This window comes from Protomyctophum parallelum, assembly GCF_964188405.1.
Source record: "Protomyctophum parallelum genome assembly, chromosome: 8".
Lineage (NCBI taxonomy): Eukaryota > Metazoa > Chordata > Actinopteri > Myctophiformes > Myctophidae > Protomyctophum > Protomyctophum parallelum.
Genome location: NC_139703.1, coordinates 25,018,909 through 25,087,106, shown reverse-complemented (window position 1 = coordinate 25,087,106; position 68,198 = coordinate 25,018,909). Strand labels below are relative to the sequence as shown.

General features: G+C 42.6%; 3 protein-coding genes across 5 annotated transcripts in view; 2 read left to right on the top strand and 1 right to left on the bottom strand.

The window, feature by feature from the left end:
• Positions 1-4,943, top strand: part of LOC310862971 (nck-associated protein 1-like) — a 48,744-nt gene extending 43,801 nt beyond the window's left edge. Inside the window, 4 exon segments of the mRNA XM_083771094.1 lie at positions 51-167; positions 2,247-2,356; positions 3,388-3,477; positions 4,459-4,943. Coding sequence (XP_083627220.1) covers positions 51-167; positions 2,247-2,356; positions 3,388-3,477; positions 4,459-4,575 — 434 coding nt within the window. The 3' untranslated portion in view covers positions 4,576-4,943.
• Positions 4,944-13,318: 8,375 nt separating this feature from the next.
• Positions 13,319-41,841, top strand: LOC310863097 (dual specificity calcium/calmodulin-dependent 3',5'-cyclic nucleotide phosphodiesterase 1B-like). 2 transcript variants are annotated; one of them, XM_083771221.1, is made up of 14 exons: positions 13,319-13,943; positions 18,537-18,650; positions 20,385-20,570; positions 21,661-21,727; positions 22,332-22,448; positions 22,911-23,051; positions 23,642-23,742; positions 34,135-34,260; positions 35,998-36,099; positions 36,865-36,985; positions 38,372-38,453; positions 38,674-38,746; positions 40,032-40,168; positions 41,297-41,841. In XM_083771221.1, the coding sequence occupies exons 1-14, from the start codon at positions 13,891-13,893 to the stop codon at positions 41,362-41,364; spliced, it is 1,488 nt and encodes a 495-aa protein (XP_083627347.1). In that variant the 5' UTR covers positions 13,319-13,890; the 3' UTR covers positions 41,365-41,841. The 2 variants fall into 2 exon arrangements, with proteins under 2 accessions (XP_083627347.1, XP_083627346.1); XM_083771220.1 differs by having other exon boundaries at positions 38,629-38,746.
• A 7,641-nt stretch (positions 41,842-49,482) lies between these two features.
• LOC310863605 (uncharacterized protein) overlaps positions 49,483-68,198 on the bottom strand; it is a 44,424-nt gene continuing 25,708 nt past the window's right edge. For both annotated transcript variants that reach the window (XM_083772064.1, XM_083772065.1), the window contains 5 exons: positions 61,169-61,206; positions 60,263-60,326; positions 57,939-58,148; positions 52,323-52,445; positions 49,483-51,219 (listed from right to left, as the gene is read on the bottom strand). In XM_083772064.1, coding sequence (XP_083628190.1) covers positions 51,086-51,219; positions 52,323-52,445; positions 57,939-58,148; positions 60,263-60,326; positions 61,169-61,206 — 569 coding nt within the window. In that variant the 3' untranslated portion in view covers positions 49,483-51,085. The remainder of the gene's footprint in view (positions 51,220-52,322; positions 52,446-57,938; positions 58,149-60,262; positions 60,327-61,168; positions 61,207-68,198) is intronic.

The window sequence follows — 68,198 nt, the reverse complement described above, 5'->3', positions numbered from 1 at the left end:
ATGCATCGGTATATATACTGTAAATCAAGCTTTCCTTTGAAAACCTGCAGACAACACATCACTGGAAGAGGAGTACAAGCTGTCTTGTTTGCTGCTCGTCTACATTGCCGTGTCGCTGCCAGTCCTGGCCTTGGACGACAACTCTGTCTACAGTCACGTCCATGGAGGTGGGCCATCATTACGTTCATTCATCCATATATTTATGCTTTTGTCAGGCTATTTACGAGGACATCCACACTACACTATTAACAGTCATACAATGCATTCATACTATATTCATTCATTCTTTTATACATACGTGGCCAGAGGCACACAAGCTGGCAACAATTATTAGTTTCCACTTTGGTAGAGGTTTGGGTTGTGTAGTTACCTTGCCATGATGTACTGTAACTCCAAATTTGGACAAGAAATAAATTGCCCCAGTCATTAGAAAATGATAATTGAAAATATTATGCTCCTCATTGACTGTCTTACATTGATTGTACGCTGAAACATCTCTCAAAGTCACTCTTTTAGAACATAAACAAACTCAAACTAACTTGATTGAGACAATACAGAACATCACCAAACCTCGTACGGTTCTTTTTTTAAATATATATATATTTAAAAAATTACTTTCCGATGTTGATTTTACTATTTGAAGATCTGGAACCGGATCCACGGATCCAGTCCGGGTTTTCTTCCTAATAAAAACAAAAAATAAATAATTAAACGTTTTGGTGGTCATGTTCAACATTGTCTGAAGCAACTTTTGTTTGCGTTTGTTTACGTACTAAAAGTGAGCCGTTTCAGCGTACAATGTAAGTCAACGAGGAGAGAATTATGAATCATCAATGTCTAATTACTTTTGATGTCTTGTCCACATTTGGAGTTACATCATAGCAAGGTATAACTACACAACCCAAACCTCTACCAAAGTGGTCTTGTGAGAACTCCCCCCCCACCCCCCCAACGACTACTGTATACATCCAAGCTTAGTATCATACTTGTCCTGTATGACTGACGTGGTCCTGAGCAGAGTATGTCTTTGCCTTAATGAGAACCATGTTTCCGCCGAGGGGATTTACAGTGTTTACAGATAACTCTGCCTGACGTGCATCAATGCAGTTACTTTTGGCACGTGGCCCTGCTGACCCTCAGTGCTTTGGCTCAAAGCCTGGACCGAAACCTTAAGAGAATTAAACAGCAAGAGATCTTTATCGAGGCTGGGTGGCGCGGCGTTTGTCTCTCTGCTTATTTTCTCTCTCCCTCTATTTTTCCATTGACATGTTTTAAAAAGGAGATAGACCATATAAGCTTGAGGAAATGGTGAGTTTCCGCTGTTGAGGGCTGTATACGCTTCATTACGGGCCTATTATTTGCACTCCGTTGCACGATGGTTTCGCTTGCCAACAAAATAATAAATAAAGATAATCCAATATTAAAATTGGCTAATGGGTGTGTCGATGGGTGGGCACTAGTCAACAGACTGACAGCATGCACTGTATATCAGACACAAACAGAAACGGTTGCCTAACGACGCAGATTTGTGCATGGCCGCAGGGCCCTGCGTGAGTTCCCACTGCGGCTACACCTTAAGTTATAGCCATACTGTATACATACCGTAATATTTATTACATCATTATATAAGTCCGGCCATTATGGTTACTACTGTATGATTGCCTAATGGATACACCATCAAATGGACATGTATGGAGATCCACATGATAATATGTCAATGCATGAATTGACACAACTCCGTGTGGGGGTCCCCGGAAGTTCCAGACCCACAGGAACGCGGCCAGAGTGCCGGCCCAGTTCCGGCGAACCCCGGAACTGGTTGAGAAATGACAGTTACCATGTGGGGGTCCTCGGGGGGGGGGGGGGGGGGGGGGTCCACATAGCTGTCTATAGGAGTGGTTGCACCACTCAAAAATATAGCAGATAAGAACCAATCTTCAAACTAACATCATGTTGCATAGCTTGAAGATCTGTTCTTTTCGCGAAGTACTTACAACCTGATTTCCCTCTTTTGGAAAATTTTCATCATATTGTTCATTAAAAAATATATAACAACAAAATTGTGAAAATAGTACAAGCTCATAAACGCCTCACGATGCAAGCCATTTTTCACTATTGCTCGTGCAACATTGCCAAGTCTAGGGCTTGAGCGTTCCATTTCATTCCAGTCTGTGCTAGTCTTCATTCTGTTTTCTGGTCCATACGGTTGCATTTCCTGAGGTGTGTCTGTCTCCGTACTCCGTCAGGCCACAACAACAACATCCACTGCTTGGCCACGGCCGTGAACCAGCTGGCGGCTGCCATGTTTACCATCCAGAACAAGAACATAGAGCAGCATCTCAAGGAGTTCCTCCTGGTGAGTCCTCATACTGTACACACAGCACTGCTTCCCAAACACTGGGTCGGGACCCAGTGTTTGTCTTATGGGTCCCCTTCCGCGATCCGACTCACAGACAAAGAGCAAAGCAGGCTAAGATCGTCCATACCAGAGTAATATAGTAAGAGAGTGGCGACACTATAGCGTTGACTCCCATTGTAACAATGGAATGCGGAAGTGCTCATTCTATCTCAATGGGATAGTTCCAGCCATAGGAGCAATGTTTGGAACTATAGGCCCCAAAGGCACCCGCTTTGCGGCGAGATCAAAGTGTGTCGCTACTCTCCTACTCTACACTATGGTCCATACGCCCTTGTTCACTTTGCATTGGACTCAGTTTCCCAGAAGTCCTTGCAAGCCGGCGGTTGTTTGATTTCCGGTTACGTCATCATAAAGCGGCGGCCTCGTCACCAAGTCCATGACCGCCATTTCTTTTAAGTTATTAAAAAAATGGCGAATTAAACACATAAAACAAATAGCGGGTTTAGTGTATTACACAGGGAAAGACAATGGAATAGCGGGTTACGCAGGGAAGCTGTTTTAAGAAGTAGTGAAAATAGCCCATCTACACACTTGTAGATCTGCTGTTTTCACTAGTTTGGGTCCTGGGCTAAAATCTAATTTCTCTTTTGGGTCACGGGCTAAAAAGTTTGCGAACCACTGCAGTACAGTACAGCACATGATATTCCTCCTCGGAACTCTAAGAAGCAGCGACACATTTTATGATTTTTGTCCCCTCAGAAATAATCTACAAGTAGTATTTCAAAAACGCATAGCACGTGGAGTCAAAACAAGGAGGACAGGACACACACACACACACACACACAAACACACGAGGGGGGGGCCCCTCCTAAACTTTCGTGTTTGCTTATGTCAGCATTCTTGTCCTATGGCTTTGTCAAGAAACATGCCACCCCGACTGTGTATACCACCACATTAAAATGGGTTCACGACTGTACGTAAATCTTTCCATTTGGTTATTAACTCGGCCGATGCTGTTCCATGTATAGCTGGCCTCCTCCACTCTGCTTCAGCTGGGACAGAATGAGGACAGGCTGGAGATCAAGAACCGAGACTCCGTCTATCTGCTCCTGCACATGGTAACCCTATAGTCAAAAAGAATCCTATAGGATTCTGATAGAAAAAACCTATTAAAATCATATTAGACTTTGAAACCAATCCTATTGGATTTGTTCTTATATGATTATTGTCCTATAAGAAAATCCAATAGGATTTGTTCCAAATTCTAATAGGATTTTCTTTATAGGATTATGTCTTAAACTCTGGTTCCACAATAACACCATAATACCACTGGTGGAAAGTGACTAAGTGCATTTACGTGCATTACTGTACTGTGTACATTGCTGAGGTATTTGTAGTTTACTTGAGTATTTCCAATTTCCAATACTTCTACTCCGCTACATCGCAGATCCAAATATTGCAATTTTACTACACTATATATATTCGACAGCTTTAGTTACTAGTTACTTTGTAGATTACATAACCACTTCAATATATACATTCCGGTCATTTGAAAATAGCCGATCTACAAGCTCACAATGCGTCATTGATTTTTAGACATTTGAAAACTTGAATTGAGACATTCTGTACAGAGTATTTTTTACTTTTGGTACTTTTAAGTACATTTTGATGCCAATACTTTTGTACTTTTACGCAAGTAAATTTACTTCTACAGTGCAATATTGATATTTTTTAATATTTTTTATATTTGAGTACTTTTTCATGCCAACCTTATACTGCTAGAAAGAGTCAAGACACTTATTCACCTTACTGGTGCCTGTTACACTGTTAATTGAACTCATGTACAAACGGAACCAAATTGGACCCGTAAGGGTTCATTATAGGTTCCATTTGGTTTTACTGTGTGTCGGGCTTACCACACAGTAAAATTCCTGTGTGCTGCGGGTACCCTTTTATGTTCGGAAAGTTAAATTAACAGCCATGAAAATGTGCTGTTCAAGGTCCATTAACGATCATGTTACAATTATATATAATTTGTTGCTATTGTCGTCAAGTTACACTTATCTAACGTAACCCTTTTACCCTTCATTGCGTTGCAGATTGTGGAGGAGTCTCCGTTCTTGAGCCAAGACATGCTGGAGAGCTGCTTCCCATATGTTCTGCTGCGGAATGCATACAGGCAGGTCTTCAAGACCTTTATCATAACTCTTGGCTAACAGTAGGGGCTTTCTTCTTCTTCTTTTTTGAGCGGCGCACACCGCTCCAATAACTGGCCGCGTGTGTTCGTATGTCCCTATGTCTGTCTAGCCGTCTGCCTGTTGTGTGTATGAACAGCCGCAAAATTGCTGGGTGACCTAAAGTGGCACTGTTGAACAGCCTACAAGGCCATTTACACTGAGCACTATAACTGCTGTAACAATGCAATTATAACTAACAATAAAACTGTACAGTACAATAGTAACTATCACAATAAAAGTGTAGTTGCACTGCTCAGTTCGCACAGGTGTGATTTTTTGTTCTAGGAAGGGCTTTCTGATGGCAATGCGGGTTTTGATTTTGTTGTGTTACCTGGGGTTCATGCAGTCGCACAGAAATAATACAAATAGTAGTATAGTATACATGGCACACAACACAGGACATCACATTCATAACAACAACACAATGAAGCTATAAGCTTTAAATTAATTAATTAACAGTTTGACTGTTTTTTACGATTAACCCGCATTTTAATCAACCCCCCTTCACTGCCGAGATTGTTGTATTACCTTTAGAGCATACGCTGAATTATTTGGGCTTTTAATCCGCGAAAATCCATCAAAAAAAGCTCCCGTGGTTTGTTATGATCTGTGTGTAGCATCCACCATCTTGGTGCACCCGGAAGACGCACACAAGATTGGTTTCAATGAGGCGTTGCAACCAATGCATTTCCATTGGCCTCAATTTCCCAGAAGCCCTAGCAGCCCACAGCATGTGACGATTTCCGGTTTCGTCATCACAGCGAAGCCATCCAGTCTCATACTCCGCGACGAAGACGGATTTTCTTTTGATTCATTACATTACGGCGGATTAAACACATAAAACAAAAGGCGGGTATGTCCGATACGGCAGCGACATTAACCTGGAGTAATCCATTCGCGGCACGGAAACTGTTAAATTAATTACAGCCATAAATCATTCATTTATGACTTACTGTTGGCCACTGAGCCGCCGCAGCAGAGCAAATTGGGGTCGCCCTTTAAATGTCAAGGGGGAGGGGACGACATTCATCATGTACCCTCCCTCGCCCCCCAAAACGTGTGGTGAAACGAGTCTCCGCTTTAAGTGATCGTTTGTTGCCGATCATATTGCTGCTGCAATCCAAAACTTTTTTTTAATGAGTAGAACATTACTATCTGTATGTTAGTGCTGTCCAACGATAAAATATTTAATCGCGATTAATAATCGCATGATTGATCCAATTAACATATATGTAAATAGTCAACAAGTGCAAGGATGGGGGCAGAAGGAGTCTGAAGAGATGCGTTTTCAGAGTGTGGCAGAGGTTGTCACACAGTTTGTGGTTAATTAACCATTGCCTTGTATTTTTAATAGATGTATTATTTTCTAAACATTCTTTAAAAAAAAACAAATATCTGAATAAAGCGCTTGAAGTAGTGGTCTGATGTTCTGGACGGGAACCCCTTTTGGTGTTTTAATACTTTAGCAGATCTACAAGCTCATAGCGTGCCACAGAGTGGCGCGCTACGAGCTTGTAGGTCTGCTATTTTGGAAAAAAATCGTAAAAATGGGTTAAATGGGTTAACTACTTAAAGCCTATACAGTGTTATGTTGATGTTGATATGGGGCGGCGGTGGCTCAGGGGTAGAGTGCCTGGATGGTAACCGTAAGGTTGCCAGTTCAAACCCGGGCTCCCCCAGAGTTACTGTCGAAGTGTCCTTGAGCAAGACACTGAACCCCTAATTGCTCCCGATGTGCTAGTTGGTGCCTTGCATGGTTTCCGCTGCCATCGGTGTATGAATGGGTGAATGTAATGCACAATCTCTGTAAAGCGCCTTGGATAAAGGCGCTATATAAATGCACCATTTACCATTTACCATTTTGATCGCCCCCCCCCCCCCCATGGGGTCCATAATTGGCCCCCTCCTTTTTCCCCCTCTACGCTAAATCTCACAAAACCTTGTGACCTTGTACTGTAAGATCGGCTAATTTCAGCAAACGTCTGCCTATTCTCATCGAATGGTTGCCTATTATGACATACCCAGAATAGGCACGGCCCGGGGTTCATGTTGTTACTATCCAGCCATGGTCTACACTAGTGTTTACAGTCTTCCCAATCTGGCCAGTTCCACCCAAATCCATCAACCCACAACCCCCCATATCCTTTAACACTTCTATACATAAAGCTCCTCTTTGCTAATTTCAGTCAGTCCCTCAGAACGCTTTTATTCTGCAGCCAAGCCTGTTCCCACATACAGCCTTCTTGCAGACTTGTAAGTGTTTCTACATAGCAGCAGTATTGATACTTTTACTTAAGTAAAACATTAGAGTAATTTATCCACCACTGATTAGAAGTGAGTAGGCATAGCTATAAATATAATGTTTTACATCAAAATTATTTTATATTAGAAATCCTTTCCCTCACTGTATATTGTATCTTTTCCCTTTTTTGCTTCCCATATGATGAATTTAGCTACATAGAAATGTCTATTTGTATGTCTCTAAATGTTTGTATGTCTTTAAATGTTTTGATGAATTGAACAATGTGGATCCTGTTGTAAACAAGTGTAATGCTTAATTGGGTCGTCCACTCACAGTTGACAGTCTTTGTATTGAGTTTGTGCTTAAAATGTACTGTAAATTCTACAAACTGTTAATAAATATTTCAATCAATCAATCAATCCTTCCTCCCCTCTGCTTCCAGCATATTCCCCATGTATAATCCTTTGTGGCTGGTTGCCACACTGGAGATAATTATGGCTGTTGAGATCACACGGCGTACTGTATGCGTGTGGGGGTGGAGGTGCAGTATTCTGGGGTCTGAGAGAGTGTCCCTGGACCAAGGCTCACTGTCTTTTTGTTTGAGCAATAATAAAAATGTACAATGACAAAAATACAGTACAATCATGTTCAATTTAAATTTTATATATCCATCTCTCTACCTACTGCACAGTCCTTAGCGACCTACACAGTATGTACTGTATGCAGAGCTGAGTGAGTGGCAAATCGAGTTTAATGTTGTTTAATGCAATCGGATAGGACTTTTCTGTTTGGATGTATGGGCTGTCGTTTTTTGCCACTCAATAGGCAATAGGCATCCCCGCATAACTTACCACTAACCCAGGGCTCGAAATAGCGACCATTTTGGTAGCAAATGCGCCTGAATTTTAATCTTTGCGACCTAAAAATATATTTGGGAGCACCAGTGCCACTACAAATAATTACTGTGGTGCGCCTGGCTACAATGATCGATTGTAGAAAAACGGGCGCTCTGAGCAGCTCTCTGACATCCACTGCACTGCTCCTGTCTGCTAGCTGCACTAGCACTTGATGCTAGCAAACCAACGTGTGGAGTGTGTAGTTAACTACTCTTTGACACAACGGTACGGGACAACGTTGAGCGCTGCATCGCTCACATTCCAGAGCGCCTCGGCTCGCAACTTCACCATGTGTCAGAAAGTACATTATTTAAAGCGTTCAGATTCAGAAAAGACCGGAGCCTCTAGCTCCGGAGGCGGACCGGCTCAGCTGTGTGTGTTTGTGCATGCGTGTGTGCGCGCACAGCCGCACACGCATGCAAGAGAGAGAGGGAATGAGAGAGAGAGGAAGGGAGAGAGAATAGCAGACTTGTAAGTGTTTCTACATAGCAGCAGTATTGATACTTTTACTTAAGTAAAACATTAGAGTAATTTATCCACCACTGATTAGAAGTGAGTAGGCATAGCTATAAATATAATGTTTTACATCAAAATTATTTTATATTAGAAATCCTAATATATGATCTAAATAGGCTATGAAGGTGAAAAACACAAAACAAAGAATAAGAAAACAGGTGATGTGACTGGCCGGAATCAGTGTAGACTAGAGGGTCCTCATCTGGAGATGTTTGATGCCTGTCTCTTTGAAGAGATGGATGGATGAGGGACAGACTACATTTTAAATTCTGGCATGCATTTTTATACTTTGGTCATTTTATGTTATTTGTAAACCACACGTTATATTATTGTTTTTATGAATGTAAAAAATCGATTACATATTGGTGCTCCTTAGATTTTGGTGGGTGCTCCTAATTTTTTTCTGGTGCTCCTTCATTTTGTAAAAAAGTTAATTTCGAGCCCTGCACTAACCACTGTGTGTGTGTGTGTGTGTGTGTGTGGAGGCCTTACATTCCATTTATACATGTGCATCCATTGTGTTGTGCTGTGCAGTGTGCACCACAAATAAATGTACAAGCGGACGTTGTGAGCTTGTAGATCTGCTATTTTTGGTGCACAACACCGGCAGCCCGCAACCATACACAGCCTTTATCCTGTTACTGGATGTGTGGTTAGAAACCGCAGGTGCCACAGCATTGGGACTGTCATGGCAGCTAAAAGGACTTTTAGGTGCTACAGTATGTTTTGGTGGAGGAGGCGGATGGCTGCCCACCCAGAGCCTGACTCTTCCCATTGACCCCATAACTTTGGCTGACCAGAGTCCCAAAGGGTTTGTACAGTAACTAAGTAAGTACTGTATGTATGTTTTATTTCGGTCCATAAAGAGCACATTATGTGTACATAATATACAAACATAGATACATTTAAATCCACTATTACTAGTGGCACCGAAAAGGTGAAGGCTGAAGCCGAGGCTTATATTGCCTAGCCTTTTTTAAACATAACTCGGGTTTAGAACAATGAGAATTTTAGCGATGACTTGATTGGCTGATCAAAGTACATATTGACTTGAGGATAAAAAGTGTGAGGGCAGAAAATTGAAGACACCAATTAATGTGATTGGCCGGAATGACAATGAAAATTATTCGATTGGCTGAGCACGGAATGTGATGTACTGTATGATGATAAGAGCACCCCTCACTTCACACGAGTGTGATTTTTTTCACATCGACACTCAAATCTCGCTGCTGAAAATAACGGATGTACAGTACAAGCTCGGCTGTGTCGCGATGTGAGCATAGATATATAAGGAACGCTAGGGTTCGAGTGGTTAAAAGGGAGTTTGTTTCTCGTGACGGTCTCTTGCCAAAATGCCAAAAGTTGGCAAGCAATATAATGCAATTTAATTGAAGATTAGATTAGATAAGATTAAAATTAAAATGTATTGTCCCAGAAGGATATGTGTTTTCACATTGACTTGGACTGATTTTATATGGAAACGTTTTGTCTTGAGGTGTAATACTATAGCCTGGGATTAGACAGACTGATAACGGTGGATTCACTCACACGTCGCTCCACATTATCCGTTTTATGACTTCGGCCTATAGGCAGAGAGCGGGTGCAGTATTTAATGCCAATAGCTAATGCCAGCCTAGTAATTTACATACATCTCCAAAGCATGTGATCTTCAATGATCTCCCGAAGTCATTTTAGCCACATAAATGAAAATAGGCGAACATTCTGTAAACAATAGCAGTTCCGCAAGCTCGCAATGGCACAGTTGGGACACGAGTGTGTGGATCAGCTATTTTTGGTGTAGATCAGTGGTTGTCAACCCTTTTCATAACCAGGCCCACTCTCAGACACAAAACTAAACAATCTTTTGTTGTTGTTGGATACGATTTTGATGTGGTACAGTGGTACCATAGTAGAGATAACGGATTGATCAAAATATATATATACAAAAACCTACATTATATAATAGTGTAGACATCTTGTCAATCAAGTAATGTGGATGTTGAACAATTATCTAACTCTTGAGAGCGTACAATGAAACGAAACCAAATCCATTTGGTTTCATTTTACACTCTCAAGAGTTAAAGATCGTTAAGGGTCAATTTGACACCAACTCATCACAATCATTTAGCATGGGGACCACCTGGAAGTACCCCTCAAGGACCACTGGTGGTCCCTGCCTGGACCACTGGTTGAAAACCACTGGTGTAGAGGGGAAAAAGGGACGGGACCAAGTATAGGCCCCTTGGGGGGACCCCAATAAACAAAGTGCATAGGGGTTATGTAAGATGTTAACTTCATATTCCCACATGGGTCCTTGTGACCCTTTGATAAGATTTATAGTGTCATAAGTCAGACATGTCTTTCTGAAGTCCATATCTTTGGGGGGAGAGTTGTAGCTGACCAGAAAGCTCAGAGGGCATGAGTTAATCAACCGAGACGGAGGACATGTGTGTGTTGAAGCGACGGATCTGTAGTTTATGCCGCTGGTTCTCAAAGTGGGGTCTGGGGACCCCTCAGAATAACCACACACACACACACACACACACACACACACACACACACACACACACACACACACACACACACCAGTTGTAATAGACATCAGTTAGTAGCAGTACTTGCACGCTCTGCTTGCGCATACGTAGGCCATGTATTCCCTACTTGTGCCAACTTGCGCCTTGAAACCTCAACAGAGTGCATTTGTATAATGTAATGCTGGAGCGCTACACGCCCTCTGCCAACCTGGGGAGAGCAACAGACTGACATGAGGAGTCCAAGCCGCTTATTTTCACCTGACAGGGGGGAGTTTGGGACGTAGCGTGTCGATTCGTGGAAGGAATGAGTTATTTCAAACCAGATCCTTTCCTCTCCATCAGACATCCCGGCTGGCCAGGGGAAGGCAGCATAGAGACCAGGAAAATTTTAATTATCTTTCTGTTTAAAAAAAACAATCTCTCTTACAGACGGCTAGACTCCTCCACACTGTAAAAGTCGTAAGCTACTGTACCTGCACACCTGCCCAGCTTTTTATTTTGCAGTGCAGTGTGGCACTGATTCTCTGTAGATTTCTGTACAAATGTCCATTGATCGCTGCGGTGGGTGGAAGAATGGCTTTCACGCGACCGGGAAGATTTGTATGCTGCAATGTCAACTAATCCAAGCTTTCACAGTACATGGTGCCATGTCAAAGAGCATGGGAGCATGGGAGTCGGCCTGACCCAGTGGCCAAAGCCAGACAAGCAATAGCAGGGGGACAACTAGGGAGTGGGCAGGGGCTTTCCCAAGACATGTTGCAGCACCGCTCTCACAGCACTCTATAAAAAGACTAATGAATTTAGGACCTGCAAACTGTAAAGTGGTTATACGGGACAATCGTTGTTGCCTCCTCTGATCTAGTGTGCATACTTCCCTTCAACCACACGGAACAGGTCCCTGTTCTGGGCATGTTATAGAATAAGGCGAAAAAAGGTAGAACGTTTGTCGGAAACGTGTGAGCCCGTCGATTTTCCGGCTATTTTCGACAAAGAGATTTGGTTGTACAGGGGAAAAAAGGAGGAGGCCAAGCATAGTCCCGAGGGGGGGCTTTTATCGTTTCCTTGTTTCATGTTCATTAAATTAATTTGAAGTAAAAGTATTGTTTTGTGTATGATCTCACTCATCATCTCAACCTACAGTATCACCACACACACACACACACACACACACACACACACACACACACACACACACACACACACACACACACACACTTCAACTACCATGCATGAAGGTACTACACCTACAGCATTTATATCCTGTAATTATTAGTAATATTTTTTTGCACAAACACATTTACAGCCAGCCTTTTAAACAGGTTGCAAAAAAAAGCCAACCCTTCCTCTCCCTCCAAAATAATTTGAGATGTGCAAGTGTTTTCTGCTCAAGCGAGCCCCCACCCTCACATTTTCTGCGCACAGGCAGAACTGCCCAGCGCAACCAAAACCGTTGTCAGACTGCAGAGCTGTTTTGCGGGGTGGCTTTCGAGGACAAGTGTTGTTTATATATTTTTGGTTCGGGTGTCTCTGGCAATTCGGAGTGAAAAGCTTTCTCTGTCACGGTACCACTCCCCTCCCCCCCCCCCCCCCCCCGCCTCACGGCGGCAGTGGAAAGTTCTCATTCGGGGTTTAGAGTACACAGAGGCTGTGTACAGTCATCATCACTTCATCAGTGAGGTCAGCTCACTAACACTTCAGAGACGTGCTTTACGCATATACACAAACACTCACAGACAAAGACCCACAGAGGCGCTTGCGAGCACACACACACACACACACACACACACACACACACACACACACACACACACACACACACACACACACACACACACACACACACACACACACACACACACACACACACACACACACACACACACACACACACACACACACACACACACACACACACACACACACACGTGGTGTAAAGTAACTAAGTGCATTTACTGTTGTACTGTTCTTAAGTACAACTTTGAGGAATTTGTACTTTACTTGAGTATAGTTACTAGCTACTCTGTAGATTTTGATTATTATTACAAAACATAATGTTTTGATCAGCCCTATTCGGCCATTTGAAAATAGCCAATCTAGCTCATTAGATCTAGATCTAACAATGCTCACAATGCGCCCGATGCTACTGTACGCATTGTGGGCTTGTATATCTGCCATTTTCAAAAGATTTTTCATACATTTGAGAACTTGAAACGGGACATTCTGCGTAATGAGTAGGCCTACTTGTACTTTTCGTATTTTAAGTACATTTAATGTCAATAGGCTACTTTTGTACTTTTACTCAAGTACATTTTGAATTCCCGAGTTTTACTTCTATATTGCAGTGTTGGAAGTAAAAGAAAAAAAGTACATTATCCACCAGTACACACACACACACACACACACACACACACACACACACACACACACAGGCCTGCCTGCCTAACCAATCAGAGTGAAGTGGGTCCCTCTAAGAAGTGGGTGGGAGAGCTGTTGAAACAGAAGTCTGTCTCAGGATACAGTGTGAGTGGCTGTGAGAACTTTTCTGTTCACCGCTCCTCTACAGAAGTTTTTCCTTTTCAAGTCTCTCCTTCCGTTAGTTTGTCCTGCTGTTGAACTGGGTCCGTGCGAGGGGCATCACTCCAGCTTGGATTCTGTTGAACTGGGTCTGTGCGAGGGGCATCCCTCCAGCTTGGATTCTGTTGAACTGGGTTCGTGCGAGGGGCATCCCTCCAGCTTGGATTCTCTTGAACTGGGTCCGTGCGAGGGGCATCCCTCCAGCTTGGATTCTGTTGAACTGGGTCCGTGCGAGGGGTATCCCTCCAGCTTGGATTCTGTTGAACTGGGTCTGTGCGAGGGGCATCCCTCCAGCTTGGATTCTGTTGAACTGGGTCTGTGCGAGGGGCATCCCTCCAGCTTGGATTCTGTTGAACTGGATTCATCACCCCAGCTTGGATTCTGTTGAACTGGATTCATCACCCCAGCTTGGATTCTGTTGAACTGGATTCATCACCCCAGCTTGGATTCTGTTGAACTGGATTCATCACCCCAGCTTGGATTCTGTGGAACTGGGTCTGTGTGAGGGGCATCACTCCAGCTTGGATTCTGGATGGCTGAGCTGGTGCGAGTCCGTAAGAAACGGCTACAGGTTCCCATCTCTAGGTAAGACAAGTGTGTGTGTGAGTGTGTGTGTGTGTGTGTGTGTGTATGTGTATGTGTATGTGTATGTGTATGTGTATGTGTATGTGTATGTGTGTGTGTGCGCGCGCGCTGGAAGTTTGGATAAACTACTATAGGGTGGATTAACCAGTTAAACCCTATACTGTACTTTGTCAAACAAATAACATGAATAGGCAATCTACAAGCTTGTAGATAGATTAAAATATATATATTATATGACATGCCTAAAACAGGGACGTGGTCGAGTACACTGACCATGTTGATATGACCACCTGAAAGCAGTAAAAAATAATAATAATAATAATAATAATAAAAAATAACGCCAAGCCTGCTAAGGTTAAAACAAGGGTCATAATTTTGGACTATTTGGACTTAATTATTATAATATTCTATCCACTATTATCCTCTAATAGTCTACCTCAAAACCCCGCAACTCAGTAAGAACAGATGGAGGCACTACTGGAAACTGGCGGTAATAGTTCCTACTCTGTTGACAAAGTATAAATCAGACTTGACTTAACCGTTGCTTCACCTCTGGCTCTGCAGTGTGGCGAACAGGCACTTGTTAACTCAGAATTCTTGTGTGAGCACTTGTCATTACTCACCCTCTCGCGCTATCTATGTATGCCGTGGGAGGGAGAGAGAGAGAGAGGGGTGCTGCTGCTGCAGAGAGAACATGTGGTTTTGTTTTGGTTAACGGGCTTATCAGTCAGGTTACAGAATGACACTCATGCATGCTCTTGTGCTTAGTTTGGCACGATCCCTCACAAATTAACCACTTGAACCCCCAGACACTTCACTGACTGGGGGTCCCGCAGGGGTCTATATATAGCCCCTCCTTTTTTTGCCTCTGCACCAGTTTGGGGCCCAATTTCTGCCAGTGCCTTACCCCTTGTCCCTAAACTTTTTTTCTTTTACTATTTTGAAAAACTTTTTTGAATAGTTCAAATAGCCGATCTAGAAGCTTACAATGTGTCGATGAAGATCGGCTAGAGTTGAACAAAATAGCAAAATAGTTCAGGGATAAATGGTAGGGCACTGGCGAAAATATAGGGCCCATTTCTCTTTGCCGAAAATAGCTGATCTACAAGCTCACATAATGTGTTCTGTTGCGATGCGGAATGGCTTATTTTTGCCAAAGGTTTGCATAATTGCCAAATATCTGCCGATTTGGTCGGACATGCCCTGCAGTCATACTTGTTTTACGTTGTAGATATCAAATGTTCCACTCTTTTCAATCCGATTCCTACAAGCCACCCTTTGGGGAAAGCATTTATTAAACAACTGCGTTGACAAGTGCCATGCTGAACTGCTTTGTCACCCTTATGTTGTTGTTTTTGTCACCCTTATGCATGTCATCACCTTCCTCTTCTCCCCTCAAAGCGCCCATTCAAAATGCCAGTGTTGGGATCCGGGGACCCCCGGCGGCCCTTGAAGTGCTTCCAGGGCTGTCGCCTCTCGCAATTTCAAAATGCTTTCATCATACAGTCTGGAGCAACGGAAGAGCTGCCATGAGTAAAATATGAAGTGGGAAGTGGAGACTCCTCCTCGATTCCGTTTCGTCTTTACAGTCACGCAAAATTATCCTAATATAAATCATCTAGCATATATACGGTAGCTTACTGCTAAGCAGAAATGAAAAAAAAAAAAAAAAAAAAAGCTCTAAAAGTTATTTTAAAATATATTATCGTGAACGGAAATGGCAGCTTCCTTACTCGGATTTCGGGAGGTGTAGTTCCAGACTCTATATGGCATTCGGAAATTGTGGAATAGTTGTGTGGCTACGCGAGACGTATGATATCATACTGCATGTTTCACTCTCTCTACTGCAATGGTGGAATAATAATTACTCACATATTTTTCTGAAGTAAAAGTATATCAATACTGCAATGTAGAAATACTCTGTTACAAGTAAAAGTCAGGAATTCAAAATTGACTTGAGTAAAAGTACAAAAGTATTGGCATAAAAAAGGTACTCATGCCAAAAGTAGAAAGTACTTATTAGGCCTACAGTATGTATGTCATTTGACTCATTTTACATAATGTTTTGTAATTGTTATCAATAACTAAATAACATTAATTTCAAATGGGATTCCTCTGCCAAAAACGTGTCAATGTGAGTGCCCTTGACAGAACTCCTGTACCGTATATAAAGTAGAAGGTATGCATAGTAAGTACAGTATGCATGTCTGTGTCAATTGCACTATTGACTGCCACTATTAATACACATTACAGTAAGTGGACTTAATTAACAGTAATTATATCCTTAATGCTACTCCTAAACTGTGGCTACTGAGAGGAGAGGACTGTGCTATCGGAGAGATTATTCGAGATTGAAAAAATAAAAAGAAAGGCTGTGGCATTCTGATGCATGCTATTTTTATGACTCAACCGCTTTTGAAGGCCTTTGCCAGTGTGATAAACACTTGAAACAAGCTGTGAGCCTCTCATCGCCAGCTTAGTGATTTGAACAGCCACACAATGGTCAATGGTCAGCAGTCGGCGCGCATTATGGGAAGCGAACATTCAACATTTGAGTTCCAAAGACTTGACGTAACGCAATTGACAAATACTGCAGACATACTAAAACGAGTCTATTTCACAGATTTTTTTTTTTTTAAGTTTTTTCTTTTTTTAGTTTAGTTTATTTGATCATCCTTCAGTTTCAAATACAATATTTAAAGATAATGAATGTAAGCCGTTATGAAAACAGAACAAAACCGAAACATGAAGATGATCAAAAGGAGTAGGCAGAAGCTAAAAGCTTTTAAATGCCTATCCTACTTAGAACAGAACATGAAACGTAATACTCATTACATTAACGAGAATTCCACCCTACACCGTTATAGCGCCACCAGCAGGTGGATTTTTGCAAAACAATTTTTTTGGAACAAAATGCTTCAAATCTAACGCGCAATTGCCATCAGCGGCGTAAGAAGAAATGTCACCCTTTTCACATTGGCTCATTATAGCGCCACCAGGAAGCCACAATGACCTACCGGACCTGTGTCCGAGGAGCACTTTATCTAGTGTATTACCGAGATTGCAAAGATATAAAAGTGGAGGTGGCAGTAACTCAAACTGCTCCTGTGGGAATCACATAACATATTGCTGCTTATTCCACCAGTTCTACATCAGAAAATGATTATAAAGTCTGCAGAGTATAGACAATGTTTATGCACATTTATATTTATAGCCGTTATGTTATTATTAGCTCATAGGCTTACTTGGTGGTCCATGTGCCAGGGGGCCAAACAAGAACCCTGGTTTTGGTACCATATTCCTAATCCCTTTTACATTACTACTCGTTTAGTCTTATGTTCACTAACAATGTTCTATACTTAGTGGTATCTCATTATTTCCGTTTGTGTCCTGTGTTTCATACTGCGCTAGCCATGACAACTTCATTTCCCTCGTGGGATCGATAAAGGTCTATCATGCATCAGAATTCAGAACACTTTCACATTCTTCACCAAAGCCCACTGAAACCAAATTAGGTTACATAAGTCCCTGCCCTGACCATGGGAAGTTTTCCTCTCATGAAATATTTGGCACCAACGATGCCCTTTTGCCATTGGCTTTCTTTGGACAGTTTGGCATTTAAATCACTTCCAAATGAACCGCGTTCCCGTTAGTGGGGCGTTCAACCTGTTGTCAAAAGCACTTTCTTGGAGCAGGTTTCCTCGGCCGTTGTGATCCAACTCACTGGGCTCACTCGTAAACATTGAAGTGCTTTCAGTTATTTCATCAAGTGGAGTTGAGAAAGCTCACGTCGCACACAGACCCCATTTTGTTTATGGCGACTTTCTTTCCATGATCTGTACTACAGTATAACCCTTAGCTCTGTACAACTTATGATTTTATCAGATAATTTTCACACCCATCATTATAATTTTACACAAAGTGTATGTGGCGCCCAGGAAAGCGATGTTTAATGAAAATGATTGCTGACCCTATTTGTGCTCGGTGTTCTATGAAGGTCAATGCTACTCGTTTACATATATTCCGGTAATGCTCCCCAGGAAAACCAACAAAGTCGCCCTTTTACCAACTCACTCCGGGTGTACAGCCGGCGTTACTGCTCAGCCTGGTATTCCTAAAGTAGCCCAAGCAAATTATGCTTAAACGGTTAGGGCCGATACATACTCCTATTTTACCGCTGTTTCGGCGCTGTAATGCCGAAATGATTTCGGCTCGTCAGAAATTTTCAGTAGCACCGAAGAGCCGACTTTAGGACGGTACCCGCCCCCCCGAACCTCAAATGACGTCAAATTGTAGGCTCTACAGCGCCGAACCGACTTTTATTCGGCTCTAAAATAGGAGTATGAATTGGCCCTTATTCCTAACCTTAACCTCAGTAAAACGGTGCCGAAACCTGACCCTATTCCTAAACTTAAACCCCAGTAAAACTATGCCTAACCCTAAACTTATTTCTAACCTTATTCTCAGTAAAACAAAATAAAGAATACAAGAAGTCAGTGCATTCCGTGTGAATTCCTTTTGGAGGAGATTGCCCAACATTGTAATGTGTGCATTGAAATGGATATCGTTTTAGATCATGAATGTGTGTTTCAGGCTGAGGAGTATGGTGAAGCAACTGGAAGAGAAAGATGTCGACTTTGAGGAGATAAAAAAGAGTTTGGATTTCACGGCGTCGTTACTGGAGGCAGTATACCTTGACGGAACACGGTAAGCACATTATGATGGTGACTGGTATTAACAAATGCTATAATATTTACTATTTTAACAGCAATCATCTCTGTCATGGGGAATTTAACTATAGTCACCACTTGATCACATTTTCCATGATGGTTTGCCATTGTACAGCTAGGACCTATTCATTATTTAACAAATTCAGTCGTGTCAATGTAAGAAATGTATTAAAAAGGTTACAGCCAATATGAGCAAAGTCAGACTAAAGTCATTCAAGTAAATTAAAGGACCACTTCACCACTTTTCAACTTATCTTCGTATAATTGATCCTCACTAATGTCCACCAATGACATCATCGTTAGGCAGATTTTTTTAAATTCGATTTTTATTATCGTGAGAACAATGGCTTCCATTTTCGTATTGCAACTTTTCAGGAATAGGAAGTTTCTATTAGCTTGGTTTCACCATTGATGTCACTGGTGGACGGGTTTCTGAACTGCCCACACAGGCCTCCTATGAGACAATGGTGCTATTTTATCATGAACATTAGTGAGGACCAATTATATGAAGATACGTTGAAAAGTGGTGAAGTACATTGGGGTCACACAATGAGACAGCAGTGCCTCAGGAGTATAGAGTATAGCCAGTAGAGCAGCCGATGGGAACCGTGAGGTTCCCAGTTCGATTCGATTCCAGTTGGTGTCGAATTGTCCTTGAGCAAGACACTGACTGAACCCCTAACTGCAGTGCAGTTACGTGTTAACGCTGCTCTGTTGTGGCAAGCAATAAGTTACCTGCTTTCTGAGACTCTTCACTCTAGGCTTATTATGTATACCATATTAAGGTGTGAAATTGTGAATTATGAACTTCATATTCCACAGTTACTGTATATAGAGGGTATGCATTGCACATGCATAAAGTGAATGGGAAATCGAGTGGCAAAGTGAGTTTAATGTCGTTTAAGGTTGTTTAATGTAATCAGATAGGACTTTTCTGTTTGGATGTATATGGGCTATCAATAACTTCCGGGTATGATGATGATGTCACGTGCATACCCTCTATATTTCCAGACAGTTTTTCCTCATTTTTGAGGACATCAACATGTCAATCCTTGCCTTCTGTGCTGGCAAAATGATGGAAGTCTTCATAGTATGTTTTTCCGGCTGGGGGCTGACTGTACTGATGAAAACACTGACATGCTGCTGCTGTACTGCCGTGTCTGCCTATGCCAGCTTGTTGTCAGTGGTGGTGAACTACTCTGTTACAAGAAAAAAGTTTGGAATTCAAAATGTACTTGCGTAAAGGTACAAAAGTATTGGCATCAAAATGTGCCAAAAATAAAAGTATGCATTGTAAGCTTGTAGATCGTCTATTTTCAAATGGCCACAATGTATATAGGGTTGAAGTGGTTACTGTATGTTTTGTAATAATAAGCAAAATCTACAAAGTAACTAGTAACTAAAGTTAGTAGTCAAATCAATGTAGTGGAGTGAAAGTACAATATTTGGATCCAAGATGTGGTGGAATAGAAGTAATTGAAGTATTTGAAATTGGAAATACTCAAGTAAAGTACAAATACCTCTAAATTGTACCGTAGTACAGTACTTGAGTAAATGTACTTAGTTAATTTCCACCACTGTGTAGCAATATGCTGCCATTGTAGTGAAAACATTGTGACAGTGAGCCTGTGTGTGTGCTTGTGCAACATGCGTGCGTGCGTGCGTGCGTGCGTGTGTGTGTGTGTGTGTGTGTGCTTGTGTATCTTCACAGACAGTCTCTGGACTGTGAGGATGACCTTCAGCAGCTGCACAAGGACGGCGTGCCCTCAGAGGTCACCGACTGGCTGGCGTCCACCTTCACCACCAGAGCGCGGCTGCCCGTCGCGAAGCGCTCAGACGACAAGCCCAAGTTCCGCAGCATCGTGCACGCCGTGCAGGCTGGGATATTCGTGGAAAGGTCGCACTTTCCCATTTTCACTTCTACTTATGCCTTTAATTATGGCAGTAAAAGGCTTCGGCCACACATACGTTTTTTTTTAAATAAACGGAGCCTTTTCGTGTTTATCTTCCGAGGCTATTATGTTTGCAATCTCTCTTCGTCCACGCAACGACAACGTTGCTAAAGTGGCGGAGGCAGCCATAACATGGCATGGTTTGTCTTGTCCACACAATGGACTCTGGGACTTTTTTTTAAATCTACACTGTGCCGGACTTTTTAAAAATATTAATTTTTGTATGGGCCAAAAACGCCTTTTAGGTGAGGACGATCCAAACGTGCGTGATTCTCACCCATTTCAAGGACCCCCAGTTTGATATGCATTAGGTATCTCTGGAATCTACACTGTGAAACATCTATCTACACTGTAAAAATTAAACACGGGTGCATTTGGTTCCTAACTATCAATCATTTATGTGGGCGGGGGATGCCAATTAGCCTGCATCCTTAGACTCACTAAATTGAGAAAGGATGCAATCATGATGTCACCGTCCGGGGGTCCTGGGATGCAATACTGTACTCGGTACTGTACTCAGTCATTGAAGTAGGACTCATATTGTCCCTGGGACCCATCTAAAAGACCACACCATTACATTGAAAACCTATTTACATTTTACATTTACTGGGATCACCTCAACGACAGCTATAGACTGTAAACATAATCAGGCATATTATTATTATTACTGGATATAGTCTCTAGGCCTATAATGGTATCACATAGTATAAATAGCAGAATATCTGCGCCATATATAAATTAGTATCAAGTATAAATATGCCACTGTAAAGATTTACTGATTTCCACGTCTGCACTGTGTATAACTGGATCATCTCTCAAAGCCACAGAACAGACTGCCAATAAAAACTGAGCAGCATCACGTAAACCTCTCCTTTCCTCTTTAAAATACCCTGCATGAGGGGGGAGGAGACAGGCGGGACATGTCTGTCCACGGGACGATTTATATAAACAGCGTGCGAGGCTAGCACTCGCTGCTCAGTGTCACCATGCGAAACTGGAGCTGAACTCAATGTAAACATCTCATCATTATTCCAGGATGTTCAAGAGGGCCTACACCGCGGCCGTGCCAGACCAACCTGCGGTTGTCGTAAACTGCCTCAGGGTGAGTGATTGTCAACATCAACCTAGCCTTGCTCTTCGCATGTTTCACTGTAAATTGGACGCCACAAAAGGAAGGTAGACAAAGCACTCCAACCCCCAGTATTTCTGGTCAAATATGACTCAACTACAAGTCAAAGTTGCTCTGTCAAATACTTGAGTTAAAGTACCGGTGTACTGTACTTGCTTTTCAAAAATGCGTATATGTATTAATAGTATAAAAAGTACACATTTTACATCAACAATTGCATTGTTGTATTAACATTTTAGACAAAAATCCAACAATAGTGAAACTAGCACCATCAATATGGCCACAAACAATTATTTGCGTAACGATGTATACATTCTCCTAAACATGTACTGGAGTCAAAAGTACACCCGCGTGTCTTTGAAATGTATGTGGAGTGAAAGTCATAAGCATCCAAAAATCGAAACACTCAAGTAAAGTTTACTCTCCAATTCACTTGAATGTAACAATTACAGTATTGCCAAAGCATCAAATGCAGCAAAAACTGAAAAATGATACAACAGAAAATATAAAATATACTCTCAGTGTCTCACTCAATCTTTATCAAATATACTCAAATATATACTCTCTCTCTCTCTAGGACGTTGACCGTTGGAACTTCGACGTGTTTGCCCTGAACTCCGCCAGCTCCAACCACTCGCTGCAAGCGCTGTTCTTCGAGCTCATCATCAGATATGGGCTGAACAGCCGCTTCAAGGTCAATAAAACTTTGGTTTTCACACTGCTGCATGTACAGTAAAATATCTGACTGATACATACAGGCAAACACAATGCACGGATTCCTTCCTGCATGCACCACCTCGGAGACAAGGGGCTTTAATCCTTCCGCGGTGCCCGCGGTTTCGTGCACACACCCACGACTGACTATAGACCTGGACTGTGTTGAGCTTTTTTATTTTTACGCAGTGCGAGTCGTGCCCCTCATGAGCAGACCTGTCGTCTTCCAGGCGACAACGTCTGCGTCACCGCCACGCGCTCCCCATCTGAAAAGGCCAATCAGAGGCAGGTGGGGGCGGGTCTTAAGTCACTCGAGTGGCAGCGTGCTTTCCGCACTTGCACTTCTAGCTTTAGGTATCTAGCTTTTGTCCATATATCTTTATCTATGGAAACTGGCAAAAATGTAAATGTAACACTCAGGATTCTACTGTGTATTTTGTAGATCCCCATTTCCTGTCTAACAGAGTTCGGATCTGCGTTGGAGAGGGGCTACTGTAAACACAACAACTCTTACCACAGTCACATCCATGCTGCTGATGTTACTCAGACCCTACATTGCCTGCTCCTGCGCACCGGACTAGTGGTACAGTAACAGTACAGGGCACCGAGTACATCACTCATATTGTTTTAGTAATTATTGGCTGCTACACTTTTATATAATTATCGATGTCGGTGGAAAGAAACCGTGTATGTCCAAAACCGTTCAGGAAATGGAAAAGAAGAATCTGAGCTCCAATGATATTATTTAGTTCTACTTTTCAATGGCTAAATAAAGTCCACAGACAGCCCACTTTCAAAATATTTAAAAAATATATCAGAGCTACAAGCTCACACCACTCTGCATCGTGGTGCATTGTGAGCTGCTCACAAAAAATATTTCTATTTATTTTTGCAAATTTTGCTAATTTTGCTACTTTTGCACGGCACTGTTGTACAACGAAGTATAGGGCATGACACAAAACATAATTTTAAAACTGGAGATGCAAGGTTTCTGCCCGACAACGATATCAGGGAACGATCAGTTAGGTGGCCCTAGACCTATACTTCTCAGTGAGGACTGAGATTGTAAACCGATCATTTAAATTAAACTACATATTATAACCCCTAATGGAAAACGGGCAGTCCTTTTGATTGATCCATTTGATCGTTTTCACGTTGTGTGTCTATATATAGCACTGGCTAACAGAGCTGGAGGTGATGGCGTCCCTGTTTGCTGCAGCTATCCATGACTATGAGCACACAGGAACCACAAACAACTTCCATATTCACACAAAGTAAGTACGGTTCTTTGCTAAATATTCTTTCATTATGAACTCTATCCACGTATTGTATGCAGTACTACAGTTAGCTACCCACTGAGCAATTGTCTGCCTATTAGACGTCTAAACTCTAAAATTGGTTATAACTAGGCATGTAACGATATATCGTATATATCTATATTATTCCTGACGATATGAATCGATTTAATAAAAATAAAAATCGATTTTTCAAAATAAATAAATAACTAGAAAAAGTGCCCTTCTGGGCACAGGTCTCCACCAGGATGAGCAGATGTGAAGAATTCCAGGCAAAGGTTTATCCTTGGCCTCTAGGGAGTTTGCATACAAAGTTATCCACAGATCCGTGCAGTTAGAGGTAAAAACACTTTTCGGCCAGTTATAGCGCCACCTTGAGGCTGAGTTGAAATTGTTCATGTGGCATTTCGTCCTCGGCCTAGTGGGAATGTGGGTGCACAATTTCACGGAAATCACGCGATGTGTTCATGATTTGCAGCATTTTGTTTGAAACTGAGCACTCCTGTGAACTTTGGAAGCCAATCTTAACCAATCAGGATGGAGTTTGAGAAATCTGAAAGACCGGATTCGTTGAATGGCTCTAGAGAGACTGTGTACCAATTTGCGTGATGTTTGGACAAAATCTGTAGGTGTACTGTGCAAAAACTTGTTTTGCACAAAGCGGCCTCCTGGTGGCGCTATAACAGGCCGTTCTGGAAATCTGAAAGACTGGTTTCTAGGGATGCACCGAAAGGGAAATTCTTGGCCGAAACCGAATACCGATAATAGGAAACAGTTGGCCGAAAACCGAATACCGAATAGCCGAATACAGCTTTGTTGTAAAGCTACCTGATTATGGCAAAAGACATGATTATGGATTTTCATAATCGATTCATCGGGCGATTATTTAAACGATTAATCGGATTATGGCACCTTTTTTGCAATTACCTTTAAAAAAATGCTTCAAGTTATTGTAGGCATGTTGTAACTAACAATAAAGACAATAAAAATGAATACTCCTTCAAAATTAATATTTTATATACAATTTGATTTCATTGCCATTCCTTGTACTTGTAATGATACTGTAATCTGTAATGTTGACTGTGTATAGCTAACTGTCTTTCTTCCCATTTCTATCTCTGGGACCCCAATTTATTTTTATTTCTATTGTAAAAATCAATGTAAATTTTGAGTGTATTTGGTTCCATTTTTGCACTCTGTTACAGACCGGCCCCACTTGGTTTACTTCCTAACTATCTATAATTTAGCTGGAACTCCCACTATGAGAACCACTGTCCTACACAGTGTGTGGGCACGCACGCACACGCACGCACAAACACACACACACACACACACACACACACACACGCACACACACAATAGCATGCTGCTAGCTGATAGGGGAAAACGTATTTAGCAGCCATATTAGCATGTTCTCTAGGCTCTAGTATCACATATTGCCAAAGTTAAACAGCACTGAACAACTGATCATTGTTAAGCAAAACGTTCACGGACATTCTGCTTCTGCTTTTGCCCTGCCTGTGCCCACTTCAATGCGCTGCTGAGATTACACCCAGGTGGAACAAATTTGAGGAGCTAACGAGCAAGCTACTGCTAGTGTTCGTCGTAGCCTGCATGCAAACTCACAGATTCAGACATTGGGGAGCATTTTTTGTCATACGACAAAAGAATAGAGTAGACAGTGGCGGTGCTCACAAATACCATGTTTTGGGACCTGTTGAGCTCGCAGATTTCGCGGAGCGCATCGCAGCCACAGCACAGAGCAACTTGACGCTGTGTGACTGTGTGTGTGTGTGTGTGTGTGTGTGTTTGTGTGTGTGTGTGTGGGGGAGACTGAAGTTGGAAGAGAGAGAGAGGTAGATGCGGAGCGCTCTGGTTACGTTCAAGACAATCGCGTGTTGTGTTTATACCGACCCGGTGTTTTGACTATTCGGTGATATATTTTCGGCCTATTTGAGCCGAAACCGAATAGGCCGAAAATACATTTTTAGCCATTTTCGGCCGAATATTTTCGGTGGCCGAATTTTCGGTGCATCCCTACTGGTTTCGTTGAATGGCTCTAGAGAGACTGTGTACCAATTTGCGTGATGTTTGGACAAAATCTGTAGGTGTACTGTGCAAAAACTTGTTTTGCACAAAGCGGCCTCCTGGTGGCGCTATAACAGGCCGTTCTGGAAATCTGAAAGACTGGTTTCGTTGAATGGCTCTAGAGAGACTGTGTACTAATTTGCGTGATGTTTGGACAAAATCTTTAGGTGTACTGTGCAAAAACTTGTTTTGCACAAAGCGGCCTCCTGGAGCGGCCTCCTGGTGGCGCTATAACAGGCCGTTCTGGAAATCTGAAAGACTGGTTTCGTTGAATGGCTCTAGACCTAGAGAGACTGTGTACCAATTTGCGTGATGTTTGGACAAAATCTGTAGGTGTACTGTGCAAAAACTTGTTTTGCACAAAGCGGCCTCTTGGTGGCGCTATAACAGGCCGTTCTGGAAAGTTTGGGGCAGAGGTTCATCGTTGGCATCCAGGGAGTGTGTGTGCAAAATTTGGCATCGACCGGGTTAACGGTGGCAGAGATTAGCTGCTCACGGACACACGGACGGACGGACGGACACACGGACACACGGACGGACGGACGGACGGACGGACGGAGTGCAAAACATACTCTCCCCCCATGCCTTCGGCCTGGTGGAGACAATAACTAGAAAAAGTGCCCTTCCGGGCACAGGTCTCCACCAGGTTATCCACAGATCCGTGCAGTTAGAGGTAAAAACACTTTTCGGCCAGTTATAGCGCCACCTTGAGGCTGAGTTGAAATTGTTCATGTGGCATTTTGTCCTCGGCCTAGTGGGAATGTGGGTGCACAATTTCACGGAAATCACGCGATGTGTTGATGATTTGCAGCATTTTGTTTGAAACTGAGCACTCCTGTGAACTTTGGAAGCCAATCTTAACCAATCAGGATGGAGTCTGATAAATCTGAAAGACCCGTTTCGTTGAATGGCTCTAGAGAGACTGTGTACCAATTTGCGTGATGTTTGGACAAAATCTGTAGGTGTACTGTGCAAAAACTTGTTTTGCACAAAGCGGCCTCCTGGTGGCGCTATAACAGGCCGTTCTGGAAAGTTTGGGGCAGAGGTTCATGGTTGGCATCCAGGGAGTGTGTGTGCAAAATATGGCATCGACCGGGTTAACGGTGGCCGAGATTAGCTGTTCACGGACACACGGACACACGGACGGACGGACGGACGGACGGACGGACACGCGGACGGACGGAGTGCAAAACATACTCTCCCCACATGCCTTCGGCCTGGTGGAGACAATAATCATATTCAAGTGTTTTTGGGGAGAAATGAGACTGAAGGGTCTCACACACCGTCTGCGAACGCCGCGCGTCAAAACCGTTATTTTCAATGAACCTATCGCACACCGGCGGCGTCCGACGCGCGTTCACGCCTCGCCTGACGCTCCGATACGCCACCGTTCTATTTTCCAGGCGTTGCCGCGCGGCAACGCCTGTGCCGCGTCGCTGCACACCCGGTGTGTGTTGGGCTCCAGTCACTTTCAGTAGTAGAGCACTGTAGAGGAGAGCTGTGTGTGTCTGTGACATGTATGCATGTATGCTCATTAAAACATGATCAAGGAAGGCAATTATGTTTCTGCACTGTCAAATAGATCTACATCTATCCTAAGATGCCATCAAAGAAAGCTTTTTTTACTTGAAGTTCTAAACAATAAGCATGCTTACAGTTGTACAGAAATTAAGTAATTGTACAGAGATGAGACAGACTCCATGCAGACTGATAGTAGTAGTTTCTGTCGAGAAAGACTGGTTTCTAGGGATGCACCGAAAGGGAAATTCTTGGCCGAAACCGAATACCGATAATAGGAAACAGTTGGCCGAAAACCGAATACCGAATAGCCGAATACAGCTTTGTTGTAAAGCTACCTGATTATGGCAAAAGACATGATTATGGATTTTCATAATCGATTCATCGGGCGATTATTTAAACGATTAATCGGATTATGGCACCTTTTTTGCAATTACCTTTAAAAAAATGCTTCAAGTTATTGTAGGCATGTTGTAACTAACAATAAAGACAATAAAAATGAATACTCCTTCAAAATTAATATTTTATATACAATTTGATTTCATTGCCATTCCTTGTACTTGTAATGATACTGTAATCTGTAATGTTGACTGTGTATAGCTAACTGTCTTTCTTCCCATTTCTATCTCTGGGACCCCAATTTATTTTTATTTCTATTGTAAAAATCAATGTAAATTTTGAGTGTATTTGGTTCCATTTTTGCACTCTGTTACAGACCGGCCCCACTTGGTTTACTTCCTAACTATCTATAATTTAGCTGGAACTCCCACTATGAGAACCACTGTCCTACACAGTGTGTGGGCACGCACGCACACGCACGCACAAACACACACACACACACACACACACACACACACACACACACGCACACACACAATAGCATGCTGCTAGCTGATAGGGGAAAACGTATTTAGCAGCCATATTAGCATGTTCTCTAGGCTCTAGTATCACATATTGCCAAAGTTAAACAGCACTGAACAACTGATCATTGTTAAGCAAAACGTTCACGGACATTCTGCTTCTGCTTTTGCCCTGCCTGTGCCCACTTCAATGCGCTGCTGAGATTACACCCAGGTGGAACAAATTTGAGGAGCTAACGAGCAAGCTACTGCTAGTGTTCGTCGTAGCCTGCATGCAAACTCACAGATTCAGACATTGGGGAGCATTTTTTGTCATACGACAAAAGAATAGAGTAGACAGTGGCGGTGCTCACAAATACCATGTTTTGGGACCTGTTGAGCTCGCAGATTTCGCGGAGCGCATCGCAGCCACAGCACAGAGCAACTTGACGCTGTGTGACTGTGTGTGTGTGTGTGTGTGTGTGTTTGTGTGTGTGTGTGTGGGGGAGACTGAAGTTGGAAGAGAGAGAGAGGTAGATGCGGAGCGCTCTGGTTACGTTCAAGACAATCGCGTGTTGTGTTTATACCGACCCGGTGTTTTGACTATTCGGTGATATATTTTCGGCCTATTTGAGCCGAAACCGAATAGGCCGAAAATACATTTTTAGCCATTTTCGGCCGAATATTTTCGGTGGCCGAATTTTCGGTGCATCCCTACTGGTTTCGTTGAATGGCTCTAGAGAGACTGTGTACCAATTTGCGTGATGTTTGGACAAAATCTGTAGGTGTACTGTGCAAAAACTTGTTTTGCACAAAGCGGCCTCCTGGTGGCGCTATAACAGGCCGTTCTGGAAATCTGAAAGACTGGTTTCGTTGAATGGCTCTAGAGAGACTGTGTACTAATTTGCGTGATGTTTGGACAAAATCTTTAGGTGTACTGTGCAAAAACTTGTTTTGCACAAAGCGGCCTCCTGGAGCGGCCTCCTGGTGGCGCTATAACAGGCCGTTCTGGAAATCTGAAAGACTGGTTTCGTTGAATGGCTCTAGACCTAGAGAGACTGTGTACCAATTTGCGTGATGTTTGGACAAAATCTGTAGGTGTACTGTGCAAAAACTTGTTTTGCACAAAGCGGCCTCTTGGTGGCGCTATAACAGGCCGTTCTGGAAAGTTTGGGGCAGAGGTTCATCGTTGGCATCCAGGGAGTGTGTGTGCAAAATTTGGCATCGACCGGGTTAACGGTGGCAGAGATTAGCTGCTCACGGACACACGGACGGACGGACGGACACACGGACACACGGACGGACGGACGGACGGACGGACGGAGTGCAAAACATACTCTCCCCCCATGCCTTCGGCCTGGTGGAGACAATAACTAGAAAAAGTGCCCTTCCGGGCACAGGTCTCCACCAGGTTATCCACAGATCCGTGCAGTTAGAGGTAAAAACACTTTTCGGCCAGTTATAGCGCCACCTTGAGGCTGAGTTGAAATTGTTCATGTGGCATTTTGTCCTCGGCCTAGTGGGAATGTGGGTGCACAATTTCACGGAAATCACGCGATGTGTTGATGATTTGCAGCATTTTGTTTGAAACTGAGCACTCCTGTGAACTTTGGAAGCCAATCTTAACCAATCAGGATGGAGTCTGATAAATCTGAAAGACCCGTTTCGTTGAATGGCTCTAGAGAGACTGTGTACCAATTTGCGTGATGTTTGGACAAAATCTGTAGGTGTACTGTGCAAAAACTTGTTTTGCACAAAGCGGCCTCCTGGTGGCGCTATAACAGGCCGTTCTGGAAAGTTTGGGGCAGAGGTTCATGGTTGGCATCCAGGGAGTGTGTGTGCAAAATATGGCATCGACCGGGTTAACGGTGGCCGAGATTAGCTGTTCACGGACACACGGACACACGGACGGACGGACGGACGGACGGACGGACACGCGGACGGACGGAGTGCAAAACATACTCTCCCCACATGCCTTCGGCCTGGTGGAGACAATAATCATATTCAAGTGTTTTTGGGGAGAAATGAGACTGAAGGGTCTCACACACCGTCTGCGAACGCCGCGCGTCAAAACCGTTATTTTCAATGAACCTATCGCACACCGGCGGCGTCCGACGCGCGTTCACGCCTCGCCTGACGCTCCGATACGCCACCGTTCTATTTTCCAGGCGTTGCCGCGCGGCAACGCCTGTGCCGCGTCGCTGCACACCCGGTGTGTGTTGGGCTCCAGTCACTTTCAGTAGTAGAGCACTGTAGAGGAGAGCTGTGTGTGTCTGTGACATGTATGCATGTATGCTCATTAAAACATGATCAAGGAAGGCAATTATGTTTCTGCACTGTCAAATAGATCTACATCTATCCTAAGATGCCATCAAAGAAAGCTTTTTTTACTTGAAGTTCTAAACAATAAGCATGCTTACAGTTGTACAGAAATTAAGTAATTGTACAGAGATGAGACAGACTCCATGCAGACTGATAGTAGTAGTTTCTGTCGAGGGGAGCTGTGTGTCTGTGACTGTATGCCCAATGCCCATGGGTGATGGTCGTTGATACTCAATAATACATCAAGGAAGGCAATTATGTTTCTGCACTGTCAAAAGTAATGCTACTTCTTTTGCAATGTAGTTAAATAAAAAATGTGAAAAAAGATCGGGCGGGAAGATAAATTATATATAAAAAAAAAACAACAGCAATTGTTCTGGGAAATATTTTTTGTTTAAAATATTGTGAAAGGGCCTTTCTGTGTGGACTGTGCATGTTCTCCCCGTGTCCCCTAGGGTAGGTACCCTCACAAAAACATGCAGTAATCCTGGTCTCTAAACTACCTCCCCCTGGCCAGCCTGATGGAGAGGTAAGGAACTGGTCAGAATAACGTGTTACTTCCACGCGCTACGTCCGGCCGGGGAAATTCCCCCTGTCAGGTGAAAAGAAGCAGCTTGGACTCCTCATGCATGAAGGAAGCATGAGGTCAGTCCGCTGCCCCCACAGGTTGGATCATGTCGTGCTTTAGCTATTGAAAAATAGCAGATTTACAAGCTCATAGCGCGCCACCGAGTGGGGCGCTACAAGCTTGTAGGTCTGCTATTTATTTTTTTATCGAAGAACCACTGACATAGAAACATAGCTTTAGATTGTGGGGGCCTTAGCCTGAGCTAACGTGTTAGGTTTCTGGTTTAGAGGGGCGGGTTGCGGCTCAGATTTACGCACGCCCTGATTGGATCTCATCGATCTTTCCGTCACCCCGGCCCCTCCTCTCCCCCCTAGTGCAGCGCTACGTCACATCATTTGGAGCGACGCCCACCCGGAAGGGTTGACTCCCACTTTTAGACCAGAGCGGCCAATGCGTTCCTCCAGGCTTTCAATTTTTGCACCAACAAAAATGAAAGCCTGGTACCGAGGCTATGGGGGCCTAAATAATATAGTAGAAGCGTTTTTATCAAGAATTGATGTTCAATGTCACCGCATGGTCCACACACTACAAATAAGAAAGAAAAAAAAAGTTTTTTTTTCCGTTTTTTTTTTTTAAGAGCACATTGCCAAAAGGGCAGCACCCCCTAGTGTCTATCTGTGCACTCCACTGCTAATAAGTGTCAATTTGGGGGTCCTTGACATGAAAAAGTTTGGGAACCACTGGCCTATAGAGTATAGACCACTACAATAAGCCAGAAAAGACACCACTTACAGCTATGCTATATTACAATATTGAAAATACCAGACAATATCTAGTCTCATATCATGGTATCAGTATAATATCGATATAAAGTACTGTAGCCTATTGGCCAAACCTAAGTTAGCATTTTGTTCAAGAAGCATAACTTTTTCCCTTACTGTGCGCAAAGCTATTTTTAACAGGGCTGTGTGTGTGTGTGGTTTGGTTATAATAATCGCTAATTGGAATGCTTTTCATGACGTACTTTACTCCCCATTAAAAAAAATCCTAACAAAGCAGATTATGCAAATGAGAGTAGACTGGAAGTAAAATTGGGTCATTATTATCAAGCCTCAACTGAGTAATTAACACTCAAAAGCCCTCAGCTTTAATCATCTGCTATACTATTCATTAACGCTGCATTCATTTATGAAAGACCTACTTAATAGGTTGGGATACTCCCTGCAGCCTTTCTACCACCCTGTTTCACTCTCATTGCTAGAGGAATTTCCCCTCAGCCCATGCTCTCCATACACTTTACTAGGGTGTTTTATCATTTTTGAGTGGTGCAACCACTCCCAAGGAACAGCAATGTTCGTGTTAACCTATATGTGTCTATGTATGTGTGGGACTACGAGTACCAGTAGGGGCAAAAGTGGCGCTGTTGTGCCAGAAACAGAGAGAGAGATAGTGCTGCACTGTAGCCTGCTAATGAGAGAGAGAGAGAGAGAGAGGGGGGGGGGGGGCAGGGGGAGAGGGGAGTTGCACCACTCAGTTCACACGGGTGTGATTTTTGCACTTACAATCCTTCTCACTCTCATTCTCTCATTCCCCCCTCTCCCATCAAACCCTTACCTTAGTTTTCCCGATCATTCGATGCCTGTGGTTATCTGATCGATTGATAGATCGATTGATTGATTATCACAGGCATTCATTGTTCCCTGTGATTGGATATACCAAGTGCCATGACGAACGCCGGTTATCACATTTGAGTCTTTGTGACTATCACACAGTGAAGGCAATGCCAGATGATCATTTGTAATGTATATTATATATATTAATATATATTTTGTAATAATAATAAAAATCTACAAAGTAACTAGTAACTAAAGTTTTCAAATAATTGTAGTGAAGTAAAAGTACAAGTTCTCTTGGAAACCCCACATTAATTACATCCGGTCTAAATTAGCGAGAAATATTGGTGTCATGGGCAAAACAAGAAATGTCCTTGAGTCTAAATCACTATACACTCTCTATTGCACCCTTATAACACCATATCTCACCTACTGTGTGGAAGTGTGGGGTAATACATACAAAAGCAACCTTCAGCCACTATATTTACTGCAGAAAAAAGCAATAAGAATAGTCAATAAAGTAAATTACTATGAACACACAAATCCACTGTTTCTAAATTCACATACATTAAAGTTCTTTGATTTAGTTGATTTTAAAACAGCACAATTATTATATAAAGCAAGACATAATCTGCTTCCTGGAAATATACAAAAAAGGTTTAGGGATAGGGATGGGAGGTATGAGCTGAGAGGGGAACTAAACTTCAAACAAATAAGTGTTGGATCTACCTTAAAGAGCATGTGTGTTTCTGTTCATGGAGTTAAGCTGTGGAACAGCTTGTCTGAGCCAATAAAGCAAAGCAACAACCTAAAACAATTTAAAAAGAGGCTCAAACAGGAATTATTGCATAGATATAACCTGGAATGAGCGGGGAGCTGAGCCATGTTTATGCCATGTAGTGTTGGACTAAGGTATAACATTGTAGCTTTTTGTCTTTTTTCCCCTCCTTGTTTTGTCTTGTTTTGTTTTTTCTCGTTGTCTATTTAGTTTTTTGTTTGTTTAATTTTATATTCTCCTTTGTTAAATGGCATTTGTTTGTTTTGTTTATATGTTGATTGTGATGCATATCTTCAACAGTATTTTGGAATACGTTGAGATAAGGATAGGCACTAATAAGCTTTAAGCTTCTGCCTATGCCTTTTCGATCACCTAAAAGTAAACTGTTTTGTGTAATGTCTCCCTCTCAAAAGATCGAAATAAACTATTCATTCATTCATATTTGCCTCTGAGATGTACTGGAGTACAGTACAAGTAAAAGTATTGGAAATTGAGTAAAGTACAAATACCTCAAATTGTACTTAAGTACAGTACTTAAGTAAATGTACTTAGTTACTTTCCACCACTGTTGAAGGCGATGCCAGATGATGCCATATTTCCACGTATACATGAGCCAGACTGAATATGTCACTCTCTCTCTCTTAGGTCAGAGTTTGCGATGATCTACAATGACCGCTCGGTTCAAGAGAGCCATCATTTGAGTGCAGCGTTTCTCCTGCTCCAGGATGACCGACTGAACATCTTCACCAACCTGACTCGAGAGGAATGGATGTAAGATGGAAAAAAACACTCTTGTCATCTAGTTTCACTTCTTGCTGTTAAGTATACATGTAAATGGTGGTTCTACCTGTACATAACTATTATTGGATCCATTGGAACACAGGTTTCTTTTTCCCCATTTCCTGAAATGTAACGGTTTTGGACATGCATGCTTTCCACCAGACAGACAGTGAACTGATGATATGATGGGTAGTTAAGTTGAAGCACAGTAGCCTACCTCAGCTTCAGTGTTGTTTTTGGTTTTAGTTTAGTCATAGTCTTTGGACTGAAACTTAATTTAGTTTGTCACATTTTAGTCACCTGAAATGTCTTAGTGTTAGTCTAGTTTTAGTCGACTAAATGTCATAAGATTTTAGTAGACTAAATCTACAGTTGATTTAGTCAACTAAAATGTATTTTGGTGGGTCTTGATGCCGTCGTAATGAGTGTTTTTACAATTGCTGAAAATAGCCGATCTACAAGCTCACAACGCGTCGCGAGCTTGTAGATCAGCTATTTTCAGCATGCAACCAAGTGTAAAATGACTTATACTGGATCTCTTGTCCACTAGTCCCTTCCTAACATTTTAGTCTAGTTTTTATTTTGTTGTCAGTATATTTAGTCTTAGTTTTAGTCATCGTAGCTTAGTTTTCATTTAGTTTCCATTTGTTTTCGTCAGTGAAAATAGGTAGTCGACGAATATTTTTCGTCTTAGTTTTAGTCGACGAAAACAACACTGCTCAGCTTACAGCAACGATGTGGCAAAACAAATCCATCCAAGTTTACATCTTTACAGACTTTACTTTATACTTATAGATAGTGCCCGCTGTGGTTTATTTCACATCGGGCACAATTTATTATTTGATTGGGCGGGCACTGCAACTTATATTGGTAGAGAACCACAAACGTAATTTAAAGCCAGTCTGGTAATCAGTTATCAACAAATACTTCAACTCCACTTCAAAGTCATTAGCTTTTACCGGTCACATCACATGAATTTACTAAATAAAAAAACCATTGAAAACAAAACCTAAAAAATAAAATAAATCACACTTGTGTGAAGTGAGCTCTTATCGTCATAGATCATCACATTCCGGCCAATCACTTTTGGCATCCTCACATTTCTGTCCTCAATTTTTATCTTCACTTTTTAAGCCCTCAGCCAATCAAATCATCGCTATGGGTGTTCTGGAAAGTGATTGGTCTTCCTCAATGCTGGAACCTGGTCCTCCGGTTACAGGTCCCAACTCTAGCCATAAGTAGCCTCTTTCTGTGTTTATTCAGCAACAACAACAGTAGGCTATACCAAATAAACAATATGAGGTCACAGCCACCTTCTAACTAATGGTCATGTTAACCCATTTAGGCCTGACCTCAATTTTTTTTTTTAATCTTCTAAATCCTCTAAATAGCAGACCTACAAGCTCATAGCGCGCCACTCGGTGGCGCGCTATGAGCTTGTAGATCTGCTATTTTTCATATAACAACTCACTGCTGCTTTACACAATTGTAAATGTTTTGTAAAGCTTTGCAGATCAAAGCCTGCAGGAAAACGGGACAGGACTGATTAGCAATCTCTGTTACCACGGCAACAAGGAAGCCCATCAGGAAAGCGTAAACTAAAAAGGTTTAGAACATCTTTTGAGTGTGGCTGCCAGTCATCTTTGTGTCATTGTATAGTGTATACATCATACTGTACCACTGTGCTCTCCACTGTGTGTGTGTGTGTGTGTGTGTGTGTGTGGACAGGGAGTTGCGATCGCTGGTTATAGAGATGGTGCTGGCTACAGACATGTCTTCTCACCTCCTCCAAGTTAAAGCCATGAAGTCCTATCTACAACAACAAGAACGGTAATGTTATAGTACAGCAGGCTGATATGTGCATGATATGCTGATATGTTTATTTTCCCTTCATCTTTATCCTTTTTGTGTGATAATATTAGTTTACTATAATTAGATTAATACACGATAATCAACACATCACTATATTTAGAACACACCCAAATCAAATCATAGTACATCATATGTGTTCAATCAATTCAATTCAATCAAAGCAAACGGCATGAACAATATTAGTTTGCCTCTTCTACAAAAATAAAACTTACAAGTTAGTTACAAGGCTGCATTCCGTCGCGCGTGCCAAGCTGTCATTCTCTTGTATTATTTATTTCTCAATCTCACCACGGAGTAACCTCGCGTCTCGGAGGACAGTCAAGAGACGGGCAGTGTCAGTAGACCAATCACAGGCAGGTTGGGCGTTACCATGCCTATGCTTGGACACAAACGGAATTCACGAGTGCATAAAGCCAATAATTTGCCTCATTTCACACCTGGCAAATCAAGCACAATGGGGGGGGGGGGGGGATACTTTATAGGGAAAGATCAGGGAAAGTGAAGAGAATTTATTGTGAAAAGGTCAAATGTCATTTCTGCATGCATTCACCCATTCACACACACAGACGTTGGGCGGGTGCTCAGATCGGAGAACCAATAGGATCCAGGAGCAAAATGCACCTTAACAAACAGTCCCTAAAAGCTGGCTGTGTGACTATAGCGGCATACAACTGAGGTGAACTGTACATTATGATTTGACAAATGTATGCTCTTCCTCGATAGAATCGACAAGCCCAAGGCTCTGTCTCTATTGCTGCATACGGCTGACATCAGTCATCCGTCCAAGCCCTGGGCGTTGCACTCTCGTTGGACCAAAGCTCTGATGGAAGAGTTCTTCAGACAGGTACTGGTATAGGACCGCCGAGTGTGTTCGGGTTCTCTTTTCTCGTCCATGTTCTGTCTACTTCTCAATTCTGTACTTTCTTATACAAGTGTGTGCGTGTGCATGTGCAGGTGTGCATTTGTGTGTGTGTGCGGGTGTGGAGCTAATCTTACAAACACTGCCAGTATAGACCAAAGTACATGATCCACTATAATTTGTACTAATGGAGGTCAATGGGGAGTCAATCTTCACACACGAGTCATAGACAACAGGCTGGTCACTAAAGTCCAAGATACACATTGGGGCCACCATGTAGTTTCAATATGGAAATTAAATAGATTTTAACCACTTTCAACCCTGCATGGTGTACGTACCCGATTTGATTATGTCATTATAGGCGTTACATTCTTCAAAAATCGTCTGTAAACAATTACAAAAACAGTGTGCTTCTTTAGAGGCGAGTCATATTCAGTGGTGTAAAAGTACTCGCATGTTTAAAAAAATATCAATGCAGCAATGTACGAATTCAAAATGTACTCGAGTAAAAGTTCAAGTATTGCCATCAAAAAGTACCAAAAGTAACAGTACTTGTTGTGCAGAATATATAATAATGTTTTGAAAATAGCAGATCTACAAGCTCACAATGTGAGCTTGTAGAGCTCAAATGTATGTAACAAAATGTATATACAGTAGGGTTGAAGTGTTTAATGTATGTTTTGTAATAATAATCAAAGTAACTAGTAACTAAAGTTTTCAAATAAATGTAGTGGAGTAAAAGTACAATATTTGCCTCTGAGATGTAGTGCAGTAGAAGTAAAAGTATTGGAAATTGGAAATACTCAAGTAAAGTACAAATACCTCAAAATTGTACTTAAGTACAGTACTAAAGTAAATGTACTTAGTTGCTTTCCACCACGGTCATAATAAAGGAACCTTCAATTAAATATTTTCCATTTGATGGAATTGAAACAAAACTGAATAGCTCAATTGATGTGATGTTTGAGGTACAGTACAGTGAGTCTGATCAAATACATTAAAGAATCTGTCAAAGAAGAGTGTCACTGAATGCATTTTACAGTAGATTATACAATACAAGTCCTGCCAAGCCATAGCTCGTCATGCTGTCATTCTCTCGTCCGATTCCTTTCCTGTGCAATTCCATCGTACAGGTATTGTACATCAAGGGGACGGCAATGTCCAAATGGAGAATGGTTGCGTCAAAACAACCTTTGAAAATCCAATAAACGTTATTTAATCCCCATTTAGGGAATGTCATTATAGCTGAAGATTTTCTCAAGTTCTCTTGTGAGCTTTTAGATCAGCTATTATTATATTATCACCATTCGTCGTACGACAAAAGGCTTAAGTAGTTATGGTGTCTTCTCTCTCCCTTTGTGTCTTTGTGAGGGCGATAGAGAGGCAGAACTGGGCCTTCCCTACTCTCCTCTGTGCGATCGCAATAGCACCCTCATAGCTGAATCACAGATAGGTATGTCTCCCTTACAACGCCTCAGAAATCCCAGTCCCACCGATATATAATGTAACAAAACACTGCATGCTCATTCAAATTCCTTTTCTGTGACAAAGTCTAAAGCAGAAAATGTCATTTTTGTAACTTGCACAAATCCGAATCTTCATGCAATAACGTTATTTTTCTGTTTTAGGGTTCATTGATTTCATCGTGGATCCTACATTCTCTCTGTTAACAGACATGGCTGAGAAGATAGTTATACCCCTGGTAGAAGAGAACCCGGGTCCACCCGACCCCTGCAACAGACACAGGTTACCACCAAGCCTCACGTTGCAGTGCTTTATAATTATAAAGAGTGTCTAAGATTTCAAAGGCTCTGTGTGAGGCAAGCTTTGCAGAAGCCTGCAGGAAAACGTTTACAAGTTCACTGATTAGCAATCTATGTTACCATGGTAACAAGAAAGCCCATCAGGAAAACTTAAAAAGGTTTAGTGTTGCGTCATTGTATACCGTGTACCACAGCTGTGCTCTCCTGACCCATCAACAATTTGTGTCATTGCATGTACAGTATAATCATCTCAAAACCACTGAACCATTCAGCGTGAGTGTGTGTGTGTGTGTGTGTGTGTGTGTGTGTGTGTGTGTGTGTGTGTGTGTGTGCACATTTATAATATATATTATTACAATTTAAATATGTAAAAATAAATTTATTTTCTTGTTCAATTGTATTTTATAATGGAATTGTGGATGGGTCAGGCTGAAACCTTGCCCAAAGTGATTCATAGCTTATATAGTTTTGTGTTGCCAGACAATTCACAATTTGTCAGCATTCTGATTGGTCCATGACTGAGCAGGTTCTTTCTGCCTTGTTCCACGCTGGTTCCACCTTGTTTATATTGAATTTGCTAAAACATAAATTTGTTGAAAGAAAACTAAAAACAAACATGATATGCCCAGTCGCCGAGTGGTACAGGCTTTAGTTTCGACATACTATTGCTCCGACTGTCATTAGAACGACGACCTACCTAAAACCCTAACCTAACCATAACCACAAGCACGGGAGCATTGCATGTCCAACCGCATGTCAGACCTTTGGATCTGCATGAATCAATATTTCCAGATTATGTCTAGTGAGTAGTGACATCTAATATTCAACTACTGTCAGTGCCCCAATATGAAGTACCGTTCCGAAGTCTTTGCATTTGATCTGCAATGCAGCTGTTTTTTTTTTATCTCTCTGAAGTGTGTCCACCCAGTACTATGTAGAATATAAGAGATCTCTGATCATCTGGCAACGCGACTCGCAAGACTATGAGGTAGTTATTGACATGGGACTCTGGGAGCCATGCCGCGGTTAGACCCAATCTTGTTAGAATGCATTTTGTTATATTCATTATTGAATTATGTTGAGTCATCAATTCCCTTATTCACCAATGTTGGAAAATAATGCAGAAAATAGTACAATAACTATGACTGGTATTGTGAAATTAGACCTTAACAGCATTAAAGCTAGTTTGGACAATGAATTCCAAAGGAAATTAAATTAAACACCAGTAATATCTGACAAATCTCTCTCTGATTTTTTCCCCCATGCAGTAATCTTTGGAAGGAGAGCTCCAGAGGCCTACAGTGGAGTCTGGCTCACATCACAGCTGAACTGGTCAGTTTCCGCTCCGCGTGGACACGCCACACTGAAGACAACAAGTTGAAATGGAAGGAAAGTGGCGCCAATGGTAGGATACAGTATTATTTATCTGTGAATCATAGATATCATGATAGGTTTGTGTGGACCTCCTCCCAGGGTCATGCTTTCATAATGAAGCGTATAATAAAGAAAACGCACACCCACAACTTTTCAAACGCTGATGATTTCCCACTTTCGATGTCCTATCAGATGCCCGTCCTACGTGGTAAATGGTGCATTTATATATAGCATCTTGAATCCAAAGCGCTTCACAACATGCATTACATTCACTCATTCATGGTGGAGGAAAACATACATGGCACCAATCTGCCCAGGGGAGGAGCCAGGGATCTAGCCAGGAACATGTACATTTAACCACAACTTCTTGTGTAACTAATCTGGGCATGTCATAATGGGCAAACATTCTGACAAAGTAGGCGACCGTTTGAAAAAGAGGGGGAAAAATGAGTCGTGTGAAGTGAGGGGCACCCACTGTGGCTGCCACATGACTTCACAGCTTAAAGCAAACATTAAAAGTACATAGACTTGGCTCGGCTGGGGTCCGTTTTTCTTTGGGTGCCTGCCGTTTGTTAAGCAAACATTAAAAGCTCATAGAATTGGTTGGAGGGGATAGCGCCCCTCAAAAAGGATAAACCCCTGGGAATCAACAAGTACAGTGGTTGTTAGTTAATCACAGCCAAAACTAATAATACGTGTTTACTGCAGCAAGACGAAACAAAAGTACACAATGTGTGAAGTACCGTAATGCTAAAGGTTAGTTTAAGTTATAATTAGATCCGTTATATCCATGGTTAATCCATGCCTCAGGCTTTTGCCGATTTCAAAATATCGGCAAATAAAATAAAATCATTAGGCTTCAGATATTGTTGGTTGGAGCCGCTTCTGGTGTCCTATTTTTGGCTGCCTTTATGCGCTCTGACTGATCGGAGTGAATAAGCGTGATATCATCTGTTGTTAGAGAATATGCGGCTCAATCTAAAAATGTTTGATTGATTTGGCAGTGGCTAAAGCCTCTTAGCCCTAGGATTGCTCCGATTCTCCTTTCTTTGCCATCTGCATTCATCCTTCTAGCAATCACACAGAGACAAAGAGCCAGAGATAAGGTTTTTCTTTCGCCGCGAGGCTCATACAATCCCCTTTACCCTTTCTTCTCCAGGTTTCTCGGATGCCACACACACAACAGAGCCGACATCCAGACAAGAGGGGCACGTCCACAAGCCCTAACTAATGATATGAAGCAGTATAGGCACTGTAGGGCTGGTGGTTGTTTAACTAATGATATGAAGCAGTAGGCACTGTAGGTCTGGTGGTTGTTTTCACCTTTGTTGAATTGGATAGAGACTCTCCAGAGGTCAACTAACAGTACGTTTTAACAGCGGGAGACCTTAGAGACCAACGGCGAGCGTTGCTTGAATTTCATTGGCTATCGCCCAATCGCCCACTATCGCCAGGCGACGTCGCCCAAAAGATGAATTATTTGCATCTTTTCGGCCGACGTTCCCCTGCCCACTTTCCGACCATCGCCTGTTCGCCTGCTATCGCCTCCATCGCCAGTAGTTGCCGGGTCCCGTTGACAAATAATGCACTTCCGTAAAATTCGGCTGTCGCCCGCTGTTAAAACTTAAAACTTACTGTTAGGTTAACATGGATCCACTGTGTGTGTGTGTGTGTGTGTGTGTGTGTGTGTGTGTGTGTGTGTGTGTGTGTGTTTGTGTGTGTGTGTGCACTACACAATAATGAATGATGCCTTCTGATGACATGGTTGTGGAGGGCGGTTAAATGTGCTGAGAAAGAGAGAGCGTGCGTGCGTGCGTGTGTGTGTTCACACATATAGCGAAGATATTTGTGTGCGGTGCGGTTACAACAAACTTACAAAGTAAACGCACAGACAGACGCGAATTGACGTGACACAACATCAGCAGCGCAACTGATGTTGAGGCAAACCTGGTGATTAAATGACTTAATGCGTGCAATTCGCACCCCTTCCCCGTCTTCACTCAATATCTCAACTTGAGCAAAGTTTATAACTTTACCACCGACATGAACATATATATCTTCTCCTCCTGTGTGGACGCACTTTCAGAGAGAGAGAACAGAAGATAGAGAGAAGTAGCATACTGTAGGAGGCGTGGTTGAAGGTTTCAATCACAAGACAGAACGCTGCCGTCACTGTCATGTCTCCATGTCTTATGTGATGTAGAATATATATATATATATATATATATATATATATATATATATATATACCATGGTAATTTAAATACAAAGTCTACATGCTGGCCATGTTGAAGTAATGTAGATGTCATGTAATTTAATTTACCACCTGATCAAACCTAAGTAACATGTTACCCATTGTACATCAGTCATTTAATCATAATATCAAATGTGTAAATGAAAAAGATTTTCAAAGTGTACTGACTGTACTCTGTATATGACACTAGAGTAGTTTACAGTTCACCTGCACTAAGGCTGGCCTTATTCACTGTAGGATGTGGCATTCTGTAGATTTTTATCAGTTCTTCTAACATGTAAGCAGATTTATATTGCAAGTCAAACTGAAACACGTCAAAGTGCTTAGATCTGCTAAATAAATGTCATCTTTGTTCATAATCTATGTTATTGTTCATATCCTGAGTGAAAGTGCCTTCCGTGTATATATTTGTGTAGACTGAAGTGTGAAGCATGACCATTGTGTAAATGTTTACAGCGCCAGGATTATTCCCTCAGAGCAGGGTCCATTATGCATGTGCTACAGTACGTCCAGTAACACACCATGTATACTGTACCAGTGGCAGGGCCAGAACATCTATAGCACTGGTTCCCAAACACTGGGTCGGGACCCATTTGTGGATCGCGGACATATTGTTATGGATCCCCTTATTTTGTGTTTCCCACATTTTGTTTCAAATTATTATTATTTAAAAACATTTTCAAAAAACATTCCCGAGAATTTCCTTTCATGAATTCAAAACAAATACAATTAAGACATTAGAAAACAAAATGTTAAAATAGTGAAAATAGACGATCTACAAACTTTGTAGAGAGTTTGTAGATCTTGTAGGCCTAGATATAGTTTCACTAGTTTGAGTCCCGGGCAAAGACTAATTTCTCTTTTGAGTCACGGGCTAAGAAGTTTGGGAACCACTGGTCTATAATTCCATGGAACTGTGGCGCGGAAGCCGTTAAGTATTTTTAATCTTTGTTTGACCGATTTGGTCGCTTTATTTCTTCTTGTTTGTTTACCGTTTATTGTACCGCCTCCCGGTGTGCGGTTGGCTTGTGCGGCTATGTCCCTGCCTCTGATCTGCTGTGTCATAGCTATAGCGCCACTAGCTAGCCAGATAGGCGGTACAATGAGGTGTCAATAAACAAGGAAGGAAAAGAAGAATCCAAGCTTCCAAATCGGGCAAACATATATTAAAAATACTTAACGGCTTCCGCGCCACAGGAGATATTCGCAGCGGCATGTATGGGTACTTATACTTTACATATTCAGAAAGCCTCACACTGAACAATATCGTCATAGAGCGCGGGGAGCCGGGGGAGCCGCTTGTTTATGTTTAAGAATGGGTGCGTATCAGACGGCATGGACGACGTGGAACAGGACCCAATGCTACGAGTCTGTCAAAATGTCAGAAACTTCAGTAGCATTTGGGTTCTGCTTGGAGGGCTAATGGTTGTGGTGATCAGAGGAAGTTTTGGTCAATTCAGTCCAGCTGTCATTCCAGAGTGAAAGATGTCTGTGTGCAGCTCGTGAAAAAGTGGATATAATCATTTGAACTTTCACATGGATATGAAAGTCTTTGGAATTATTTAGCGAGTATCGGACCACATTTATGCCGCCGTTCTGCCGCTGCTAACGTAAGTCTATGGAATAGTTATATGGCTGTGTATTGTGGAATATATGAAATGATATGTAACGTCACACATCACAGATATTCTAGGGCTAGTCGAGAATATACTGGTGCCACTGCTGTTGTACTGACCTGGGCTCAAACTACCACAGCCTGATGATGTCTCCAAACTATCAAACATTAAAATACAGCCGACACCTTTTAAAGCTACACAAATATATATTCCACTTCCACAGAATGAAAACCACATAGCCTGCCTTACAAAAACACAGCATTAATGAATGGAGAATGGATGTGGCTGTTACTCACTCATCAGAAGGTCATCTTAGCCAGTCCACGAGTCTTCTTGTCCCATGCACAAGCTGCTCCTTAAAAAAGTCTTTATCAACATGAGCTTTGAGAATGAGCGCTTTGCACTCGCGACAGTGACAGCCGCATGGTGAGATGTAACATTAATGCAAACACAGTGCAAACAATGGCCACGCGCCACGCCACAGTGACAGTCACCGACTCTGACCTCCGTAGAGTGGACCTTCTGGACTGGAGTCTCCTTCTCGCCGCTTGGAGAAGCGACGGGGCGGCTTGGCAAGAGTGCCCGACTCCGACACCGACTGTTCTGGGGGAAGAACTTCCAGGGGCCAGGGCCCATAGAGCAATAAAAGCCAGGGCCTCGGGCGGGGAGGGAGTCCCCTCCTGGCCGCCTTGAGAGGCGCGAAGTAGGGTATAGCTTCTGGTGGGGCTGGCGCTTCATTTGTAGAGGTATCGACGCTGCTGCTAGCTTTAGCCTGGGTTGTAAAAAAAAAAAAAACTGTCTAATTTGGTAATTTTAGCTTTACACTCATACTGCTCCTTTCTTTCCTTCCTCTTTTTCGCAACGCTTTTATGTTTGGGCTTGCTTGAACATGTTACATGATGATATTAGCTGTAGCAGTGTAGCACCTTTTTTGTGTCAACATTCATCAAAACTTTCATCTACTCGCGCTTTTTTTCTTACTGAAAGGGGCGGGGCAACTGACATCATCGCTGCCTGGCAGGTTGCAGGTGATTGGACAAATTATCATACACTCCACCTGCTCGGCTCCATATCGGCATAGAGTAGGCCTACTAATAAAAGGATAGGTGGTGGAGCCATGGCTCATTGGCTCTGCTCTGCCTGCTCCCAACCACTCTCGGCATTTAACCCCATAAAAACAGGGACACCGGGCACGTCAGCTTTTTTATTTTATTTATTTTATTTTTCCCTTCATGGGCCCCTTGCACCGTTGATATTTTCGCCACATTGAATTTCAATACTGTGAATTATGAGGGCGCTCAGCAGGGAGTAGGCTACGCGTCCTGCCGTCCTCCTGGGGGCTCCTCACAGGCAGTGCAGGGTGCTGGGTGCAACAGCAGTGAAATCACAGAAATGTGTATAAAATAAAGGCGAAAGCGTTATGCCAATTTAGTCTATTGGCATAACGACTAAATAAGCTAGGCGGTAAAAAAATTTTTTGGCTAGTAGCCTACTACTATATAAGGAGTGGAAAAAAAGGAATACTGTAAATGAGGTAGATTTCCCACTGCTCCTGGGCTGTGTCTCACCACTCCAAGAGATGGGTCAAATGCGGAGAACAAATTTCACTGCAGTAACGTGTGTGACAAATCGTGTGACTTTGACTATGACTATTCTATTACGTGACATTGCCCTCGTCGACCCCTGCAGACAGGAAGCCCACTGAAGGGGCAAAAGGTTTGGTGTCTCTATAAGGACAGGACGAATCGTCCCCCAAACCTGTTGTGGAGCGCAGGGATGGCATCATACCTCAACAATGGAAGGATGGACCCAAAGATACACATATGTACCGTCATTGAACCCCCTAGAGGAGGTGGGTGACAGAGGAACTGAACATCCAGGATTTATTTTCACCCAATGTCAATTGTCTATGTAATCCTGGGCGTTACACTCTCTCTGCCAACCCTGGGGGGGAGCAACAGACTGACTGACTTCATGGTTCCTTCTATATGCATGAGGAGGAGTCCAAGCCGTTTCTTTTTTTTTGTAATCTTTTTTTTGTGTGGCTTTCGCCTTTATTTTATATGTTTTATGGAGGGACAGACAGTAGGCTGACAGGAAATGGGGGAGAGAGATGGGGGAGCCGTTTCTTTTCACCTGACATGGGGGAGTTTCCCTGGTTGGATGTAGTGCTTGGAAGTTGGAAGGAACATGTTATTCCAACCAGTTCGTCATCCGTCTGTGCAAGTGTACATGCCTCTGCATTTCACATCTTGACAACCGACCGGTACCATCGACCGGCGGGACTGCCGTGCCCAACCAATAAGCCCGATATGCATGCCCGATATGCATGCCCATTATAATGGGCAATTGGGCAAATATACGTACTGTATGAGCCGACATCAGGGATCTCCATGCATATATGGCCATAAAACGTAGGCATAATGTGGAGATATCGACATGCCCATTAATGGGCTTGACATCAGGCCAGGGAGCTTTACACTAGCTCACATGCCATTGCCATCTACACTCTTCCTAATCTCCCTGGCTTTATGTGATTGGGAGACTGGAGACAACAGGGCATCAACCCTGAACTTCATTTCTTATATAGTGACCTGAACATGGGCATAAAGGACCACAGACAGATGGGTAATATGGCTACCATGACAACATGAACAGTGGCAGTGGGTATATGCATTACCCACTTGCATTGTTCACGACTTCCATCGTTCCCGAGTAGACCGGCTAAAAGGCAGTAAAGAGATATACGTATGCGAGGAATGTCTTTAAAATGCTGGAGTAACATCCAAGGGAGAAATTTCGGGTATTGTAAAACAAAACTGTGCAATTTATAAAGTATTCAGTAGCCTGTTTAATATAGTATACTATCCCACTTATTACCAAGAATAGCTTCTTCATCATCATCCTTATTTTAGATCAAAAAGTTTCAATAGGAATCCTGAGAAGGATGGTAAAATAAGTCAAATTAAACTACTGAATGCCTGGGTTCTGAACTTCTGGGGACTCCTTGAGTAGGTTCCTTTAAGGTTTTAGAATGAGGTTTTGGAACCCTGCCGACAAAATAGCTGCATGTATTTTCTAGCATAATCTGTAAGAAGCAGCATGCAGTGACCCATTTTCCAAACTGCTCAGCCTCCTTTCAAATCACTATAAGTTTCACCCAAGATAACCCCTTCTTGCAGTATCAACTGAGGACAATGCTTGTCTTAAACAGTTCAAGGTGTTGTATCGTCTTCATCCATCAAGGACTCTCCAGAATATATCCTGAAGTCTGACGTGGACCCCCATGTGCGAGCGTTGTAAGGACTTTCCTGCCACTCTGGGCCACATGTTCTGGTTAGTGGTTAATGGTTATGCCCAAATTGTATCTAAATTCTGGAACTCGATTTTTAAACTTGTTGGGCTTAATTGTTTTATGTTTTCACGACAGTATTTATGTACCGGTATCTGTGTTAATGATCATTTAAAATAGATTCCATAATGTTACTATCTCTATGTTCTGAATTATGGCAAAAATCAAATGAACAGATTAAACAAGACAAAGGTTTATGTCTTTCAGACATAGGCTGCTATACACTGCTGCAGTATTACAAAATGCATTTGGGGAAAACGGGGGCCCTTTTATGAAATATGAATGTAATTTTATGCTCATGCCTCCTGGTCCACTGAATAATTTATGGATATGGTGGCTATTTTAAGAGAATAGTTGAAGTCTACCTCAATACTACACATGATGAGTAATGGTACAATAATGTTAGCCAGAGTCCTTTCACTGGATGGTTTTCAAGCCTCCTCCTGGCTATACATTTCCAAGAGATATCTCAATAGAACCTCTCTTTTTATCTCAATTTCAATCTCTATTTATGTCATCTGAAAAATGGCTTTATTAACAGTTATGGATATCGAAATGTAACTCATTTGTGTGTAACCCATGTGTTATAGGTACACATTCACAATTAAATTAAGTCTAGATTTTACAGTGTACTGGATTGTTGTGTTTCCCAAAACGATATCAGTTCTAAGATTACATCTGTTCACTTCAAGGGGGTGTCAGTGAGAATACTGGACAACTCACCCCGGTTGGTAAAGACGGACAGCTCGCCCAACAGTATTTGGACAACTCACCTGTTGTCTGTACTTTGGGTACCGGGTACCCATTACAATAATTCAATTACAGTTCTAACTATCGGTTCCTACAGACATGCTGTGCTGTCACACGCTAATTATTTACTCTATGTACTCTACACATGCACATATACAGGCCTAATTACATAAAAAAGTGTGTGCGTGTGTGTGTGAGTGTGGCAGTGCTCCTCAGTCAGATAGGCTTTATTTTGTTAGTCAAATTTCTTATTGTCACTCGTATTCTCAACATAAATAACAAATAACAACATAGTCAACTATAAAAAAAAGAGCTCAGACACTCTTTGCGCAAACAGCCAAACACTCAACTCTCACCCCGATACAGCTCACCCCGAAAGTGAAGACAGCTCACCCCGAAAGTGAAGACAGCTCACCCCCGAAAGTGAAGACATCTCACCGGGGTGAGATGTCTGGTGAGTTGTGCGGACTTTCAGGGTGAGATATCCGGACAACTCACTTGGAGGTGGAAAAAGGGTGAGTTGTCTTGTTACCGTCAGGGATATACATTCCATTTGATCATTGATATAGAATGTTTGTTCGGTAACTCGGTAGCCTGTTTTCCAGCCTGATTCCCTGTGTTCCGTAATTTGTTTTGTCACTTCGCTACTCACTCTGTTCACACAAACAGAAAAAGCTGGGCATAGGAGGGGCGTGCCCCTTAAAAAAAGTTAACAGTAGTATACTGCTGGCTGTGTGTGGTGAGTTTAGTGAATGATTAGGGGACATGGCAGGGCAACAGCAGTAGCTGTGCATTTATATGCCAAACTGGTGTTTTTGTCCCAACCCGCAAAACAGACCAATCTGGCATGTCCCGCCTACCTTGTCGATAGGAGACTCTGCAGACTGATCAGCGAAGTGACAAAACAAAACGGAATTAAACGAATCGGGCTGGAAACCGCAGTAACAGGGGTATGTCTCCCTGTTTCTCCATCACTTTAGTAATCAGAAAGTACATCTTCAGGAAGGGATAACAATTTTATCCAATCAGTAGAGAGAACCCTACTTTGTCATACGACGGTGCAGGCAAACTACAAGCTTGTAGATCTGCCATTTTGCACAATGCCACCTTACAGCGGTGTGTAAATTAAGCATCATACACCCTTGGTGAAGGCAGCCTCCAGCCTGCTCCTTCCTGCAGTCAAGGTGATGGTTTTCTAAAAATAGATGACTCTCTGGGACTATTTACCAAACATGGACATTTCCATGGACAAAACATTAACGCAACGCCTGGACACTAGAAGGAAGGAAAGAAAGAAAGATCTGTGCAAAGGAACACTTCCAATTTAAATATTTTTATTGTATCAAACAAATTTAGATTACAGAGAAAACCATTAATCAATTCAAATGAACCAAATAAATTGAACCAAAATAACCCAGATGTATTTCCTATACTGTACATTGATTACCATTCAAAACAGAACAAACGCCACATGGGCTATACTACGTATATAAATACACCACAAAAGAACAAACGAGATCACACAGGAATGCTGTTTTGTTCATAGTGAACAATAAACTATAAATGTAAGTATTTGTTGGTAGCTAGGATTTTAATTGTGTTGTGGCAGACAAAATAAAACTAGAAAGCCTTCAAAAAAATAATTTAATTAACCTGAAGGCGGACACATCCATTCATTATTTTCTCTAGTTTTGAAAGGATTGTCTCATAACCACATAATAACACTTCAGTGATACAAATGACGGTAATATATATTGTGACAAAAGTAAAATGAGTTTACAATGACAGCTTGTCGGAAAATAATTAAAATGTGTGTCTATTACTTATATCATTTCAAAAACAGATTTTTGTATTGATTTAATTTATTGTACACAATGAACTATTTAAACCCCATATACTTGTTGACCAGGATCTATACTTGGTCCTATTTTTCATCTTTGCCAAAAATACCCGATCTGCAAGCCAACAGTGTTTCACATTGCGACATGGTGAGCTTGTAGATTTGCAATTTTCGGCAAACGCTTGGCTTTTCTCACGGGAGGTTCACCTATTACGACATGCCCAGAATAGGGATGCTAGGTTACTTTACTATTTCTCATTGACAACAAAGCACCGTATAAGCGTCCTGGTCTTAGAGAGGACTGTTATTGTAAACCATAGACTGTAAAAAAAATATGGACAAAGCGTTCTCCAGGTCTGATATGGACGTAAAATGAAGCCTGTCAGTCCTTGAATTGTAATTTGTAAATCGCCATCTTTCTAGATCCGTTTGGGCCCAGCTGAGCCATTGGCTGGCCCAGACAACGAGGCGGGACTTCCCCCCTTCTTCTTCGTTGGTTTTTATTTTGACTCGAGTGGGTGGGGGATCCCGTTCATAGACTGTAACGGTAGCCACGCCCCTCAGAACATACGCGACTTTATGGTCATTGTTTTAATACATGGGACCATAATTTTCCAAAAAGAATATTATGACATTAGAAATGAGACTTAAAACTAGTGACTGGAAGCAGAAAGTATTCATGACCATGTTTATTAAGGTAATACAGTCTAGGTGAAGTTGGGCCCAAATACATGGATCTCTATGGAGCTACGGGGTTTTTTGAGCCCAATGACAGCGCCACGACAGGCCATTATATGAATTTCAGGAAATCCCGATGGCTTCACAAAATATCTGTCTGACTGCCCCCCTGTTGTAAACCCAGTGCCGTGTGACCTTTCATAACCAGGGCTAGATTTTCAAAAAAGCACAGTACAGTTATAGGTGGCTGAAATATCTAAATCTTTTTCAGATATTTTAAAATATAGAAAACAAATCTATTACAATTGAACATCCATCCCTTTGCTTTACGAAGTTTGACACAGATTAAAGTGTAGAAACCTTCACGTTGTCGTCAAGGTGTCGCTAAGGCCTGACTGTAGAGAACTATAGATACCCTGATGTTCCTGTACCTATTACGAAAAACTGTGGGTCTCCAGTCAGTCACTACACTTGGCTGGCTCAGATTGGGCTGCGTTGTGGCGTCCTGAAGACTTGTCTATTTCCCCGTCCGCAGACCAGAGTGCTTCTCCTTGCGTCTGACTCGCACTCGATGCTGTTGCCACTGTTGTGTCTGTAATGACACACAACAGATGGGGAAAGGTGCAGGGTGAGGGAAGTGGCAATTGAGCAAATCTGTCCAGATTGGCACACAGCGTCGCAGAGTAAATAGAGGAAAGAAAGAGAATACAGCCCACCCAGAGTCAGGTTCTGTTTGAGCTTTCTTCATGTTAAAAGGAGATTTTTTCCCCCTTCTTTTCTTTGCCACTGCCATCAAGTGCTTGCTCTACTGTACACTCTCTTGAGACAGCCATTTGGCACTATAGTAAAATTGAATTGAATAAAATATATGCTTGAAAGATGTTTGAAACCATGTTTGAAGGATCACGTTGAGAGCAGATAATTTGAAAAGGTTCCATCTTTTCACTTTCACATGTGATAGCCTCCCGGGGTATCTTTCACTCATTTGCGTGCTCTGTGAAGTGCAGATCAAAGCCCGCCGCAGATGTTTGTTGACGTGCCATGATTACATGAGTTCACGTCAAGCATTGAACTATTTAGCCGGCCTTAAAGGACCACTTCACCACTTTTCAACCTACGTATCTTCATATAATTGGTCCTCACTAATGTTCATGATAAAATACCACACTTTTTTTCTACTTGGCCTGTGTCTCATGGGAGGGCTGTGGGCAGTTCAGAAACCCGTCCACCAGTGACATCATCATTAGGCAGATTTTTTTTAAACAAGATGTTTTTTTATTATCGGGACAACAATGGCTTCCATTTTCGCATTGCAACTTTTCAGGAATAGAAAACCTGCAGTTTCTATTAGCTTGGATTCCCCATCGATGATGTCACTGGTGGACGGGTTTCTGAACTGTCCACAGCCCTCCCATGAGACACGGACTGAGCATAAAATAATTGTGGTATTTTTTCATGATCATTAGTGAGGACCAATTATTATGAAGACAGGTTGAAAAGTGGTGAAGTGATTCTTTAATAAATGTAGCACGGTGAAATAATTAAATACATTTTTGGATCCTTGACATGAAATAGTTTAAGAACGACTGACATAATTATCGTAGAAACATAGGTTCTTCAGAAAACTGTCAAAAAGACATTTGTAGAATCTGGTCTCGTGGTCTCAATGGGTTAATCATGGGCATAGTACTGTACCTGCTCGAGTGCTATTCGGTTGCGACGAGGACTCTGCTACCACGGGGAGGTTGGAACATCCCACCTCCTCTTTGGAGAGCGGGCACTCCAGTCCGCCTTCTAAAAGGCTCTCCCGTGAAAACTCTGTCGGAGGTCAGGCGAGGAGAGCAGAAAGACAGAAAAGTAATTAGACAGTGACAGTGAGAGGGATATAAGATAGAGAGAGACGGTCACATTGAGACAGGGCTGCAGCAGAATGAATGACGATAACATCAAAGACAGCCTGAGGAAGGCTGTGCCCAAATTAGCTCTGGTCCAGAGTCCAATGTTGGGTGTAAGTGAGTGAGTGTTGGCGAGACCAGAGCTATAAGCCGATATGCACGAGTGTGTATTTTTAATCGTGTACTGTAGCCCACTGATTAAAGCCCTTTTTATCCAGGGGGACCTGGGTTATTATGCCACATTTGGTAACATTAGTAGTAAACATTAGTTTTTGTTTCCTCTTTTCTTTCCACCATAGGCAAAGCCACCCAGTCACCAGGTGTTCCATGACTTTCCCTTTTTAATGTATTGACCGATCCAGCCCACTCCAGCCCATCAATCGATTGCGTTTGACATTTATAGACATCCAGTATGTTACTTTCATGCTGAAGCTGGTCTACAAAATGAAACCGTGCACGGTCGGCCACACAGGTGTTAATTACCATTGATTGCTGTTTTGACCTAGCTGGCTTGCTCTTTTCGTGTGGATCGAAATGTGTGGCCCTATACCGTTGTAACCTTTAAGTCAAATAAACAACAACGCAGCCTTCATTTTGTGACCCTGCAATCAAAGGGGATGTGGGGCTTTCTCAGAAGCTGCCGCTGGCTATGTTCAAAGAAAATTGCTTAAAATTATCATATATATTTTTTGTGATTATTCTGTCAATTACTTTTCCAAATAAACAAATAATTTTAGTTTTGATTATTTTATTAGTATAGTTATTTTTTTTATAATCAATTAAAGGTAGCTAAATGATAACATGTTAACAAATGTTTTTGTTAAAAGGTAGCACTATTCTGGTAATCATTGCTGTTGTTCATTGCTATTGTTCATTGCTGTTGTTCATCTCTCCAGCTCTTTAATAAACTGAAAATAAATGTTCAGCCAATCAGGAGAGTGCCATGTATCAGCTTAATTTCTAGTGTTTCAGTTCCAATTCTGTCTGCTCATTTCTTTGTGTCATTACTTACAATTTCACTTGTTTAATCTGTATCCTGACTGAGTTCTCTATCCTGATTGGATAATATTGGTATTCCAACCTGAAAATTATGTTTTTATTTAATAAAGAACTGGAGAGACGTGGAGATTCCTGTTACTGAATAAATTCTATAACAATGAGAACTTCTGAGTTATCAGAATATATCCCTTATTTTAACCAAGATCAAAAATCACTTATTAGCCTACTTTTGATTAGTTTCATTATTGTTGCACCCTGCATTGCTCCAACCAACTGCTGAATAAGGTGCCCACAGTGCAGTGCAGTGCAGTACAGTACAGTACAGTACAGTACTGTAACGATCTCAGGAACCGGAGGCAGAGACGTAGTCACAATGATAAAGATCTCTCTTTATTACTTCCAAGTTAGCTCATATAACAGCAGCCAGTTTGTGCACATCCAAGTTAGAACAGCGTGCACTCTCAACCTAACTACACACAGCGAGCAACGCGTCACTCACTCCCCCAAGTCCCACCCCTGAGACAGTCCCATTGGCTGACGCCATAGCTGGCCGGTACAGTACAGTACAGTACAGTACAGTACAGTACAGTACAGTACAGTACAGTACAGTACAGTACAGTACAGTACAGTACTAGTACATGTGAAGACCTGCATGTTCTCCATGTTCTGTAGTAAAAAGGAACCACTTGGTCAAAGCCGTGATGCTGATGCTGTGTGTTCTTTTTTTCCCCATCCGTTGGCGTTGCTAAATGTAATGAATCTGTCAGGGACGAGTGAGGAAGTGCCAAGGTGGCACTTTGTTGGCCCGGTTTAAGCATCTCCACGTCAGCAATCCCATGTTCACTCCTTTAGTCCTGTGCACTGTCTTTTCCTCAACTCCTTTTTATCACCGCTGATCCTCCCCTATACTGTATATCCCGACCCCGTTACATTGCATCACGCATACATTATACATGCTTGCATGCCGTCTATTTTTTTTTTTTCATCCTTCCTCCCCCTCTCTCTCCTGCTTTTATTTTTGGCCTTTTGTCTCTTCTTTTCCTTGATCTAAAATAAATAGTCCCTTATGAAACATTTCAAAGTGTTGATTGATTGATAAAAAAAAAAGGTCTAGCGTAAAAATATTCCCCAAATGCCCATAGTTTATTATTCATCATCATGCAATGCTGTTGAACTCAATTATTCTGTTAAGTTCAGTAGCTTTTTAATGACTTTGGAGAAAATATAAACAAACGCCTCATCTAAAATCAGTGCTAATTAACGGTAAAAATTGTCTATGTGGCCAAAGCTATGAAAAGAGATACTCTCTCTCTCTCTCTCTCTCTCTCTCTCTCCTCATGCACTTTGTGTTTTCATCCCTGCAGTGTCCTCCTTATCTGTCATCTAGCATCCTTCTCCATCACTCCCTCTCCTCTGTAAAGTCCTTCAATCTCTCACGAGCGCACACGCACACACACGCACACACACTTTATGTGTCTGCATCCCCCCGTATCCTACCCCGCCTTCCTCAAACGCTCGTCTCCACTTCATAGTTCTATTGTCCCCTTTTATCTCCTCGCTCCTGTTTTTAGATCTAGATCTAGATCTAGATTGTGTCTGTCCTGCATTATCTCTTATGTTATTTCTGTCATTTAACTGCAGCCATGCAGCAAGCCCTAAAGTCTATGGGCCTGATTCTTCAACGCGCTTCCGCTTATATATTGACGTGACGCTAGCGGAAAGGCATTTACGTGGATTTCCCACATTAATTTGGAATTCATGGAAATGGCCGTGAACTTGACGCTGACTTTGGTTGATCGGCAACTCCGCTAAATCCTCCGCCACCTCTTTAGGTGGCGGAGAAATTTGCGGAAGCATACACTTGCATATATAGATTTATTCAGAAGGCTTTAGTCTTCATGCTGAATCAATAAATAGTCCCCAAATCTCAGATAAAATATGTAGGCATGTGTCCCCAACATATTGGTCGATCAGCACATAAAAAAACGATATATATATATATAATATATATATATATATAAAAGCCGAGTGCACTTGTATGCCTAAATGCATATGCATTCTAGAGGCAAGTTAGCCTATAGAGTCCCATAAGGAAACTGCCCCTGCAAGCCCCGACACCTTTTTATTTATTTATTAGGATATTTATATAGCATGCCATGCGCGATTGCGCTGATCACTTGACAGCCTTCTCTAGGCTACTCGCAGTGCAAGCGTTGTGAGCTTGTAGATCGGCTCTCGCGCATGTTAAAAAACAAACTCACAATTATAATAAGAACATAGGCCTACACTTATCTGCATTTTGCACTGTACGAATCTAACGTTGTTTAGTGTGTGTTAGTGACTGTATTGTTTAGTGAGTCAGTTCTCTTGACTGTCGGTGTGTGTGTGTGTGTGTGTGTGTGTGTGTGTGTGTGTGTGTGTGTGTGTGTGTGTGTGTGTGTGTGTGTGTGTGTGGCGGACAGCAGCATGCTGCCGCTGAACCGAGTCCAATCTGGGTGAAATTTACATTGGAAAATTAATATAACGGCGCGGTGAGCCCGGCCAGGACAGAACACGGCCCGGCCCGACTGACATTCTGGTTCACAGACATGCCGGTCTGACAGACAGACAGCAGTCACGAGGGCTAATTAGCCCTATAAATCCACATTATGGCATCAGCGCGTGCAATTTGGCCAGTCAGTTTTAAGCCAGCTCACCGTAATTCATTATAATATGGGCAACGTTGTAGCTGTGTAGGCTGTAGGCTACTACATTGATCTCATCATGAGATCAATCAAGTTTGCCAAGTGTCCCGACTCCCGCGAATCATTTTAATATGAGGACATCATGAAATGAACCATGCACTTACATCTGACAAAGAGGATATAGGCTACCCGCTGTATATGGTTGAAATTCTAAATAGCTATGCCTACATGTCCATGCTCAGAACAAATCCATTCTCCACTATATGCATTCAGACAGCTGACAGTGAGATGATATTAATCTATTCCCCGAATGAATCAATGCAGCTCTGATTAAAAAAAAGTATCGGATATCTCTTTACTTTTGCAGGGCGCCTTTCTTTTTTTATAACCCTGCAGTGCATTCATCCTGTCAAAATTAACTACTCTACAAGCTCATCGCGCTGTTGTATAGAATTGAAATCCTCTGTGCAGGCTATGATGACGTATTTCGAGATTTCCTGTTGCCCTTATATGGTGTAGAATGGGCGTGGATGTTCCAACTAACCAGGCGACACCAGGCGAATCGCTTGGGAAAAATGCGGAAAGGATACACTCGGCGATCCGCACAAATGAAGTGATTACACCAGCTTCCCTGAATAACACGTCCTCTCAACGTAGGATGATCGGACGGATAAATACGATATCCGTTTCCGCCACCGTTACACTCTGGCGCATTTCGTTTTTGAAGAATCAGGCCCTATGAGTCTACATCCCCCCACACACACACACACACAGGCGCACACACCCTAGCCCCCGGGAACAGTTCGTGTTCGTATAATTTATACGAATTAAGAGTATGGGAGCTTGCTTTTTGTAAATGTCTTTTGGTCAGGCACAATCATAATCTTTCATGTTTGGTTGGTCAGGCACAATTAAGAGCCAACACAGAGCAATATTTCGCGTCAGTGACAGACTTTCCACCTCAGAGGACTGCCTGGTAACCACGGAGCAAAGAGGCAGGTGGGGGCAGGTCTTTACGCAACCCTATCAGGGTTTTGAATGACCGATGACGCTATTTGGACTGCACAATCCATCGGTCTATGAGGTGACTTTCGTCACCTCATAGCTGTCATGTTATTTTGCGTGGCTGTGTTGTTGAACACATACAGTACACAGCTTAACGTTGGGAAAGTTACACCACTCAACCACCCATGTGATGGCAATAATAGTAATCACCATACTGTATAGTTTGACCCGTGCATTGCATGAAAACTCCTGATGGTTGTTAAAGTTGATCCCTCTCTACCGGGTCATACCAAAGACTATAAAAATGGTGCCTCCCTGCTTGGCACTGAAGGGTTGGATTAGGTCACGGTGTACCATCTACCATGTAACATACTAGCGCCATGTCCACGGGGTGTATTTTGCACATCACAAGCTAACCTTCACGCTACAGAAGCAGGAGAAAGGCCCGGGGCCACATATGGCTTGGGAACCATTGTATCCCAAAGCTACTTACAATTTAGGCATTTAGCAGGCACTCTTAATCCAGAGCGATTTACAGTAAGCAAGAACAACACATGGTAATCAAATAAATAAAAAATTGTCATCAAGAATCATAAGGAAGCTAAGAACCTATATCTGTCTAACAGTAGAAGGCTACAGTAAAGCTATAAGTAGAGTGCTATGTCTACATAAAACTTACTCACTGCTACTTCTCCCTCATAAGAGTATACTGTATATACAGTACGTACCCTCCATTTGGCAGCGCAGCTTTTCGAAGGCTTCGACGGTGTCGTCCTCCTCGTCGTCACCGTCGTCGTCGTGTGGGAGCTCGAGCTCGGCGGGGACAGAGTCGGGACTGGGCCGGTCGGACAGGCAGCTCTCTGAGGAGACCTCGTCCCCGCCGCCCGCTCCCTGCTGCTGCTGCTTGTACAGGTGGTGCTCTACCATGAACTGCAGTTCTGAAGGAGGAGGATGGGAGGGGGGGAGAGAGAGACCAATGAGCTATATGCACGCACGCCATTTTGGAAAGAACTTGGGGCCCCTTCCCTACTTCCTTCACAAGTGTTACCGATGATACTAATGAAGGCTCTGTTCAATTCTGGCCAAACATGTGCGTGTTGGTTCACTGGAACACTACCACACCAGTGGGTCTCAAAGTGTCCTTGAGTGGGTTCCAAATGCCCCTGTGCGGGTGTGTAAAGCCCAACACACACCGCCTCCGTCCGACGCGGCGCGACACGTTGCCGCGCGGCGACGCCTGGAAAATAGAACTGGTTCTATTGGCGTGTCAGGCGAGGCGCCAGCGCGCGTCGGACGCCGCCGGTGTGCGATAGGTTCATTGAAAATAACGGAGGCGGCTGTTTTGCCGTGCGGCGTTCGCAGACGTTGTGGGAGGCCCTTAAGTCTGGCCAAATGGACCCGTTCTTATAGTTATGGGGGTCGTTGAAATTAAAACGTTTGAGAACCACTGCACACTAAATGGAAGAGAGCCTTGATTAGTATCATTGGTAACACCTCTGAAGGAAGTATAGGGAAGCGGCCCGGAAGTAGGAAGAGTTATTCTGTGTGCATAGAGCCCATTCAGGCCCAATAGGCAGTGGTGGAAAAAGGGTTTTAATGTTTTCTTTTGAAAAGTTTTGTGTGCAAGTGAAAACGATGGCGGTCGGTGTTGGTTTGTGGCACATACGTCACTCAGAATTCTCAATGAAGGTCTGAGTGTTCAAAATACACTGGGAAACCTAAAAATATAAAAAAATCAAATTTATGGTGGGGCCCAAAGTAATCAATCAATCATCAATACTGCAATGTAGATGTACTCTGTTGCAAGTAGAAGTCCTGTCTTTAAAATATACGTGCGTAAAAGTATTGGTATAAAAATATACAATTTAAAAGTACCAGAAGTAGAAAGTACTCTGTAGTTTTCAGATGTAGAACAATCTTTTGAAAATGGCAGAAAATGTATAGGCTATAGGGCTGAAGTGGTTAATATAATGTTTTGTAATAATATTCAAAATAACTAGTAACTAAAGTTTTCAAATAATTGTAGTGGAGTAAACGGCAACTATTTGCCTCTGAGATATAGTGGGGTAGAAGTAAGAGTATTGAAAATTGGTATTTTAAAGTACAGTACTTGTTTGGTTACTTTACACCTGTGATTCTAAACCTTCAATTTCTAGGACCCCCAGTTTGATAAGATTTGTATCTTCGGTAAACAAATCTACTAATCTTATTTTATCTCTGAGTGTGCACAAAGGGACCTTACAGACTAATATTGGTACGGATATGTTGACAAGACAGCAGTGTTTCATACGTTTTTTATATTTTAATTGTATGATGAAAGTCAATGGGGCTCTAGCCTGACCTAAGCAGAGACATTTCTGGTCTAGAGGGGCGGGTCGCGCCTCAGAAATGCGCACACCCTGATTGGATCTCATCGATCTGTCCGTCACCCCCGGCCCCTCCTCTCCCCCCTAGTGCAGCGCTACGTCACATAATTTAGAGCGACGCCCACCCGGAAGGGTTGACTCCCACTTTTAGACTGGTTCAGCCCACGGCTTTTTCCAGGCTTTCATCTTTCGCGCAGACGAAATGAAAGCCTGGGTATCGAGGCTAATGGGGCTCTGATCGGGGCAGAAACAAAGATAACTGGCATTTATACATAATGAGGTGCACACTAACAGTGTGATTGTGTTTTTTCTTCTTCTTTTTGCTATGTTAAATATAATAGAAGCTGTAGTGTTTGTCTTTGTCGTGTGTATAGCAGAGCATTGTGTTCTTTTGAGGCAACTGTTCAGCAAGGTCAAAATTGGTAACAACATTAAGATAAGATTTGATTCTCTGGGACCCCAATTAACTCAAAGTTATACAGACATACAGTTCACAGTCACAGAACAATTGCGGTTCCTATCACTATGTGTTAATTAGCTGGAGACCCCTTGGAACCCCCCCCAAGGACCCCTCGCTGAGAACCAGTGCTACACACTGGGACTCATTTGAGGTGTCAAAATGAGCTCAGTGCTACAGAGCATCACAAATATATAAAACATTGTGATATTCCCATGACAACACTCACCTTTCATGGTAGGTGTTCCTTTCTGCCCTTTCCTCCGCTGTCGAGGAGAATTCAACAAAGCTGCCTACAAAACGCAGATAAAGCTCATCAGCAGGGAGCAGTGAAAAACAGTGATATATGCCCCACAGAACTGGAACCTTACTGTTGAGATTATTATCATTTTTTACATAATTCTCCCCTTTCTAACTACCTCCCCCTGGCCAGCCCGGGGCGCCTGATGGAGGGGAACGAAACTGGTTGGAATAACGTGTTCCTTCCTCGTGCTACGTCCAACCGGGGAAACTCCCCCCTGTCAGGCGAAAAGAAGTGGCTTGGACTCCTCATGCATGGAAGGAAGCATGAGGTCAGTCCGTTGCTCTCTCCCCAGGTTGGCAGAGGGAGTGTAAAGCCGATTACATTAGAAAATGGGTTACAAAATCGTGGGATATTTTTTTTAATAATAATAATAATTCTTCCCTTTTTTGTGGCTCTGCAAGATGCTAGCTTAGGTCGCTATAGCATCACCAGGGATTGGGATTCGCGTGCCACGCTGTCAGGTTGCATTGGAGCCTAGGTGCCCGTACCAGTAGGCGAGCGATGGAGATCACCCTCTTAGCCTGACTTGAACACCCATGAACACGGGCGATTGTTCATATATCTTTGGTCTGTGACACCCTACCCCGAACCCTAACGTAACCCCAAGCCATGTTACACTTTAGCTATTGAAAAATAGCAGATCTGCAAGCTCATAGCGCGGCACCGAGTGCTGTGCTACAAGCTTGTAGATCTGCTATTTTTTTGAAAAATCATGAAAATGTGTCTCAAATCTTTGAATAAATCGGGAGCCGGGAATTAAATCATTTAGAGATCTGTGGTCCTTGTTTCAAGTGTTACCATTGAGCTGTGTATTTGAATAGACATGATTACCTTGTATAGCTGGTTTGGGAGACGATCTTCATCTATTTCTGGAAGAGACATAAAGAAAATGGCAAGAGTTATTGGGTGTGCTGTACGTCTCTCTGTTACACAGTCAGAACACATCAAAGTAATAAAAAAAGTGGGGTGAAATTAGTTTTTGTGCATAGTTCCCATTGTGTCATTTTTTCAAAGAAATACAAGAAAAGGAAGAAGGTGGGGGTGGGGGCGGCGTAAGGAGATCAAGGCAGGAAAGAAGAAAGGAAGAAAACCCCTTGTACAAAAAGTACAAGGGGTTTCAGATCATTCGAGAAGCTTGTTTCACAAACTGTTGGGTTTCTCTCATCTCATTTACAGGCGGTACACAGCCGTACATCCAAAGGGTCTCTTTTCGCACATGCGTGGATGTCATGATGACACGGTACAGTATATGCACTCTGGATGTTTGGTACAGTATAAAAGGACAATTGAGCTTCAGACAAGTGGGCGTCTAATGCAACTAGATGGCTGCTGAGAGTTCAACAGGGCAGAGTAGAGTGGATATAAGGTGACCTCAGACCAGATGGCACAAAATGTCAGTGTCAGTGCCAAGAGGGAACCAGCCCCCACTTGGCCAGAGCATATCAGATTGATTGGACCGATTTGATTTCATTAACCCATTCTGACCTGAGATCAGATTCAAAGTGTCTTCTACATCCTGACACTTTTCTGTTCTTCGATTTTTCAAAAATAGCAGACCTACAAGCTCGTAGCGCGCCACTCGGTGGTGCGCTATGAGCTTGTAGATCTGCTATTTTTCAATAGCTAAAGCATAGCATAATGCTAACACCAAAAGGGGTTCCCGCCCAAAATTGATGGTAGGCTATAGAAGTGGTTCTCCTCGGCGAAAATCAAAAACAGAACAAAAGGAAATATAATAATAATAATTCAGATAAAATACTCACTGAGAATCAAAACTTTGTCCAGGAAATAATACAATAATAACTAAAACAACACCTGACACGACATCACACCGGGGTGGTCTATACATTCATCAGTGTCAGTTCTGCACCTTGTGGTTTGGAAACCAAACAGTCAATTAAAATGTGATCAATAGCGCATTTGTTGAACCAACTCTGTGTGCCCAGCCTGAACTTTTTTCCTAGGACATCACCTTGTTGCTTGGCAACCTATATTTCCCCTGGTATCACAGTGTCAATGTGCACACACACACACACACACACACACACACACACACACACACACACACACACACACACACACACACACACACACACACACACACACACACACACACACACACACACACACACGCACGCACGCACTAAAGAGTGCATGTGCGCAAGCCTCTTGAAAGTGCCTGTTCATTATCATCCCTGCGCACCAAACACAATCTGAGTGGTGTCTGAAACCCGTTGTATTTCATTTTAACGGCAGCATTCGCTTTAATTCCACCAGGTCACAATGCCCATTCAAGCTCAGCATTCTAAGATTAGTCAGTAAAACGGGCCACTTTTGGACTGCATTTCAAGTATAAGTGCATAAGTGTTAAAAGGCTTGTATGGGAGCTCTGGCAGTGGGCCAGGAGGGTTTTACCTTATAGGGTCATATCACGCACCACAGCATATCTGAAAGGCACAGTATATACTGTAATGGATAGAGGCTATGAAGAATCATATACCCAACATTCAGTGAATAATAACAAAGTAATTATTCAACTAATTAAGTAATTAATTCAGTAATACATCTGACTATTAACCAAAACCAAGCTTGCAGAACATTTTTCGTTCATAGCGTGCAGTCGACGGAATCACCACTGCGTGGAAGCCACATAGTCGTGATGGCGGTGCGTCGCAATGCCACTCCGTCTGTCCTCGTTAATCTAAATTGAACATTGCTGGTGCTGCAGGAGGAGCTTTGAACCTCTCTGTTACATCTCCGAGTCACAGGATTATGATTGGATTGGATTCACTGAAACTGAAAATGTAATCTGTAAGAAATATTCTTGCGTTACGGCAAGCCATATCCGGATGCAGCAGGCCTATAGCGGATAGATCTATATGTGGCTAATTATGAGAAAAGAGTATCATTCTGGTGTCAAATGAGAACACATTATATGAGAATGTTAACCCATTTTGGGGCGGGAACCCCTTTTGGTGTTTTAAACATTATGTTATAATTTAAAGCTATTGGAAAATAGCAGATCTACAAGCTCATAGCGCGCCTCTAACTTGTAGGTCTGCTATTTTTGAAAAAATCGTTAAAATGTGCCTCAAATCTTTCAGAAAGTTGCCATGATTTAGACAATTTCGATGAGGTACTTCCATGGGTTACTCAGTCGAACCTTTGTCACGTTCGTGTTATGTAAAGGACAACCAGGGAGACTATATCTGTTGCATTGGGCCAGCTAATATGAATCCTAAATAAATTGTGTAACATTGGCAGGCAGGGGGGGGCAAGATGACATTCCCCTTCATTAGCATAAAAAAAACTCATACAGTACCTCATTCCCAGCCAGCCGCCCTCTTATTAAATTGGAACAAATTGGACACTAATAACGTGTCCACTGTTGTACTGCACCAGCTGGACTATTAAATAGACGTGAACCAGCCTATGGCCTGGCAGTGGGCGATGGAAGTGTGGAAGGAATCAAGATGGCCCTCAAAAACCTAACTCGTGTACCTGGGGCGGCGGTGGCTCAGGGGTCGAGTGGCTGGGTATAACCGAAGGTTTCCAGTTCGAACCCGGGCTCCCCCAGAGTTAGTGTCGAAGTGTCCTCGAGCAAGACACTGAACACCTATAATTGCTCCTGATGTGCTGGTTGGTGCCTTGCATGGTTTCCGCCGCCATCGGTGTATGAATGTGTGTGTGAATGGGTGAATGTAATGCACAATCTATGTAAAGCGCCTTGGATAAAGGCGTTTACCACCTTCCCAGCCCCCCCGCCCTCTCATTACATTTCAACACTGCTGTGTATAACCACTTGAATCAGTGAGTGAAGAAAACAAACAACCCAGCATGTTTATTTGTAGTCGCTGGATTGAAATCTTGTACTGGAAGTGAAAAAAAAATGAGATAATTTTCAGGATTCTTTTTTCCAACAAATCCCATTGTTTCATGTCACAAAAGTTGTGTTTTCATTGTGATACCGATATAGCAATGCATACAAGCTCATAATAACACAACATGGCGGAGCATCGCGAGTTTGTAGATTGGCAATTCCGTTGCTTTTATTTGTACAATGATCGAGGTAGGGCATTCATTTCCCCAAAATATTGAAATACGGAGATACAATTAAGCTTTCTGCCCGACAGCAATGTTATGAAAAGAGATCCAGAGAGAATAGCATGACGTGTTGTGCTATAGTATAGCTCTTCCTCTGTTGTGACCAAACAAATTTGATTGCTCTGTCCAAACCAGACCAGACACATTGTAAAAAACAAATGCCCCCTGGAAGTATTTTGGTAAGTCATGTACCACTGATGTAGGCCTACCACTGGAATATATTATTTAAAAGAAAAACACAGACATAAACAAGATTAGACTATGCACCATGTTATGCACATTGTACAGAGGGGGAAAAAGCAGATAGCATCTGCAAATTCTGCCTTGCCATCTGTCCTTATAACAACAGATGATCCATAGCCCTCCATTTTCTCTGCCACGTTATCTTGTTTTATGCTAACAAAGGTTTCCTCTCAAAAATTGAATTATCAGAACATTGCGTCTGCTCACAAGTTCTATTACTTTTTTCCCATTTTTTTTAACCACAGCAATGAACTGCACTATTGAATCCCAATGGACACCTGTAATAGTATGTATAGCGAAGATTTCTGCTGGTTGAGCTCGTAGAGCTGCTATTTTTGGCAAATTTGTGAAAAATATAATAATAATTATAATAACCAGTAAGACGCCTGAGGGAGAGAAGCAAGGTCGCGTGCACGCATCGCCTGGGTGACAGCAGACTGCTGGGCGAGCGCTGGCGCTTTGGCATGGGGGGTCAGATCAACATGACATGGAATGAATTCTGTACTAGCCATTATATGGAGCGTGTCTTGAGTGCACAGGGTTTGATGAGGTCAAGTCCACCGCCAGTCTAACTTTTCCCCTCAGCGCAAATGAACCTCAGGTGTGAGGGCGAGGCAAACACAAACGTGATGCACGGTGGAGCCTTTCATAACATTTAAAAATTGAAACGGTGAAAGTATTCAAATATATTTGGCTCCGCATCAGCTATCCAACCTCTTTTAACAGCATTTGTGAGTTTCATGTTTCATGTGCGCTGCGGCTGCTTGTTAAACCGTGTTAAACACTATGCAATTAATGTTCACTGCATTAACGTCAAGTTCCATTATGTTGCCCACCATGCCCACATAATGTTACATTACCTACTGTATAGGCTTATTTAGTTAGGCTACAAAATGCTTAGTTGTAGCCTTTACTAAAACTTAGTATAGCCGACGACGCACGTTAGCATTGGAACAAGCCATGGGTTTGAGAGACTGATTGATGTAAACCGTAAACTTACAGTATTAGATTATAGCCTACGTTGTCACTCGTCACAACAATATAGCTGTAGCTCTGTTTTGGACCATTGCATGAATAAGGTGGATAAATGAAAGAAGTTCACTTTTCGTGTGCCCTTGTACTTTTCTGGGTCCTCAGTAGCCTATCCCAACCGAGGAAGTACAGTCCCATTAAAGTTGAACTTTTCGCACTCAGCTCTATTACTTATAAATAATGAATCATCAAAATAAAAAATCATGTGATGACAGTGTTTTGGCTCATAATATAGAAAATGAATTAAATCCGCACTTTCAGTCGAGTAAGAGTCTTTATTAATAAAGATAGTGCTCCGCAGCAGCAGTCATACCAGACAGACAAACGCGTTTCGGCGCGCAGGCCTTCGTCAGTGTCAAAATGACACTGACAATGACACTGACTCGACTGGAAGTGCAGATTTAATTCATTTTCTATATGTTAATTTGGAATCTGCACCCAGCACACGCCTGAAACTATACAAAACTGTCTGAGTAGAGCGGGCCTTTTCCCTTGAAGTGTTTTGGCTCAATCACAACTATTAGTACCTAAACACACACATCTCCGGGTTGTCACAAACACTTTGCAACAGTTTCGTTTTCCAGAATAGCTCATTATTCCTTCCTCGATCTATTGACCACTATTTCATTCCTCTCTGTCTCTGTCACTGCCTCCCTTTCCCTCTCCCTCTCCCTCTCTCTCTCTCTCTCTCTCTCTCTCTCTCTCTCTCACACACACTCTCTCTCCATCTCTCTCTCTCTTCCCTCTTTTGCTTAATTTATATACACAGTCACACAACAAGTCTAAATCTGGCTTTTCCCTCTAGTCAGTGCATCACAAATCAGGGATTCATTATTATGTCCCTGTGATGTTCTGTCAGCCCCCCCCCCCCCCCCCCGACCCCACCCACCCCCCAGTGCATATAGAGCAGTGCTATTCCGCAGGGCCTTAAATAATGCAGGGCTCCGTATGATGTGGGGCACAGCAGACCCGCTGCACCAATACAGACCTTGTCTTTTCTCATAAATGTACCCGTCCTCTGAACGCCCCCCCCCGCCCCATGCCATCTCTTCTGTCTCTGGCATCTGTTTCAAATCTGTGTCTTTATATGCTATACTGTACTTCCATCTCAGCCCGGTTTCCGTCTATCTGCTTTGTGTCTGAGGAGAACAAATCTAAATGATAATGCTGTCCTCCCAGAGCCACATAAATCCTATATACTTGGTTGACTATGGGGTCCCCCAGGGGTCCATATTTGTCAGTGTGTTCCCAAATGTTTTCAGCCGAGACCCAATGGACATTATGAGTGAACCACGACTTAATTGGGAAAAAATAGCCGATCTACAAGTTCAAAACGCGTCGACGGCCAATGAGTGCAGGGATCAAACTGAGAACATTATTCCTCCTCCTGCTCACTATAAATCATCTCCTTTTGTTTTTTGTTCAACATTTCTCCCTTATTTTTATTACTTCTTTTTTTTGCACAGTCCCGTGTCTCGCTTATCTCCTAGCGTTTTGTGTTTTGTCTCTTTTTCCTCCTCTTGGCGTCCTCGCTATGTCTCCTCTAATTTATACTCCAGAGAGAAATCCTTGAGCCGAATGATTCATAGTTGGCACGGAGCTACCTTGGTACAACTGAGTATGAATCATGATTCATAGTTGTCGCGGCCGGGCGCCATGCTACGACTGATACGATTCATAGTTGTCGCGGCCGGGTGCCATGCTACGACTGATACGATTCATAGTTGTCGCGGCCGGGTGCCATGCTACGACTGATACGATTCATAGTTGTCGCGGCCGGGTGCCATGCTACGACTGATACGATTCATAGTTGTCGCGGCCGGGTGCCATGCTACGACTGATACGATTCATAGTTGTCGTGGCCGGGTACCATGCTACGACTGATACGATTCATAGTTGTCGTGGCCGGGCGCCATGCTACGACTGATACGATTCATAGTTGTTGCGGGGGTACCATGCTACGACTGATACGATTCATAGTTGTCGTGGCCGGGTACCATGCTACGACTGATACGATTCATAGTTGTCGTGGCCGGGCGCCATGCTACGACTGATACGATTCATAGTTGTCGTGGCCGGGTACCATGCTACGACTGATACGATTCATAGTTGTCGTGGCCGGGTACCATGCTACGACTGATACGATTCATAGTTGTCGTGGCCGGGCGCCATGCTACGACTGATACGATTCATAGTTGTCGGGCGCGGGGCGCCATGCTACGACTGAGTATGAATCTGTAAAATCTGTAATCTGTAAAATCTGAATCCCCCCCCCCCACCCCATTTCCCCTCACTGTATATGTATCTTTTCCCTTTTTGCTTCCTATATGATGAATTCCTGTTCTGTTCTGTAGCTACATAGAAGTGTCTATTTGTATGTCTCTAAATGTTTTGATGAATTGAACAATTTGGACCCTGTTGTAAACAAGTGTAATGCTTAATTGGGTCGTTCACTCACAGTTAACAGTCTTTGGGCCGTTTG

Coding starts and splice junctions, on each gene's coding strand:
- LOC310863097 (XM_083771220.1), top strand. CDS start 13,891: ATGGCTGAGCTGGTGCGAGTCCGTAAGAAACGGCTACAGGTTCCCATC. Junction 36,986..38,371: donor TGGAAGAGTTCTTCAGACAG/GTACTGGTATAG, acceptor TGTCTTTGTGAG/GGCGATAGAGAGGCAGAACT. Junction 38,747..40,031: donor GACCCCTGCAACAGACACAG/GTTACCACCAAG, acceptor TCCCCCATGCAG/TAATCTTTGGAAGGAGAGCT.